The sequence below is a fragment of the Hyaena hyaena genome, unplaced genomic scaffold (genome assembly GCF_003009895.1).
Source record: "Hyaena hyaena isolate Hyena2069 unplaced genomic scaffold, ASM300989v1 scaffold_529, whole genome shotgun sequence".
NCBI lineage: Eukaryota > Metazoa > Chordata > Mammalia > Carnivora > Hyaenidae > Hyaena > Hyaena hyaena.
The window spans coordinates 5,990-78,078 of NW_024081162.1; the positions used below are offsets into that span (position 1 = coordinate 5,990).

At 37.6% G+C, this 72,089-nt stretch overlaps 1 protein-coding gene and 1 long non-coding RNA gene across 4 annotated transcripts; one reads left to right on the forward strand and one right to left on the reverse strand.

Annotated features, from left to right (window-relative positions):
* Positions 1-4,544: 4,544 nt before the first annotated feature.
* LOC120247539 lies at positions 4,545-26,711 on the reverse strand. Of its 3 annotated transcripts, XR_005532346.1 has the most exons (6): positions 23,506-23,716; positions 20,223-20,285; positions 17,406-17,516; positions 15,200-15,311; positions 12,819-12,951; positions 4,545-4,574 (listed from the first exon to the last, which is right to left on the reverse strand). It is a non-coding gene; the product is annotated as an uncharacterized LOC120247539 (long non-coding RNA). The 3 variants fall into 3 exon arrangements; XR_005532347.1 differs by lacking the exons at positions 20,223-20,285; positions 23,506-23,716 and adding an exon at positions 26,627-26,711; XR_005532345.1 differs by lacking the exon at positions 20,223-20,285.
* On the forward strand, positions 23,722-38,156 carry ARRDC3 (arrestin domain containing 3). Its single transcript, XM_039255492.1, has 8 exons — positions 23,722-24,238; positions 28,402-28,483; positions 30,513-30,660; positions 31,649-31,751; positions 32,100-32,356; positions 32,683-32,845; positions 33,157-33,311; positions 35,786-38,156. Exons 1-8 carry the CDS (start codon positions 23,959-23,961, stop codon positions 35,840-35,842), a joined length of 1,245 nt encoding a protein of 414 aa, XP_039111423.1. The 5' UTR covers positions 23,722-23,958; the 3' UTR covers positions 35,843-38,156.
* The last annotated feature ends 33,933 nt before the right edge of the window (positions 38,157-72,089 follow it).

A 72,089-nucleotide genomic window follows, 5' to 3' on the forward strand; every position in this document is an offset into this window, starting at 1 on the left:
ATTTCAATGCATCCTCTTTCCAAATTCCTTTAATAAATTATTTATTTGAATTTTTGCCACAGAAAGCTTCATTTATGCTGCATATTCATTTCCTTGGGCATTCTTCTTATTTTTGAATTCAGGATTTCCTTTGACTTTCCCGAAAAGCTCTATTACACTGATTATTCTGCCTGATCTTTCCCTCTCTGGCCTCTTGCATCCCCTGCCCCCAACCTCAACATAAAATGTTATTTTTCTTTTGGTTCAAAGGGACTCAATTCTAGTTGTTAGAGAATGCTGCAGAAGAAAGGCTAAGCTCTGTCCTAGGCAGAGAAGCAGGCAGACTGCCATTGCCCAACTAAGTACCTCAAGGAAGCTTCTGTGTGATCTGTGCCTGCCAAATCCTCCAGCATCAAGGTCAGGGAAGACTCAGTCAACCCATAAAACTCCTTCACTTTTTGGAAGCTAAGCAGACTGGATTTACTCCTGATGAGGCTGTAATGACCCTGTCCCTCAGCAATCCAAAGTGTCCCCTGAATTCACTGCTTTCTGGTCCTCAGCTGCCCACTCATTCATTAGGCCCCCCTCCCTACCTGCACTCATCTCTAAGAATTTGGTTCAGGAGAAGCCCATAGAATGGAATTGCGAGTGGAAGTTAAAGAAAAGATGTTCTGGTCACCCTGTTCCCAATATCTTCTTACGCAATTTATAAAACTAAAAGAAAAAAGGTTGGAAAAAAATCACAAAAGTGTGCAAGATATCATTTTTGTGGGTAGACATTATTATTTCTATAATTTCCAAATTTTGTAAAACAAATATTTGTCATTTAATAAGCAAGAGAGTTACATGTTATATTCATCTTAAAGCCAACTGTTGGTCGTTCTTATGCCATTTTAAAAGTCTAAGCTTTATTAATAATATATTTATTAATGATAATATAATTGAAATAATACATAATAATATAATTATTTTTAATAACAATATAAATTCTAGCTAGTTAACATGCAGTGTAATATTAGTTTTAAGTGTACAATGCAGTGCCTCAACAGTTTCATACATCACCAGGTGCTCATCACAAGTGCCCTCCTTAATCCCCATCACCTATTTCTCACCCACCCCTCTACTCACCTTTCCTCTGGAAACCATCAGTTTGCTCTCTATAATTAAGAATCTGTTTCTTGATTTGTCTCCTTTTATTTTTTTTCCTTTGCTAGTTTGTCTTGTTTCTCAAATTCTACATATGAATGAGGTTTTTTTGGTATTTGTCTTTCTGACTGACTTATTTCACTTAGCCTAATACTCTATAGTTCCATCCATGTCATTGTAAATGGCAAGATTTCATGCTTTTTATGGTTGAATAATATTTCATTGTATGTATACCACATCTTCTTTATCTATTCATCTATTGATGGGCACTTCCATAATTTGGCTACTATAAGCAATGGATCACTTTCATAATTAGCAATGAACATTTTTTACTTCAATAAATGAAATAATATATTGAAAAAAATGGCTAAAATCTACAATCAATCAATCCTAACAAACATTCCTAACATTTGTATGGAACCACAAAAGACCTCAAATATCCAAAGTAATATTGAAGAAAACCAAAATAGGAAGCATTACAAACCCAGACTTCAGCCTCTACTACAAACCTGTAATCAACAAGACAGTATGGTATTGGCACAAAAACAGACACATAGACCAATGGGATAGAATAGAGAATCCCGAATTGGACTCACAAATGTATGGCCAACTAATCTTTGACAAAGCAGGAAGGAATATCCAAAGGAAAAAAGACAGTCTCTGTAACAAATGGTGCTGGGAAAACTGGACAGCAACATGCAGAAGAATGAAACTAGACCACTTTCTTACATCATACACAAAAATAAACTCAAAATGGATGAAGGACTGAATGTGAGACAGGAAACCATCAAAACCCTAGAGGAGAAAGCAGGAAAACAACCTCTTTGACCTCAGCCACAGCAATTTCTTACTCGACACTTCTCCAAAGGCAAGAGAATTAAAAGCAAAAATGAACTATTGAGACCTCATCAAGATAAAAAACTTCTGCATGGCAAAGGAAACAATCAACAAAACTAAAAGGCAACCAATGGAATGGGGAAAGATATTTGCAAATGACGTATCGGATAAAAAGCTAGTATCCAAAATCGATAAAGAACTCACCAAACTCCACACTCGAAAAACAAATAATCCAATGAAGGAGGGCACTTTGGGGATGAGCACTGAGTGTTATGTAAAAACTAATTTGACAATAAACTACATGTAAAAAAAAAAAAAAAAAAAGAAAAACAAATAATCCAGTAAAGAAACAGGCAGAAGACATGAATAGACACTTCTCCAAAGAAGGCATCCAGATGGCCAACAGACACATGAAATGATGCTCAGCATCACTCCTCATCGGGGAAATACAAATCAAAACCACACAAAGATACCACTTCACGCTGGTCAGAGTAGCTAAAATGAACAACTCAGGAAACAATAGATGCTGGCAAGGATGTGGAGAAACAGGAACCCTCTTGCACCGCTGGTGAGAATGCAAACTGGTGCAGCCGCTCTGGAAAACAGTGTGGAGGTTCCTCAAAAAATTAAAAATAGGACTATCCTATGACCCAGCAATAGCACTGCTAGGAATTTACCCAAGGGATACAGGAGCACTGATGCATAGGGGCACATGTACCCCAAGGCTTATAGCAGCACTCTCAACAATAGCCAAATCATGGAAAGAACCTAAATGTCCAACAACTTACAAATGGATCAAGATGTGGTTTATATATACAATGGGATGCTACATGGCAATAAGAAAGAATGAAATCTGGCCATTTGCACCAACGTGGATGGAACTGGAGAACATTATGCTAAGTAAAATAAGTCAGTCAGAGAAAGACAGATACCATATGTTTTCACTCATATGTGGATCTTGAGAAACTTAATTGAAGACCATGGGGGATGGGAAGGGGAAAAAACAAGTTACAGAGAGGGAGGGAGGCAAACCATAAGAGACTCTTAAATACTGAGAACTGAGGGTTGATAGGGGGTGGGGGAGAGGGAAAGTGGGTGATGGGCATTGAGGAGGGCACTTGTTGGCAGGAGCACTGGGTGTTGTATGGAAATCAATTTGACAATAAATTATATTTTTAAAAAACTATCAAACTGAAAAGTGAAAATACAAAAACAAAAACGAAAACAAAGAAAAAATGGATAACCATAACGATACTGACCTCTCTATATCCTTAACATTGAACTTACCCCTTTCAATTAAAACCTCCAGATGCATGATTGAAAAATTGAAACAGTACAAAAGGTACACAGTGAAAATCAGGCTCATGTCCCAGAAGCTCCCGTCTCCCTCCCAAGTATTATAGTTTCTTGAGTGTCACTCCCCAAAAAATGTATATATCAATACAAGCATAAATGCACTTAAATATCCTATTAAAAAATGCAAGCATACATTACACAGTGTCTTGTACTTTACTCTTTTTTTCAAGCAACAATATATCTAGCCGCCCATTTCATATTTTTTAATTTTCTGTGCAGTGTTCCATTTCTACATAATCATTAAATGGGTTTCATATGTCACTGATCACCCATAAATAAAATTTTTTTTTAATAGATTCTGGACACCAGAGGATAATGTCTGAGCCTAAAAAGATGAATGGAAATTATCTTTCCATTTTATATTTAAATATAGTTTATATTTCATTGTAACTGAAATGGAAACCTGTCTACATAATGGGAGAATATTTATCAAGTTTTAGCAAAAGGACCATAGTCTAGAAGATCCTGGTTCATATAAGGTCCTAATTTATCTCATAATGGTATTGCTTCTGGAAGGCACTTGCCCAAAATATCAGGTCAGAGTCTGACCCTGGGCAACAGTGGAAAGAGAGGGGCTTTTGAATTAATCAGTGTCTTACTAGCTAAGACAAGTTATATTAATCCTTAAGTGCTTCAGTTTCCTCATCTGTAAGATGGAACTAATAATATCCCCTAACTTGCAAGAATGAAGTCAAAAAGATTAGAAATAGATTTTAAAAATTTAAGACAAAATTTTATTGGTTATTTACAAAGTTGTTTCTGATGTCTTTGTTAGAACTGAAACTGCAAAGACAGCATTACACAGGCCTGCATCATAGAAGTGGCCCCAACATTAAACCAGCTTCCTCCTTCCAAGTAGACATGTCTTCCCAGATGCTAACCCTTGGAACGTATACACAAAATATTTATTTCCATTCTATCACCTAGGTGTCCACCAAGGCTTTCCTGTCACTCCAGACCCTGCATTTGCAAATGCTGCCTCTGTACTTTATTCTCTTTGTAGCTTTTTCACTACTGAAATTATACTCTAAATATGTAAGTTAAATTACTCATTATTTGACCCTAACATTAAAAATACAAATTCCGAGGCACCTGGGTAGCTCAGTTGGTTAAGCATCCTACTTCAGCTCAGGTCTTGATCTTGTGGTTTGTGAGTTCAGGCTTGGACTCAGGGCTGATAGCTCAGAGCCTGCTGCTTCGGATTCTGTGTCTCCCTTTCTCTTCCCCTCCCCTGCTTACAGTCTGTCTCCATCTCTCTGAAAAATAAACATTAAAAAATAATAAATCCATGTAGGAAGGCAATTTGTCTCTTTTTCTTACCACTAGACCATCAGTGCCTAGAACAGTGGCCAGCACATACAGTGAATTCAATAAATAAATGTAAAGTGAATAAATTATTTGTTTAAAAATTGTACTCACTCTGTGCAGCTGAACATAAAACCCAGTTCTGATTCAAGAACTACTAAATAATTCACTTACAAAAAATATTATTGGGCAATGTTGATTTCACCAAAGATTTTGGATGAGAAATGGAGAAAGGATTAATATTGGCACTCTTCATTAAAACTGTGCAACCTCACTCATAACAAAAACAAACAAACAAAAACAAACAAATAAAACTACACCAAGAAGCCTGAGTTGTTAGAGGCTATGGAGAGTGAAGAGAACTTCTGCAGGAAATGGAGGGAGATAAGAAGGAGCTAACTGGTACAAGGCCCAAGAAGACTGAGGAAAGTATTAATGTGGGAGAGTGGCAGTGATGGGAGATGTGTTACATAAAGGAGGTATCATTAAATACTTAAGGATAATGTGAAATATGTTTGTCAGAGAAGGGAATTAATAATATGGAAAGGGAAATGACTAAAATGAATCATGTGGTATTAGACAAGAATTGAAGTTATAGTACCAACTCATAGTTTTATAAAGTTTATTTATTTATTTATTTTGAGAGAGAGAAAGAGTGCACGAGTTGGGGAGGGGCAGAGAGAGAGGTAGAGAGAGAATCCCAAGCAGGCTCCACACTGCCAGCACAGAGAATGACACACAGCCTGATTCCACAAACCATGAAATCATGACCTAAGCCAAAATCAAGAGTTAGATGACCAAGCAATTGAGCCTCCAGGAGTCCCTCAACTCATAGTTTTTTTTTTTTTTTTTTTTTTTTTTTTTAATGAAGCTCTTTTTTTTTTTTTTTTTTATTTATTTCTAGGAAAGAGAGAGAGACAGCGTGAGCAGGGGACGGTCAGAGAGAGAGGGAGTCACAGACTGAAACAGGCTCCAGGCTCTGAGCTGGCAGTCAGCACAGAGCCCGACGCGGGGCCCGAACCCACGAACCGCGGGATCATGACCTAAGCGAAAGTCGGACGCTTAACCGACTAAGCCACCCAGGCGCCCCTCATAGTTTTTAATACAGAGAAAGACAGGAAGTAAGGAAGGGAGGGTAGAAGGGCAGGAGGAAGGTTTTGTTTATTAAGAAGGCCTAGGAACAGAGACACCTCAAAAGCAAGAAACACACCTAGCACCCATATCTTGGCTTCTAAATACTATTCTCCATTAAAAATCTCCTTGAAAAAAATGGATGACTCCAGGTCTGAGACAAGGAAAGTACAAGATTAGCCTGGAACATCTCTTTGGATGAGAAAGCAAGGAAGTGCTCACAGATGATAAAGTCAAAAGAACAGAAGAGCCAGCTTGAAGGAGTTCCACTGACCAAATCTAGGACAATCTTGACAGCCACAATTTAATGAAATGACCAGATCAAACATCATCAGTAATGCACTAAATCAAAATTGTGAGTCACCTGATAGGTTGCAACAAGAGGAACACAGAATCATTTCTGCTATCTTCCTGCCATAATCTCAATTGAGTCAAAAACAATGTCAGGCAAACCCAAATTAAGAGACATTTTTACAAAATATCTGGCCTATAATATTTAAAAGAATCAAAATCATAGAAGTGAAAGAAAGAACCTTTTCAAATTGGAAGACGCTAAAGAGGCCCAGCCGCTAACAGGCACAACACATGATTCTGGACGATATACTTTTGCTATAAAGGACATCCTAGGGATCATGCGCAAAACATGAATGGAATCTGAGAATTAGACAGTACTAACGTATCAAAACTAATCTTCTGATATCGATGGTTTTATTTAGGTTATATAGCAGAATGTCTTTGCTTTTAAGATATATACTCTACAGTATTCAGGAGGATACGATTATGATGTTGTTAACTTACTCTTAAGTAGTTTGGGGTGTAGCGAGGACATTCTCTCTACTTGCAATTTTTCCCTAAGTTTGAGATAGTGTGCAAATTTTCTTAAAATGAACTAAAAAAAATGCTAATCTCTGTTGGGAGTATGGTACAACTGGTACAACTACTTAGGAGGGGAATGTAGTAATGTTTATCAAAATAACATGTATCTTGTCCAACAATATCACTACTGGTAATTTATTCTATACACTAATGCAAAATAAGGTCTACATATGTTTACATGTTGCAATATTGTCATTAATGCAAACAATCACAAACAACCCAATGTCCATGAATAGGTTAAATTAATTATTGTTTGTACCTTATTTTTTTTTCTCTGTACTACATATTTTGGATATCTTTCCTGTCAGTGTATAGGGAGGTTTGTAATTCTTTTACACTGTTCCATCATACTCCATTTTATCTATGTAGCATAATTAATTTAACCTATTTGTGGACATTGGGTCTCATAGAATAAACTCTCAGTAGTGGTATTTTTGGATAAGATATATGTAGCAATAGTTTTTTTCTTTTTCTCTTTTTTTTCTGTTCTTTTTTTCTTTCCTTTTTTTTTAAGTTTTTATTTTAACTCCGCTTGGTTAACATACAGTGTTATATTGCTTTCAGGTGTACAATATAGTAATTCCACATTTCAGTACATCATTATGTGTTTGTCATGACAAGTGCATTGATTGGACTCTCTCTCCCTTATTTTTTTCCCTTTGCTTGTTTGTTTTGTTTCTCAAACTCGACATATGAGTAAGAATATGGCATTTTATCTTTCTATCTTTCTCTGACTGGCTGATTTCCCTTAGCATTATATCTCTGGCTCTATCCATGTCTTCATCCATTCGTCAGTCGATGGATACTTGGGCTGAATCCATATCTTGACTATTGTAAATAATACTGCTATAAACACAGGAATGCATGTATCCAAGAGGAACCTCCATACTGCTTTCCACAGTGGCTGCACCAATTTGCATTCCCACCAACACCTGTTGTTTCTTATGTTGTTGATTTTAGCCAATCTGACAGGTGTGAAGTAGTAGATCAACGTAGTTCTGATTTGCATTTCCCTAACGATAAATGATGATGAACATTTTTCATGTGTCTGTTGGCCATCTGTATATCTTTTTTGGATATGCATTTATAACTTTTTTAATATTCTTTTTTCATTTTATTTTAGAGGGAGAGTGCAGCAAGCCAGGAAGAAGGAAAGAGAGAGAGAATCTTAAGCAGGCTCCACATTCAGTGTAGACCCCAAAGTAGGGCCCCATCGCACAACCCTGGGATCATGATCTGAGCTGAAATCAAGAGCTGGACGCTCAACTGACTGAGCAATTGTAATTTTGATAAACATACTACATTTCCCTTCTAAGGAGTTGTATCGATTTATACTCAAATTGATGAAATAAATTTCAAAACAGAAATGAAAAGTGCCTATATTCTCAAAGCTTTACCAACTCTGTGTATTATCAAACTACCCACAAGTAGCTTATTAAAGTATTTTTTCTAAATACATAACATTATTTGCCCAAGAGAAACTTTAATGAATGGGATTTCCTCCACCTCACGAGGTACTAATTTACTTACCAGTGGTGCCCCTCTATCCACACATACCATTTCTACTCTGTGACCTTCTTCTGCTCTTTGATTTTGGTGGGTCCTGATAAGCATGGGCCTCCACTCCTCTTATTTAACATTAATCTAAGCAGCATCTATCTCTAAATAGGCAAAAGGCTCTGCCCAAATTTGAAGAAACATTTAAAACTTGTCAAAACTGAAGATTTTTGGCTTAAACCCAAGATGAGAAGGATAAACAAACCCTGCCCAAATGGAATCTAGTTCTGATATATTTTCCTGCCTTTCTAATTAAAGCCAAATGTTTGAATATTTCTTAAATTACCTCTCAAATTCACTGCATTGTTTTTCCTTTTAAAAGGAGACAAACTTATATTTACATTGTTAATAGATTTATTTTAACACATGCTTATTTTTCAGTTTGTCATGCAGTGTTCTGAATCTCCAATGTGGCCAGCCCGATGTGCTCTATTCTTCGGTGGACTGACATAAATTTGCTGCCTGGACCACATATGTACCACAGAATTATGGGAGCCACAAATGTCAGAATGCTCACTCCCACAACTTTTTGTCATGATTTTGCTCCTTGACAATGATACAAGGGAGCCAGGGAAAGGGATCCAGGGTATTAGTGAACAGTTAACAACAAGAGTACAAAAAGTAAAATCTTCTGACTGGACTATGTTTCAAAATATTACTCCCAATAACCAACATTTCAGTAGTGCATTTCAGAATCCACTGTAAGTGTTATCCCATTTGATTTCTATAATTTCAGTGAATAATATTGATTCCCATTCTTTAAGTCAGGAAATGAAAAAATAATAACTGAATTTCCCCAGATCACACAACTAGGAAAAAATAAGCCTATAAAGTACCTGAGTTTGGCTAATCTTCAATGATCTCAGAGTAAATCTCTATGATTATTAAGTTTAATAAGTCTATCAGTAATGGATATTTCTAAATTCAAATGACTTTAAAATTTTATGAGGCTACCTAATGCCTCGAGAACAGCGTCCATGGAGGCTGGGAATTCCAGAAAATAGGAGCTAAAAAGGTTAATCTATTCTAACAGAAGGATGATTAATATGAGGTACGATTACCTATGTCTAATTAACCTAGTCCATTATTGAGTTCTTAACAAGGAGGATATGGATACAGAAATGTCACTCAGAAAGAATTCAGCTAAGAAAGTTTGAAGACAGTACTGCTCTGGGAATGATAATCATTATATTTGTTAGCCACTGGGAATGCTTGAAACCATCTTCATATTTAAGCCAGAACCTAAAATACTTCTTTATTCAAACCTCTCTGATAAGAGGACTGTGAAGCATAAGATTAATAAGTAATCTTTCAAAGGTCTTAAAGGAAAATATGTTTATTGTTTTTAAATAAATACCAACCAGTCTTGCTTATTGTATTCAAAGACCTACTAATAAAAAGTTAAACATTGCAGGGCGCCTGGGTGGCTTAGTCGGTTAAGCGTCCGACTTTCGCTTAGGCCATGATCTCGCAGTTCGTGGGTTCGAGCCCCGTGTCGGGCTCTGTGCTGACTGCCAGCTCAGAGCCTGGAGCCTGTTTCAGTCTGTGACTCCCTCTCTCTCTGACCCTCCCCTGCTCACACTGTCTCTCTCTCTCCTAGAAATAAATAAAACATTAAAAAAAAAAAAAAAGTTAAACATTGCTAGTGAGTGGCATATATTCTTGACTGACCAATGATTTAATAATAGGCCTAACTCCTCTCTCTCACTCTGACACCCATCTTATACCTGCTATATTCCAAGAGAAAGTCGGATAAAACACCAATAATATTTCCACTAATTACACTTCTGAGGACCTTGGAAAATCAATGTTCCTTTAAGCATACCTAACTTAAAATCTTAGGTACTGAAAAAATTTGGCTTGCCATATCCTGTGGGTTAGTTTGTGTTTTGTTTTGTTTCACTGTATAATGCAATGTCAAGTAAGAATGAAGGATATCATTTACTTTAGTTTTATGCTATGTTAATGGAATTTTTCTTATTATCTTGGAATTGGTTATTCTGATTGAAAAATTATGACAAAATAGTATAAGGATTCCATAATTTTAAAGGCCACGCCAACCACTGAGGCCAAAAGCCTGTTAGGACTTATTTAGACACAAAGGAGCTGCCTCTCCTATTGCCAACCAGCATATCGGCCCTAAGTGGGCAGAAAAATAGTTCCCCTCAACCCACCAGAAGTCAAGTGAAGAGGAAGTTTCAGTGAAATACGGAAAGTGAACACTGGCAAAGCAGAAAGCTTGACAGCCTACTACTTAGCTAAATATTTACAGAGTCAAGGAACTAGAGACCAACCTGAAGCCTGCCTTCAAAGTGCAGTGAGCCCTATGAGGGATTCTGGGGGAGAACTTGACCTGTGTCTGGAATGTGGAAGCATATCTGAACACCAAGAACTGTGCATCCTTCTTTTCTGGAGATTTTCAAGGAGGGCTTGCTGACTAAGCCCAGAAGAGTAGGACAAAAAGAGAGCACATTATAGGGAACTTAGGAAAAAGATGGAGAAAGTCTCTGGCTTATTCCAGTTTCCTTGTCTATCAGAGGACGCAGATGAGGCCTTCCTGGTTCCACGCAATACAAAAGAATATAGAGGAGTGAGGAGAAAGCCCAAGTCCAAGTCCTAGAACAACACCTGACAGTGTGCTTTTTAAGGGGAGTAGGATGTGGACCAAAGGCAGGACTAAAGGAAGACATGGGTGCACTCCCCAGAGACACAGTGCACCAAGCTGAAGCTAAACAGCACTAAAATTTGCACAAAGCTGTGAGGAGATCGTCACATCCTCAGTGACCACCAGCAGCAACAGAATCATGCACATTCTCCGGGGGAGGGCTATGTCCTCATCAATAAGCAATCCCCACCATCTCTTATATTCCTCCTACGGAACAAAGGAGTGAAATGCTACAGAGGGAATTGAGAGGATCATATTTGAGACTGGATTTTTACACTGGAGTGAAATTAGTTTGGATTTGCTTTGTTTTTTTTAATAACTGCAAATGATGAGAAAGATGTAAAATATGCTCAATAAATTGTCATGGGAGATTTCGACAAAGTACTACTGGGAATTGTAATTGGAGAAAAATAAAAACATTATTGTGTTAATATCCACCAAGTAGAGCCCACTCAATAAAACTGTTTATACTAACATGCTGACTATCTAATCAGGCTAGGAGGGGTTTTGCGGGGGAGGAAAGGGGTCACACATCATCTCAACATAGTGGACAATAAAAAGAACAACAATAACAAAAAACAAGTCAATTCTTACATGCAGGAATTAGGAAAAGAGATTTTAAAAGAATAAAAAAATCATTAAGATTTGATCTTATATAAGTTGAAGACCCACACTTACTTGTCTATGTCTTTGTTAAAAGGAAATATTTTTAGTAAAACAAACCTTGGATTTGTATAAGGCCTTTGAAAGTTTTCAATGTACTGGATTTGGGTTTTGTTTTGTTTTGTTTTGTTTTTCTTATAACATACAGTATAGTCTTGACTTCAGGAGCAGAAGCCAAGTGATTCATCACTTACATATGATACCCAGTGCTCATCCCAACAAGTACCCTCCTTAATGTCCATCACCCATTTAATCCATCCTCCCACCAACCTCCCTTCCAGCCACCCTCAGTTTGTTCTCTGTATTTATGAGTCTCTAATGGTTTCTCTCTCTGTTTTGAATTTTACCTTATGAGAAAAGACCAAATGTCTCATTATTCACTTTCATATCCATGGTGTACATGATGAACCACAGAAAATATTCAAACCATGATTTTCAAATCAATCTATCACCTTCTATCCACTTCTCCCTTCTGCTGTCTTATCTTCAATTCATTGAAAATTTGGGGGGGATAGTTCTAATTTTTTTCACAAGATACCTGTATTATTTTTGTAATTGAAAAATAAAGCAATGATTAGCATTCTATTCATCTTCCTTTATGTAATTATGCCTTATTCTATATAACAAATAACTATTCATTTCCACATTCAACATTTATTTCCTTCAAGTCAACCTCTTTCTAACCAGTATCTTCAACTTATTTGTGCCATGTTTTTCTATTTAAATGTTTGCCCTATAAAATCTGACTTCTCCACTCCTAGCACCGGGGGCTGCTAGAAAAAACACTACAACCTTTCAGGTTGGTGTCTCAACTCAATTTCAGTTTTGATTCTCAGATCTTCTGTAACACTCAGAAATTTGTGTTTTGTTTTGTTCTTGCTCATTTCACTTTTTCATTCTCTACAGTAATTTCAGTATCCTCTCTACTGTCCTCAAACCTCCAACTAAATCACTCCTTCTTAGCAACGACTGCACAGAGAAAGTAAGAGCCGTAAGATAGAAAGTCACTCCTCTTTCAGCCACGGAGACTCGCAAACTAACCCGTATTGAAGCTATTCTCCCCTCCCATTCTCTTGAACTGGGAATTAGGTCTTTCCCATATCTAAAACTAATCCAGTCTCTTCTATATCTTAAACTTGTCCTCAGATTGGCGTCTAATCAAAAACAAGTCTTTCCTGAATGAGTAACCTTTTAGCTATCACCCTATCTTTTTCATTCACGACTAAATTGAAATTGTTGCATACCTGCCCTGCTTGTGGAAGGGGTTGGGGGGAGTAGGAGTAGCATGTGAGTCAGAGCCCACCTGATACATGGTAAAGATGTCCCCACACAGAGATCAGTCTGGTGTAGAGAGGCCAAGCCTGAGGAAGATGAGGATTTGTTCATGTAGAGGGGCACAGTGTGGACGGCAGAGCCTGCACAGGGGAACAGTGCATCTACAGAGGAGAGGGGATAGCAGTAGAAAGCAGAGACTGATTACATACATGAGGATAATTGCATTATTGTTATGATCAAATGATATAAAGCACGTAAAGACTGAGCACACCATATTCATCATTTTATGTTTTAAGAATTATGTAAATAGTCAAAAGCATTTTTCCCTCTAGAGCTCCCTAAAATTGTTTTCTTTTCATAACCAATCTTTTTTTTTTTTTTTAATTTTTTTAATGTTTTATTTATCTCTAGGAGAGAGAGAGAGACAGCGTGAGCAGGGGAGGGTCAGAGAGAGAGGGAGTCACAGACTGAAACAGTCTCCAGGCTCTGAGCTGGCAGTCAGCACAGAGCCCGACGCAGGGCTTGAACCCACGAACCGCGAGATCATGACCTAAGCAAAAGTCAGACGCTTAACCAACTAAGCCACCCAGGCGCCCCTCTTTTCATTTTTTTATGTACCCTACTTTTCACACAGATAAAGACTGTTTCTTCTTAACACAAATCTAATAAGTCTCTTCATGAGAGAGTTCTCATTTTATTTATTTGCTTCTTTAAAAAAATATCATGTTCTGGGCTGCCTGGGTGGCTCGGTCGGTTAAGCGTCTGACTGTTGGTTTCAACTCAGGTCATGATTTCACAGTTTCTTGAGTTCAAGCCCTGTATCGGGTTCTGTGCTGGCAATGCAGAGCCAGCTGGGGATTCTCTCTCTCCCTCTTTCTCTCTGCCCCTCCCATACTCATGCTGTCTCTTTCTCTCAAAATAAATAAATAAACTTAAAAAAAATGGTATGTTCTAACAGAAAGTTATCTTTGGAGAAATGAGATAATACCAGAAACTATTAGCACTGCTCAGGCATGGAATATTTCTTTCTTCCGTGTCCTAGTAAGTAAGCACATATAGGTCCCCACAGGAAATTCAACACATACACTGTATGGTAAATATAGTATTATAAGAAAATACGATTTTAGGGGCACCTGGGTGGCTCAGTTGGTTAAGCATCTGACTTCGGCTCAGGTCATGATCTCACAGTTCGTGGGTTCGAGCCCCCCATCAGGTTCTGTGCTGACAGCTGGCTCAGAGCCTGAAGCCTGTTTCAGATTCTGTGTCTCCCTCTCTCTCTGAACCTCCCCTGCTCATGCTGTCTCTCTCTCAGAAATAAATAAAAAACATTAAAAAAAAAGAAAAGAAAATATGCTTTTAAAATATAAAACAAGAAGGCCAAATACATAAATTTGTGGAAAACAGTGTTTCTATCATTTAAATAATTGTTTCTTAATAACTAGACAATGTTTGGGAGAAAAACCTCTATTGTAAAAAAGAGTAATGATTCAACTAATTAATGGGCTCTACATTGACAGAATGAACATTATATACCATACATTTAAAGCTCTTTTGAGTCCCATAATTGTGAAGATACATATGTGGGTATTTTCTAGCTCTCTTACTATTGTGTTTCTCTTACAAATTTTAAACTAAAAGTTCTGGCTGCCAGAGGTGAAAATTTATAATGAATTACATGATTATACATTTCTACTCACTGACCACACTCTCTAAATTTAACTATCATGTTTTACCATTGTTAATTGTTTAATTTTATCATTGATCTCTTTGTTTAGTAAAATACACAAGATAGTGGGGTGCTTGGGTGGTTCAGTCAGTTAAGCTTCTGACTCTTGGTTTCAGCTCAGGTCATGATCTCAGTCTGTGGGTTTGAGCTCTGTGCTGGACCTCCGCATCCACTCCATGCAGACCTAGAGCCTGCTTGGGATTCTTTGTCTCCCTCTCTCTCTGCCCCTCTTCCACTCATTCTCTCTCTCTCTCAAAAATAAATAACACTAAATTTTTAAAAATATGCAAGATAATACATTAAACACATCCCTAGAGTTTTTCTTTTAATTATTAAAGGAAAATTAATTCACCATTCAGAAGTTAAATTTATACACATAAATTTAATCCATAGCAATTTAAGAAACAAAACAATGGAGCAAAGGAGGAAAAAACAAGAGGCAAACCAAGAAACAGACTCTTCACTATAGATAACACACTGATGGCTACCATGTGGGAGGTGGGGGCGAGGGATGGGTTAAACAGGTGATAGGGGGTGAGGAGGGCACTTGTGATGAGCACATAACTTGTATTATGTGGAAGTACTGAATCACTGTAACATACACCTGAAACTCTTATTACACTCTGTTAACTAACCAAATTTGAATAAAAACTTAAAAAAAAAATGTAATCCACAGCACTTACCATTGCTCATACTTTCTGCTATCTTGTAAGAATCCAGAACGCTATATCTCATTTCCATTCATAAATCCACAAACTTCTGTTTCTCCACAGCAAATATTGTAGTTTTTTCAATCTATTTCATTGTTTTTAAAAATAAAAAAATATTTTAAAATATACGCAAAATAATTTTTACATAATATATATATTTAATGACCAGGTTTTCAAATACCTGTCAAATTTACCAAAGTTATAAATGAAAATTGTTTGTCTTCAGAAATGTTCTTAGTGATTTTAATTTCTAAGACAGGTATCACCTATACATAATCTCAATATATACATAGCCAATAAAATACTACAAAATCAAGATCTTTGATGTCTATGACTTACTTGTAAATCTGTTCAGAATACTTTTATTAAATGTCAGCTGTGAAGCTATATGCTAAAAATATAGATAAGCAAGTTTCATTTAACTCCGAGATTCTTAGAGTCAGGTATTTTGCTCTCTGCTATGGCACACAATAGCATTTTTCCTAAGCAATCAAAAGCAGACTGGAAGATTCTTTGTTCATTAATTGTAAATAATGTATCCAATATAAGTAGAAAAATGCTGAAAGGTGATATATATTTTTTAATATAACTATTACTTTAAAACCATAAAACTTTAGTAAAGGCAGTAATCATTATTTATTTCAACTGGGATTGGACAATATATCATGATGGTGACCTTGAGGCAATCAGCACACGCTTATAAAATGATGGTTTGAACTTATATCTTATTTTTTCTAATTTTTTAAATTCTTTAAATATTTATTTCTTTTGAGACAGAGAGCCAGACAGAGTGCAAGTGGAAGAGGGGCAGGGAGAGAGGGAGACACAGAATCTGAAGCAGGTTTCAGGCTCTGAGCTGTCAGCGCAGAGCCCAATGCAGGGCTTAAATGCATGAGCCATGAGATCATGACCTGAGTCAAAGTCAGACGCTCAGTTGACCGAGCCACCCAGATGCCCCTGAACTTGTGTCTTATTTTCAATTCATCAGTCTCATGCAGTTTCACGTGGGTATCTAGAAAAATTTCCTGTAAGATTCAACAATCTTATAATGGAAAGTTGTTTAAAGATAACATTCTTTTATCAATTTACCACATATCAATAAATATTTATTAAGTGTATATTATGTGCCTGGCACTGCACTAAGTACTGCCCATATAGAAATGATTAACACTTGAGCCTTAGATAAGAGAACCCGTGAGGGGCGCCTGGGTGGCTCAGTTGGTTAAGTGTACAACTTTAGCTCAGGTCATGATCTCATAGTTCATGACTTCGGGCCCCATATCAGGCTCTGTGCTGACACCTCAGAGGCTGGAGCCTGCCTCAGATTCTTTGTCTCCCTCTCCCTGCCCCTCCTCCACTCACACTGTCTCTTTCTCAAAATAAAGAAATAGTTTTAAAAATTTTAAAAAGAGTAACCCTGAGAGGCATGGAGTATTATGGGAGAGACAGTAAAATGAACCACACAAAACACTATTAAGGAATAAAGTTTTTAAAAGGTGCTGTGAACAAAGAAGAGAAACTTATATCTAGGGGAGGGTTACAGAAGCCTTCTTGGAGGCTTGATAAACAAGTCTACTGCCTGGCTTTCAGCATGACGTACGGAGAGAATTGGTTCAAATCCTAGTACCATCTGTTACTAGTTGTAGGAGTTTGGACAAGTTACTTCATCATTTCAAGCTGGTTTCTTTGTTTATAGAATGGATATAATAGCATTTACGTTACAGTGCTGTTAAGAGGACCACATAAGATAATGAGTAGAAAGCAAAGTGGCTGCTATAAAATTTGCTAGTATTCTTGTTGTTTTAATGGTGACCTCTTTCTCGTTCACACACACCCCTCACTTAGCAAACAAACTGGTGGTTTATGGACTTCTTCGCCAATTAATTTATGTCCTATATATTTCTAAAAGAAAAACTTGCTTCGTCCCACCAAGCCTGCCCCCCATTCCATTTCTGGTTATCAGCTAGGCTTTGTGACCCCATGAAAAGTCTCCCTGACTTTCTTTTCATTACCACACATGCCTGTGCCAGGCCCGCTCTTTGAATGTAAGCCTGACCACTGAGAAATGTCTTGAATATCTACCATAACTCTCCTGTCATCCTTCTCTGTCCCCATATCCACCCGGAGACAGAACTCTTGCCCTTTACCCTCACACTACTTTCTGAGAAGTCTTTCTTACCAATGTTTTCATGATTTTTCGACAGTTCCCTTAATTGGCTTTGTCCTCTAACTATTGCTCTAACTACTGGCCACTGCTGTCTCCAACACTTCATTTCATTTGGAGTGATCACTGTAGAGACAGAAAAAAACAATGTGATTAAAGGGAATGACAATTTGTTTTTTCTCACCTTATCGTCTTTAGGATCATGACTCTACTTGACAATCATTCTCTCCCCTGCAACAACCTCCCATTGGCCACTTATCTATCAAGGGACTCTTTCATGAAAGGTTCTTCTCTCCTTCCTCTTCATTTGCAGAAAAACCTAAGTGGGGAGGTCAGGCTCAGTTCAGTTTCTTCTCATACATTTATCTTTCTGAGGGCTTCTACCAAGTTTCACAAAAACAGATCCAAATGATATCAAAAGACAGAAATAAAGAAAAAAATAGAGTTAAAGGGCTTCTCCCTATTCAAGGAGCCCACTGGCAGAAATACAGTTTTCCTTATTTTTAAGACTGCAAAAAATATGATTTGGATGTTAAAATTATTAGGTAAAATGCAGTCTACTCTAGCTTCCTAATTTTGTCTTTAACCCATGCCTTACAAAATTATTTTTGCTTTACTAAAGCATTACTGTCACTTTCTAAAGACCAAGATGACTATAATATTTCAACTTGTCAATTAATTCATTTTTTTTTATTTGAAAGGGAGAGTGTGCATGCGAACAGGGGAAAGATGCAGAGAGAGAGAGAGAGAGGGAGGGGGAGAGGGAGAGGGATGGGGGGGAGAGAGAGAGAGAGAGAGAGAGATGGAGAGAGAGTTCCAAGCAGGCTCCATGCTAAGTGTGGAACTCCACTCAGGGCTCAATCCAACTACCCTGGGATAATGACCTGATCCACCCAGGTGCCCCAATTTGTAGATTATTCATAATTAAAATGTGGGGCTTGAACCCATAAACGGTGAGATCATGACCTGAGCCGAAGTCAGATACTCAATTGACTGAGCCACGCAGGCTCCCCAAGTATTCATGATTTAATTTTGTTCCCCACTTCATATGCTTTGTACATCTTCACAACAGCTTGTGTACCTCATGTCCACAAAACTCTGCATATATGTTTCAAAGTCTAAAATATTAAAGCATTGAGGTCCTATCAGATTCTCCACAGCAAAATAATTTGAAATTCATATGCTCTACAAAAAACAATTATCAATTGACTATATCAATTATATATCAATATGGGGCAGATATTGTCAGTTGCCTCATGTTTCCACTGAAATACATTGATTTAAGTAGCTTGTACATGAACCAAAGGAAAAATGTTCATTTTACAAAGACAAAAAGCAAAAAAAACAATTCCTGATTAAGCCACATGCGAATGAATATACTAAGTCACAGATTAAATGTCTGATTTCAAAGTTTAGCTATCACGTAACTTGTTTCCTAACTCTGAAACAAAAGATCATTTGCAACGCTTAGAATTCTGGGGCAGGAAGTCCCCAGCAAACTTTTAAACTTAAATGCCTTTCCTCCTTACAGCATGCCTCAACAAACACTGCCTTCATCATAGCTACTTCTTCAATTGAGTAACAAGAAAAATTCCTCAATAGGAAAAATAGTAACATGAAAACTAAGCTGATTCAAATGAATGAGAACTAATTCTCTTTTGAAGGTTTTAAGTATGATAACATAAGTGTAATAATGAACAACAATAAATAAAACTAACCTTACATAACAGACCCTTGGAGAATCTTCCATTAAACAGTACTGAAAATACAGTGATGGTAAATAATAAGTTTTAAGTTTTAAAATCATCAATAATAAGGATCTTCTTCACCAACAGAAAAAAATGTCAATGATTGGGAAGGCAATATTCTCTAAGTGAGATAGCAAATATGAAATTCCAGTTAGCAAAATATGAATTTAAGGTAAAAAAAAAAAAAACTGGAAACTTGTTGCATTCACTTATACTTTGCACTAAAACTCAATAATCTTCAGAAAATGTTAGCTATTATAATTAGATATTTTTTTTACAGTCATTACATAAAGTTGTACCAGGTCAAAAGTCATAAAATAGTTCAGAAAATAAACTTAGCATTTCTGATCCTTCCCATAGGCCCACTGCCATTCAAGCCTATATGAATAAACTTTACCAAGTCATCAAATTTAGAAGGATCTAAATGTTACAAATTCAGTCAAGAGATATTCCCTTGGAGCCACTGATCAAATCTCTTTTCAGCCACTAATCAAATCTCTTTTGAAAGAATTCTAATTGATATGAATCATTGTCTTTGCTTCACCAGCAATGCTTTCCTTTATTAGTTGTACATCTAGATGGAAATGTAACAAAACGTTAACAGTGGTTATCTCTGGCTGAATAGAATTATGGATGATTTGACTTAAAATTAAGAAATCAAGGCATGCTTGGGTGGCTCAGTTGGTTCAGCACTGGATTCTTCATTTTGGTTCAGGCCACAAGCTCTTGGTTAATGAGATGTAGCCCTGCGTTGGGCTTTCCACTGACAGTGCAGAGCCTGCTTGGGATTCTCTCTCTCTCCCTGTGCCCCTACCCAGTCCATGCTCTCTCTCTCTCTCTCTTTCCCTTTCTCTCTCTAAATAAAAAAATGAACTTTAAAAAGAAAAAAAACATATTTAAAAAAAAGACATCAAAAATAAAACATCAACCGGTGTTCATGTAACACATATCATGAGGAGGGAGAACAGAAATAGAAATTTGGGACTGAATTTTGTGATGAAATTCACAATGCATTTAAATGTCTATTAAGTATGAAGAGCACAAATGCACCATCTAATTAAGTATCAAATATTAAAAAACTCACTTATTTTGCTAATAATATAGCAAATTTTGTCTTCAGTCTTCACACCAACATCATTGTTGTATTCTGAGGATGTTAAAGAGTTAAGTCAGAGTTACAAAACCCTGAAATACGAAATTAAGACGAAAAGAAAACAAAAACCAAACACCCCTAGTTCTACACTATTCAAGCCAATCAAGTGTTAGTTGAAATAAGGATTAAGCATGGATTTCAATTTTTTTTTTTTTTTAAGAAGAGGTTCTAGCTACTTGGTATGGTTTTTCTTACAACCATACATGAAAACTTTCTGTTGAGATGGCTTGCTTTTTTTTTTTTAATAATAATATTGAGCACATTGATATATTATGTGAAAATCTCCAGACTTGGCAGTAATTTTTACATACCACATCAATACCAAATATCCTGGCAGTGATTATCATTTGTCATTTTAGACAGAGTTCTTGAGCTTGAGTTTAATCCTTTGTATAGTAAGGTGCAACAGCCATTGAATTTAAAGTCCAAGGAACAAATACCATACAGAGAGACTTCTATTTAAGCTCTGAAGAAGCTATAAAAAGGGAAGGGGGAGCTAGTTATTCTGTCTACTTGGAATTTTACCCACCTGAGTCTAGTAGAGGGGTTAGAAGAAGGGAAAGGAGTTAACAGCAGTGGGATGTTGTTCTGGGAACAGAAAGCAGCACACAACTGCACACTGGCAACAGTGAGACAGGCTAACAAAAGGGGACAGAAGATGCACTTGACAGAAGTATAGAGAGTTAGCAGATGAGTAGGAGGAGAAGGCATATGAGACGTAGGCTGGAGTGCAGTAGGAAAGAGCTTTAGTGGTAAAGACGGATAGCTTAAACTTAATGCACAATACAATAAGGGCCCAGGTCCAGAAGACCAAGAAAACACCTACAGTACCACATTTCAAGTCATCTCAAGGGCCCAGTTTTAGACAAAGAGTTTTCAAAAGGGGAGGTTACAAAAGCCATGAGAGAAAATATCTAGTCCAAAATTTAGTCCAAGTGCTCCAAAGGGAACCTGACTGGCTCAGTAAGAAGAGCATGAGACTCTGGATCTCAGGTTGTGAGTTAGAACCCCATATTGGATGTAGAAATTACTTAAATAAATAAATTTTTAAAACAATGAAAACACAAACAGGAATTTAGAAGTGCCTGAGTTGTTTGTTTGTTGTTTGTTTGTTTCTGGTGTTTCCACAGTTTGAACAAAAGGAGGAGGTAAACAAAATGAAGCAAGTAAACTCAAGTTTAGACACTTAAATAGTTATGTGACCAAATCCAAATCGAAGAAAGGCGATAATTAGGATAAATGAGTAGAAACTTAAAGTGATGGGGGTAAGAATTTCCTGGCAACTTGTCAATTAGTTTAAGAGGTATTTAGGAAGCGTTTACAAAGACACAGAAAGAAAATAAAGAGAAATAGCAAAATAAGTAATAAAGACAATAATTTATAATACCCTAAACAAAAACTGGTAAAACAAACTACAAGTAAATCTCTTAGGATTCTTTCTGGTTAAATGCAATTCTAGTTCATTTAAACAACTGATTCTTATTTTTTTAGATAGACGTTACATTAAAACAAGAAAAATTTTACTAAAAATTCTAAACAATTTAGCCATTGTTCACAAGCCCTAAAGTATTTAAAACAAATTTAGTAATGAAGGCCCCATTGTGTACCACACTTTTAAATCCACTTCTTACCCAATGTCATTTGAACGCTTCACAAGTATCATTTGACCCTAAAGCTGAGCTGACATTTTAGCAAATTCACCATTTTACCACTAGGTGGCGAAAAAAACCCAAGTAGTATCTGTTCCCAAAGCTAGCAGGAAATTCCAAGTACCTGAACAACTAGAATTTCCACCAGGTGTCAACCAAGAGGAAAGAAAAAAAAAAAAGGCTATTTTTTTCCCACTCAAATACACAAATTCATAGTTTTAAGCATAGCCATCTCAACTTTATTAGAGATAAATGGCCTGCCCGTTAACTCTCCAAATAATTTGCATATTTATATATAATGCTGAGCCCAAGATAACTGCCTTGTCAACTGAAATCCAATTAAGTTGTTTCTTCCTCTAAAAGCAAGTAAACAGTAAAACCAATGAGTACAGTCAAAAATCTTCCAAAGTATATTTAATTATGGATATATAGTTGCAGATTCATATTTTTCCATCTACATTTCTAAGAAGCAGCTCTCTTGATTGCAAAAATCTAGAGAAGTGTATACTGTCATGCCTTGAATTCCAGTGTGATTTTATGAAAACAATGTCATTTGTTACCAAAATATTCATAATAAAGATAAAGGTACTTGTCTTTAAGAGAATTATGATGTGGAACAGTCTAAGGCCGTTGGACTTGTAAAAATTAGTATTAGAACTTAACAAAATTAAGGTCTATTTATATACCAAATCATGCTTTTTAAAAACCATCTTTACAGGCTTCACTCATTTCTAACAAAGATTTCTGATTCTGTTGTGAACATGATGTCAGCTAAAACACTATGTCATGTTACCTCTTATCAAGCGGTACGTTTTAAGGCCAAACTCTATTTTTAATCCTCTGGACACAGGAGTTGTGATCATGTCATACCCTGCAAATCTAGCTGTAGGTGGTGTCTTCATTTAAAAAGCCTCTTTTCTTCCTTCTAGGAAGTGGTCAGGCCTTCTACCACCCCCTCCCCCCCCCCCCCCCCCCCCCCCCGCGTCATCAGGCAAACAACTTGGTTGCTTTTCCTTGCAATTTAAATAAGAGATGGAAGAAAAAGCAGTTGAGGAGTAAGCAAAACCTATTGATTTAAACACCACACACACAACTATTGATTATAGTTGCTTCTCGATTTCTTGCTCCTTCTGGTATTCTAAGGTTCCTCTGCCTCGACTGAGTTCTTTCCACTTTGCCTACAACGCACTAGTCTTTTTTTTAAAAAATCCAAGCCAAGAATGCTCTGGTCTACGAACATTATTTGTCTGGATTTTATTACGTTTTCTTTTGAAATTGGTTAGATTATGCTCAGCAACCAGCCGCTTGCCCAACCGGTTTCTTCCCTTCCCCCATCTCTCTTCACACATCACTTTTTCCTCCTTCCATCCAAGCAGTGGGCAAAAAACCCTGCAGCGCCGGTAACGCTCGCTTGGGGCTGGTCACTCAGCAAAACCTACTTGGTTTTGCACACATCCCCCCACCCAGCGCTTGTCCCCCAGTGCCCCACTCTTTCATTATCTATTAGAGTGTGCTCGGTAAGGGGCTCCAGACAGCACGTCGAGGGTTTACGGTAGCCTGCCTACCAATAGGAGCCCACAATGAAGAGATGTCAGGTTCAGCCTCCCGACAGCCCCAGTATCTTCTTCCCTTAGCTGTACACCTACTGTACCCGCGAGCGAGCGAGGGAGCGAGCCGGGCGCGGGAGGGGACGCGCAGGGAGGGCGGACAGCAGCCGCGGCGTGCGCGTGCGCACTGGGGTTGTTTTTCACAAAGCTGCTCTTAAAGTGAGCTGGCAGCCTCCAGCCGCCCGTCTTTGTAAGGAGACCACTGAGACTAGCAGGATCGTGGAGCAGCAGCCTCTCTGCTGCCCTGACTTTTTAAGAAATCTCAATGAACTATTTGTAAAGAATCACTGATCTTGCCTGCAAGCTTTTTGCACGGCAAAGACATCGATCAGTGTTAGGTGAAGATCACATTTTATATGTGATCTTGACTTTTTTGTCTTACATTATATTTTTATAGATTTTGTTATAAACATGGTGCTGGGAAAGGTGAAGAGTTTGACAATAAGCTTTGACTGTCTTAATGACAGCAATGTCCCTGTGTATTCTAGTGGGGATACAGTCTCAGGAAGGGTGAATTTAGAAGTTACTGGGGAAATCAGAGTAAAATCCCTTAAAATTCATGCAAGAGGACATGCGAAAGTACGCTGGACCGAATCAAGAAACGCCGGCTCCAATACTGCCTATACACAGAATTACACTGAAGAAGTAGAATATTTCAACCATAAAGACATCTTAATTGGACACGAAAGAGGTAAGTTTTTATATTATACAGAAATCATTAGACCTCGATTTTCTTCAGGAAAGTACATTTTCAATTTTCCTGAATTAGTGCAATTCTACTCCTGGCATAACACATAGCATTTTGATAGAGGTTAGCAAAGTTGGAAGATTTGGAATCTCCTTGACATTCATAGTGTGTTAAGCTGTAATGCATGCAGGCATCTGCAAAGTGACTGCAAACTGCACTTCTTCAACTACCTCTATCTATACCCGGCTTGCTCTGTGCCATACGCACTTGGAATACATTTCTGTCTTACTTGCAAATTCTACTTAAATCCCATTCAGTAATTTTACAAGTTTTCAAATGAATTGTTAAAATCTGCAGTTCAATATTAGATTCCCCCCCTTGTACTCTGCAACCTTAGATCTTAAAAACTAAGCTTCAGTGAAGAAATGGAGTAACATTTTTTAAGTGAGTAAATAGGTGGTTTTCATTTTTAGTACTGACACGCAAAATATTTTAAAGAATTGATCGTTGTTCTTTGATAAAGGATTTCTGTGGCTTATTTTGACATATGGCATCAGCACCCCACGTGTTTTTTTTTCCCTATTCTTTCCAGATCCTTTATAAATTTACATCAAGCATTGTCTATTTTAAAGGATAGTATCCATCATTATGATAGGTTTCAAATCAGTTTTAGAAGCCATTTCGGGTCAGTAATTTTCTTTTCCGAGTATGATGCCTAACTTTGGAACGTGCATTCAATGAAACCGGCGCCAGTCAAATGGAATTGAAAAGTATTCGGCACACTGGATTTGATTTTTGGTTAGAAAAGGGAGGTGGAGGGTTGTCAAGGGGAGAAGGGGTCCTAAGATTTCCAATCTATTGTTTAAATGGTTACATTGTGGAAATATAGGAGCCTCTAAGCTTGTTTTTCTAAGTTTCCACCCTTTGTTAGAAGCGGTTCAATCCTGTTTCGGACCAGTTCTGGGGGGTGGTGAGGAGGGGCGCTTGTTCTGCTCTCAGCAGATTGGTTACACGCGTCAGGTGGTGGCGATGACTTAATTCCTAGCCCAAGAAGAATATAATGTTAAAACTGGTTATGTAATTTTATGCTTCTCCTTTCTCATGCAGCATTTAGTTCAAATGTTGACGATTTTTCAAAAAGTACAGCACATCTTTACCTTTTTCAATATTAAAAAAATACACATCCTTGAGGAAGTGCTAATTGAACTAAGGCAAGTGTCGAAATGACGGATGCTTGGGAGTTACAGCATTTAACTCATTTTTTAAAAGAGATTAGGATGAAATCAGTTCTTTCGCTGGGTTTTCACAGTTACACATGTCATTTGCATTCTGACCAAATTTCTAGTTAATCCTTCCGAGCTGTAAGACTGAGAATAAATGCAAATGCCTAATGACAGCTTTGGTATTTGTTGAGGAGGAGACACAGGAGTTTGTGTTCGAACCTTTCTGGACATTGTAGCTTTTTATAAAGCGGTTAGGAAACAAAAGGTTTTTAAGGAGTTGAGATTTGCATTGGGGATAAAAGTATGATAACGACTTACAGGAACTAAAACAGTTTGATTAGTTGCTCCATGACTTCACGGTAAAGAAAACTGTGCCCTTACGTACCCTGTACCCCAATGAGATGCCCCTCAACCCCTGCAAAACGCGGACGAGCTCTTAGCTGGAATAGTTTCAATGACTTAAAAGTGGGACCTCTCAAACTAGCCTGGAACTGAGACCCCGCCCCGGACGACCGGCGATAGGCGGAGCCGCGTTTGTTAGCCTGTTGCTAAGGCGATGCCAGGCTGTGATTGGATTGGGCACGAGCGGGTGGGGAGAGGGGGCTCGCGCCGGTTGGGGTGAGGCTTGGAACCGGCGTGCGCCGGTAAAGGTCCCTACCGAGCGGCCGCCCCCGCCCCTACTCGCGTCCGTCCCCGAGATTCTGGAGGCGCCGTGGCTCGGGTCGCAGAATGTTGTCGCCCTTCATTTGGGCTTGCTTGGGGGTCCCGAAAGAAACGGTCCTGGGTTTCGTCAGAGGAGGGGGAGAGCAGCTCTTGCTGGCCTCACAGGTGCCACACGGCCTTCGGCGTAACTTTAGCTGGCAGTCCTATTCTGAAGGAACTTGGGTTAGCGGGACCCCATTTTCCTGTGTCTCGGGTAGAAACTGGCACCTTCTGTACAGGCTGATTCCCTGGGCTGAAACAAAGCGTGTTATCGACCTATGCAGTCGCCAGACCGGCTACCTTGATTTGACCTGAGGGGACAGGCTGGCCAGGAGGGGAGGGAAAAGTGCTACCGACAACGAAAGCCAGGGTGGGTGCCTTAGCGAGTATTCCCTGACCCCTCCCCATTGTTTCCCGGGGACTATGCGGCCCTCCCCACCCCCATCCCCGCCCCCGTTTCCCTCACCGCAACTGTAAAGGTGTCAGGGTGGCCCGAGCCAGATCGAACCGGTCACCGGCTGGGGCGTGTAAAGCGGAAGCGCCGCGGTGCGGTCGCCCCGCCCCCAGTGCAGCAGGGTAGGCTGCGCGAGCGCGAGCGCGAGCGCCGCGCGACGTATGCCGTATGTATAGCGGGGCGCGCGGGCGGCGGCGGCGCGCGGGCGGGCCGGCTGGGATCTGCTCGCGCCGGTTTAGGCCGGTCCTCTCCTGCTCCGGTCTAGTTCTTGATTGACAGCCCGGCACTTGTTTACCACGGCTCGGCCGCCGCAGCTCGCCTCAATGAGACTGCTGAGCTGGCACAAAAAGGGAGAGAGAAGGGAAGAAAAGGAGAGGGACGCAAACTTTGGGCGCCTTCGAGGGGAGCGGGTGTAAATGGCCCCCAACTCACCAGGCAGTTTTCAGTGCTGAAATTCGTTCAGAGGATTTGCGCCGGAGACGAGGAAAATAGTACCGAGATACGGGAATCATCCTGGGTTCTGAATAAAAGTGTCCACATATACACGCTTTTTTCCCCCCTTTTCTTCTTTGATGTAACGGAAGCATCACATTTTTTGTGTACCTTCGATACTTTTTGGTGAGGGAAAGTTAAATGATACTAATCTCGTCCTCTCCCATGATGGTGTCTACACGAAAAACTACATTAATAAGGCGTTTATGAAATTATAATATTTAGACAGAAGGCTAAGAAAAGTCAGTTTAAGAATATCGCCTTCCATATTTTCGTTAAGTATGTGTATTTTGGAGAAATTTTTAAAATAAGCTCTTTGGCCAAAGGAAATTGGTTATAAAATGAAAGGTCATTCTTCTGAGAATTGGAAACAACCTAATTGGAGATCATTTTTCAAGGATGTGGAACAATGTTTCCCCCCCCAAGCAGGCACCTTTTAACTCTCTCTCTCTCTCTCTCTCTCTCTCTCTCTCTCTCTATGCAAAATTTTATCTGTTCCTAGGACAAACTGAGTGTGGTCATCACTTTAGGTTCAATAGAGAATTTTTATTTTTAGCTCTGAAACTGACGTTAAAATCACTGTTCCTTTTTTTTCTATTTAACTTCACCTGACAAAGTTTTCTAGTGGTTTTAGAATTGTAACATTCATGGCAGGTTACACAGTTTTTATTATGTAAGTCTTATAATAAGTTTAAATAAACCATTGGAGACAAAGGTAACATCGTACTGTGAAATATGAGCTCTTCCTTTTTGTTGAGCATATACTGCATTAGGTACAGATGCTGCAGAGTTGGGTCATTTACTATTAAAAAACTTGCCTTTGGGGGCGCCTGGGTGGCTTAGTCGGTTAAGCGTCCGACTTTCGCTTAGGTCATGATCTCACAGTTCGTTGGTTCGAGCCCCGCGTCGGGCTCTGCGCTGACTGCCAGCTCAGAGCCTGGAGCCTGTTTCAGTCTGTGACTCCCTCTCTCTCTGACCCTCCCCTGCTCGCGCTGTCTCTCTCTCTGTCTCCTAGAAATAAATAAAACATTAAAAAAAAAAATATTTAAAAAATAAAAATAAAAAACTTGCCTTTGGGGTATCAGTGTTGATTATCCCCATCTTACAGATGAGGCAACTGAAGACAGGATTTGTATTAACCCCAGAGAAAGTGACAGAAGATTTGGAACTAAGACGTTTCAGACTCCAAAGCTTGTGGCCTTAATTATTAGAGCCTTATCTTTAAAGTTATGCGACTGTGAGGAGTGTGTAAAGGTTTAACATCAAGTCTTGTATTCTTTTTATGTTTGTTTCAGATGATGACAATTCCGAAGAAGGCTTCAACACTATTCATTCAGGAAGGCATGAATATGCATTCAGCTTCGAGCTTCCACAGACGTAAGTATTATAAGTAACAGGCATTCTTCTTAAACCTCCATTCTTTTAAAATTAAAATTATTCTAAATTTAAATATATTTAGTTAAAAAAAAAAACCCTTTTCATTATTGAATGTTGCTAGAGGAAAACAATGCACTGAAAGAAGTAGCTACTTTTTTATCTAGCCTGGCAAAATTATAGAAAGCAAAGCTCAATTCTTAGTCTCAAGATCTTTAAAGGGGTTTTTAAAACTTGAATAGTATTTCACTTAACGTGAGTGAATTAGAAGATTCTATTCAAGTAGTAAGCATTTTATAAGTACTTTATCATCAGTTGGCATTAACAGAAACATAAAACATCAGGTCTTCTTTGCTAATGCTAACCAACAGCACTAAGCTTAAAAAATAAAAATAATTAGGAATGTCTTAACTTTAGAAGTGATGTTCTTTTAATGTGAATTCAGTGGCTTCTGTGCAAAGAGCTAATTGAAAAGGTCACACAAGAGATACTATATGACCTGGACTTAAATGAAGCATCCATCCTACACCTAAACATAAGGCTTGGAATATAGTATGGAAGAAGAAAAGAAAGTGGTTTATTCTTTTTTTTTTGTTTGTTTTTTTTTTATTTTTTTATTTCAAGGAGAGAGAGAGAGACAGCGTGAGCAGGGGAGGGCCAGAGAGAGAGGGAGATACAGACTCTGAAACAGGCTCCAGGCTCTGAGCTGGCAGTCAGCACAGAGCCCGACGCAGGGCTCGAACACACAAACCGTGAGATCATGACCTAAGCGAAAGTCGGACGCTTAACCGACTAAGCCACCCAGGCGCCCCTGAAAGTGGTTTATTCTTAATGTAAAAATAAGTTGTTAAAAAAGATTGTACTCCCCCCAATTTTTCAATATCTTTGATAATTCTAGTATTGGAGTTCTATGTGAGTAGAGTTCATAGGTGCTATTTTTCAGAAATCTACCAACTAAGATCATCTGATTTTTTTTAACGTGTATTTATGTATTTTGAGAGAGAGAGAGGGAGAGTGAATCCAAAGCTGTCCGCGCAGAGCCGGATATGGGGCTCAGTCCCACAAACCGTGAGGTCATGACCTGCGCAGAAACTGAGAGTCAGATGTTTGAGCCACCCAGGCGCCTCAAGCAAGGTTATTTAAAATAAACTCTGGAAGACTAACATAAACACTGCATTTTATTTTTCTGTGCTATGGACATTAATACAAGGGTCTAAAATGCAAAAATACCTGTGAAAACACTACTTCTCATCCTATTCTAAGTTAGCATCTTACCTGTACATAACTGAACCCTGGGCATTTGTCTCAGGAAATCATGAAAGAAAAGGAAAAAAAAAAAAAAAAACAAAGGAATTAAAACCTTCTACAATTAATAAAATTTGGGAGAACTGAAAACCACTTCTGATTATCTTGATACAGATAAATAGAAATGTTTGTTTTTCTTATTAAGCCAATAAAGTTAGAAAACTTGGCAAAAAAGAGTTAGAACATGAGTAAACTAGGACATGGAAAAGCAGCTTTTTAGAGTTTCAGTAGACACCAAAATATGAAAAAATTTTGAAATTATAACAAATGGTCTAGGCCTTTTCTAGAACTTCTTAATTAGTTACTACAAAAAGAGATAATTGCTAGCCAGTGTGTGGAATTTCTCAATAGAAATACTTAAACCATTCTTAACTTCATTTTTAAATTAAAACTTTTAACCTTCCAAAAATTGTTCATTGCCAAACTTTCATAATTTTGCCACCAGCATTAAAGGTAGCTTCTTCTTAGTTTAAAGGGATTGTATTCTTCTGGCTTTTTAAAGCAAAATTACTGTAATATTAACTATCAGCTGTTGTTATTTGGAAAACAGAAGGTTCCCCCCCCATGACTCATCCCTTTGGAAATTAAAAAAAAAAAAAAAATCTACGTTTGATACCTCACTGATATATAAACAGTGCCCTATAATAACACTTCTATATGCTGACCTGGTATATAATTATTAAAAAGAGGTATAGAATTAATATATTGAACTTTATATTCTGCGCAGACCACTTGCTACCTCATTCGAAGGCCGACATGGCAGTGTGCGCTATTGGGTGAAAGCCGAATTGCACAGGCCTTGGCTTCTACCAGTAAAATTAAAGAAGGAATTTACAGTCTTTGAGCATATAGATATCAACACTCCTTCATTACTGGTAAGAGTTGACTGAATTCTTCATTCTTGTTTTCAGCATATAAATACTAAAGAATAATCACCTAAACTATGTAACATGTATAATTTTTAAATCGTGATTTACTTTAAAATTTATAAATATTAATCTATGTTTTTAGTATCTTAAAAATCCAGTCAAGAGCACACAAATTAGTGAAAAATAATGCTCATATTTTCTAATATTGTGATAACTTCAAGTAAATTTCAAAAGAACATATGGTATGAAATAACTCTTACTCTAAAGATAACAATAACAAAAAATAGATCTGTTCCTTGGATAATTTTAGTGAAAGAGGAACAGTAGTATCAATTATTATAAGACCATGTCACTTATGAAAAGATCATAATCTAAAATTTGCATTGCATTCTTCCAACATAGGGATAGTTGTCAAATGATGGGGAGATTGTCACTTTCGTGAAAAAACAATTCCCTTTTAAAAGCAACCCTTTTTAATTGCATTTTTCCACAAGATTCAAATTTTACTTTAAAAACTATGTGGTTTAAACAAATGATAACATCTTTAAACAAATAACATTAAAAATCAGAGTGTTCCTTTTTTCACATAACTGTTACATTCTTAAAAAAAGAAGTTAACATTTGGGATTATAACCAAATTGCTTCCTAAGCTGCCTTTTTTTTTTTAAAGGCAATTTAAGTGGAATGTGGAAAGGGTTTTTTTGTTTGTTTGGTTGGTTGGTTTTTAATTACTGTATATGTAAAACTGTGTTTATGGAATATGATGTTAAGCCTTGTAGCCTTTTTTTACTTGAATGGAAATTTATATAAAGACAAAAATAGTTGTATAATTCAGGAGCCATCAGGTTTTTTTGAAGTACATTTGGATATACTTAGAAAAACAACACTGCTTTTAATTTTAATTCTCCAAGAATTTGGGACCTTTATATTAAAATATTCCATTACTATCGCAATTCCATGCATTGATCTTTTTCTCTAAATTTCTTTCTTACAGTCACCCCAAGCAGGCACGAAAGAAAAGACTCTCTGTTGCTGGTTCTGTACCTCAGGCCCAATATCCTTAAGTGCCAAAATTGAAAGGAAGGGCTATACCCCAGGTACGTATGAGATGGATTCCCAAAGAAAATGATCCTTCTTCATGTAGCTTTTATGTATAAATATATGGAATTTCTCTAAATGCAAACATAATGTAGTATTTGGTAAAATAAACCAGTTTTCTTTCATAAATTGGAATGTAGTGTCCATTTTTAAATAGCACTGTAAATGAGCAGTTCCTTTTTATAATTCTAAGGTATTTGCCACTTTTGGGACAGTTTTTTATCCATGTAGTCCATTGAACTTACAGACTGGGGGGTTAAGAATCTACATTTTTTTGGGTTTGTTTTGTTCTGTTTTTTGTTTGTTTGTTTGTTTTTTAACAGTAGATACATATTTTTTTCCTCTAGGTGAATCAATTCAGATATTTGCTGAGATTGAAAACTGCTCTTCCCGAATGGTAGTGCCAAAGGCAGCCATTTACCAAACACAGGCCTTCTATGCCAAAGGGAAAATGAAGGAAGTAAAACAACTTGTGGCTAACTTGCGTGGGGAATCCTTATCCTCTGGAAAGACAGATACCTGGAATGGAAAGTTGCTGAAAATTCCACCAGTTTCTCCCTCTATCCTTGACTGTAGCATAATTCGTGTGGAATATTCATTAATGGTATGTATAGATTTAAGGATTTGTTGTTTCGTAATGAAGTCATGAGAATATCATTTTGTCTTATATCCAGGATTTGATTTTTATATTCCATATATGATATATACAAATATATATAAGCCCTAAATTTGAATTATTAATAATTTGACCTTATTTGGAAATGTAGTATACCGTAGTACACACAGAGAAATTTTTCTTGTATATTCTATGTATATGTAAGTAAGAAACAAAGTAAATGAAAGCCTCAAATAACATTAAAATCGAGTTTTAGTTTTTAATAAGAAATAATACTTGGAATTCTAAACCTAACCTCTTCTTTCAATGTTTAGGTATATGTGGATATTCCTGGAGCTATGGACTTATTTCTTAATTTGCCACTTGTCATTGGTACCATTCCTCTACATCCATTTGGTAGCAGAACCTCAAGTGTAAGCAGTCAGTGTAGCATGAATATGAACTGGCTTGGTTTATCCCTACCTGAAAGACCTGAAGGTAATTTGATATAATGCATGTTTAAGCTTAGTCTCTTATTATTATTTACAAGAACAAAATGTTGCTTCTAATATTTTATAATTAGATATAATTATATAATTAGATATAATTAGACAAAAACTTTTGTCTATACCTGCAGAGAGTTGATGTGTCCCTAATGTTAGATTTAAAACATATATCCCCCTAGATTTGATCACAAAACAAAAAAATATTATTTTTATCTTGACATTCTTTTTTAATATATACTATTCTGTGTATTTTGACATGCATAAGAACATGCTGTTCGAATTGCGTGTATCTTTTTCCTTCAGCACCACCCAGCTATGCAGAAGTGGTTACAGAGGAACAAAGGCGGAACAATCTTGCACCAGTGAGTGCTTGTGATGACTTTGAGAGAGCACTTCAAGGACCACTGTTTGCATATATCCAGGAGTTTCGGTTCTTGCCTCCACCTCTTTATTCAGAGGTAAGCATTAGCTCCTCAAGTAAGAAGTAAGCTAGCTCTCTTGGAAAATACCATTGCAGACTTCTTTAAAAATAAAGTTCAGTTTTGATTATCATCATATTAGTAGAAAAACAGATAATTTAAAACATAATTAAACATTAAATTATGGTTGTCCAGATTTAGTAAGTTTCATTCTTAAATTTAGTAAGTAGGACTCATATTATTGAGGAAATAAGGATACTGATCCAGTCTCATGCTCAAAGAATATCAGTTAAAGGAGTAATTCATTTTTTGAAGTTTATTTGTATTTATTTGAGAGAGAGAGAGAGAGAGAGAGCACAAGCACAGTCCGGGAAGGGGCAGAGAGAGAGGGACAAAGAGAATACCAAGCAGGTTCCACACTGTCAGTGCAGAGCCTGATGTGGGGCGTGAACTCACAAACGATAACATCATGAACTGAGCCAAAATTAAGAGATGGATGCTCAATAGGCTGAACCATCCAGGCGCCAACAGAAGTGGCATTTCGCAAGCATAAATTAATTTAGTAGCTGGAATTTCTTATTCATCATCCTTTTCCAATTTAATTTTTGCATACTTTACCAGTCATAGGGGAAAAGAACATATTTGCCAAAAAAAACAACAACAACAACAACAAAAAAAACCATGATAACGTTAGACAAACAACATTTCTACAGTTTGATTATTTTTATTCATCTCTGATTGGTGACCACTAAGCACTTAGGTGAATAAAACATGGCCCTTACTTGGGAGAAGCTCACAGACTGATGAGAACAAATTTAGAGGTGAAATATTCCATAATTGATAGAAATGCATGCAGTTCATTTGAGGAACAGCTCATTAGGACTTGGGAATCAGGAAAGCCTTCCCTGAGAAGGTGATTGATAAGTCAAATCTTCCAATAAGTACTCCTCAAAAAGTTATATAATCCAGGCAGAAAAACAGCATGTGGAAGGCAAGGAGGTAGGATAGAAATCAAGCAATTTTGGGATACTTCAGAATACATCTTAATATGTGTTTGAAGGGCTTTAAAGTTGGCCTTGATACCAATATAATACCAAATAGTTTTATAAATCACTAGAATCAACCTGATCCTTTTTGTTATCATAGTTCAGCAATTTTACTATGTACTATTACTCTCACGTAAGGCATAAATGGGATTGTTTTACTCTGTAAGAAATTGCTTCTTTTCCTCAACATCATTGCTAGATGAGTGCATTTTCCTTTGGATGTGGTTAGTAGGAGAGCCACTTTACTCACTGAAATATACAATATTTAGAATTTGTTCTTATAAATTCTTGATTAGACATGTTTTTTATTCTATTTCATAAAATTTTCCCTTAGAATGTTAAACATGTTCTCCCACTTACAGATTTTATTACTACATTTTTACACTGATGTTTCTGTCTTGAGTCAGTCATTTCTATTTGATCAGAGCTTTCTGGCTATATAACAGGCATGTTAAAAGAATGACAATCTAAGCAAATTGTGTGTCCTTCTTTTAAAGTGAACTAAGATAAGGGAATTAAACACTTTTAAAATTCTATGTCCTTCTTTTAAAGTGAACTAAGATAAGGAAATTATACACTTTTAAAACCCTAAGTTGTTTCAGAGTGTGATTTAATTAACAGTCATATGGGGGGAGGAGTTCTAGATTGTATTACAGTGATTTTTTTTTTTCTCTTTTAAGTCATTAAAAGGTAGATGCTTTTTTTCCCCAAAACCATGTTTTACCTAAAGTTTATGAGGCACTTGAGATTGTGCCACATTTAAATGCAAGTAAAAATGGGTCTTGCCCAAAAGATGTCTCCCAAAAAGGAGTGCATTAAAGCCAGCTATTTGCCTTCCTGTGTCCAGTCTCTTTGTACCTGGGAAGTAACTGAAGTATATTCACTTTGCTTAAATGTATGTGCATAATGAAAGTCAGTGTAGAAATAAAGAAGGTGGGAAGACTGTAGAGCATTTTGGGTTCAGCACTGTTATTTCTTAATATACACTATTTTTCTAGGTCCTCTGGGATTTTACGTTCACAGGTTATTACCTCACATAAGCACGAAGAATATTGTTCACACAACTGCATTTTTCCCAAAGCCCAGAAAAGAGACAAGTTGACTTTTTTGTAAAAGGATAAAAGGGATACTTTACAAAAGGAGATCATCTCTATGAAGATGTTCTCTATTGTGCATTTGGTTTTTCAGTCCTACTGAGTGCTGAGTAAAACACCATTCCCTGATAAAATTTCACCATTAGCTTTTGGAAAAGAGAACTACTTGGGCATACCTTTATAAATGTTATTATTAACCTAGTAATTAAATATAAGACACTTTATAAATAATACTAGTATTCTTTTCTCCCTTACCTGCCGTGTATGTTCTTTCTGATTAAATTCTTCAGTGGTACTCAAAATGTTAGTCATCAGCTACATCTTTACTAGACTTTATCAAATAACTATATTTTTTTTTCACTTTTCTTTTTAGATTGATCCAAATCCTGATCAGTCAGCAGATGATAGACCATCCTGCCCCTCTCGTTGAAGGAATACTTCATTAGATCAACTTGATGTGGGTCCCGAACTGTATCTCTTCCCAGCTGAGGACAGAGAAGTATCTTGGAGACACGTTTTCAGAGGAAGTGGAATTGCTTTTGCCCAGAAAAATGGCAGATACATGAAACAACCAGTGGTCATGCTTTAGAAGCCTACAGCAACATTCTGGGACTGCTCCAACATGCTTGAAGATCTAAGCTTTTCTCCTTTAAAACAGGCACATATTAAGAGCAGTCTTCTTAGCCTATGGTCATACGTGTCAAGACACCACGTTGTAAAGAGGGATGATTTCCTTCTTTTGATTTGAAAATTTGCACATGCTCAATGCTTACATTGTGCAGTTCCGATGTCACTACAGCTTTTTTTTTTCCATTTATGCCAGACTCTTGATACTCTTTAAAAACTTGTTTGCGGTCAGCACAACAAGGAACAAAAGAAAGCTTTGAAAAAACTTTAACATGAGAAAAACGCACTGACTTTTTTTTTTTTAATTTAATATAGCCTGGACTTTACCTGCGTATGCACATGCTCAGAAATGTCCTACTAGGCTGACCATGTATCACCTCTTCAGCTTGGATCCTATTGTGGATTTATTTACAAACATCAAATGCCTTCAAGCCAATCCTTCTTGCTGTATGTTTTGCAGCCTACTGTAGTAGATACGCAACAGAAATGTGGGAAAAGAGATAAGAGGAGGAAGCTAATAAGAGACTTTGTCAAGATTGTATACCTTCTTGGTTTCTTTTAAGAATTTGTTGCCTTTCTACTATTACAGCAAAGCAGCATTTTGTTACTGACTGCCTAAAATCACTTAATCTCAGGTGAACGCATCACTTGCCAAACTGTTGGAATGCTATTTGTGTTTTGTTGCACTGTTATATTTTTGTTTGTTTGGTTGGCTTTTTGGAGAGGGAAATTTGGAAAAGGGACATACACAAAAGTGATAACCCACCCACATTCCCTTTTTATCATTACATATAAGAAGAAACTAGCAGAGCTAAGAATGGAGTAAAGAAAGGCAGTATGGCAGGCACCAGCAAAGAGTTAAGGGCTTGTTGCTCTTAAAAATTATTGTTATTTTTATTATTTTAAGAGTATGAAAATTTTCCAGTCACTGGCGAGGAGGAGAAAGTGCATTTATTTTTGTATGGAGTTACTTAATTACCTCCAAAACACATATGTTGGAAATCATTTTTGCTGGTGCGGAGTATTTTAATGAGCAGGAATATATATATTCAGGTTACTATTAGAGAGCTCAATTTATACATTTCCTGTCCTGCTCAAGCTTCTCAGAGCTTGAAAACCCAAGTTTATTCTAAAAGTGCATAACTTCAAAATTACAAAATACTAGAATATGTGCTGAAATGATAACTGTTTTATATTTCTGTGGTTTTTTTTTATCAAAGTATTTTTTCCATTACCTAAAGAACATTTTGCTAAACATGAGAAATGACTCACTTTGAGTATATATAGATAAGAAGAGGAACCACCTCAGTAAATTATAGTTTATATTAAAGATAATTTACAGTTGGCTCATAACAGATATACCAGCATTCATGATGACACTTAAAAACTGCATTTTCCAAGGTACCAAGTATACTGATTGTCTTAGGGAATTCAGTTCTGATGGTTTTAATGAAAATCAGCATCTCTGATATTACAACATACGTGTAAAATGGGTGTTACATCTATCCTGCCATTTAACCCCACAGTTAATAAAGTGGCTGAAAATAGTAGTAACTCTGGCTTGGTGCTTGACCTGGTTAAATACTGTCTTAAAGCTTCATACAAAACAAATAGGCTTTTCCATAAGTGGCCTTTAAGAAAACATGGAAGACAATTCATGTTTGAAAAATGCTGACAGGGTGAAGAAAGCCCAGCGTAAAAATGAATCGCGTTTTAGGTGATTCAGTAAAGGGTTTGGGCTCCCGTAGCAAACTAATACTAGATAATAAGGAAATGGGGGTGAAATATTTTTTTATTGTTGTTAAATCATTTTGTGAATGTCCCCCTCAAAAGAAGCTAATGGAATATTTGGCATAAAGGGCATTTGGTGGTTTTATTTTTGTTTGGGGGGGGGGGATTGTCTGAAAATCCCTTTTCTTTTTTCTTTTATGTCTGACTAGGGAACAATTGTTGATATGCATAGCATTGGAATACTTATCACCATATACTCTTACAAATAACACATGAAACAAGAATGACCAATATTCTGATAATTGGCACTGGGTCACAGAATACAATGTGATTAAATTTTGACTCTATAAAACTTTATCAAATAAAGTTTTATTTTCCCCATTAAAGTATTTCTTTACTTTCTTATTTAGAGGCATTACTTTACTCTTTTCTAAATATTGGTCAATTCCTGACATAAGATGTGAGGTTCACAGTTGTATTCCAGTATTCAAGATAGATTCCTGATTTTTCAATTAGGAAAAGTAAAATCCAAAATGTTAGCAAAACAAAGTGCAATATTAAATGTTTGCTTTATAGATTATATTCTATGGCTGTTTGTAATTTCCCTTTTTTCCCCGTTTTATTTGGTGCTGAATATGTCCTTGTAGGCTCTGTTTTAAGAAAACAATATGTGGGAAATGATTTAATTTTTCCTATTGCTCTTCCTTGTGGAAAATAAAGTGTTTTGTTTTTTTCTTTTTTGTAAAATTGTTTGGAGATTTATTTGAATCCTAATCATGTTAGTAATTTGTCATACTTGCAAACACTATTAAGACTACAATTAAACCCTGTTTTAAGCCATGCTGGATAAGAACTGTTTCTAGATATCAAGGAATATCACTGAAGAGTTAAAGGAATTTTTAATACTATTTATCACTGTTTGCCTTAATAATTCACCAAGATATACGTAAGTTCATTAAGTAATTTCCAGTCCTCTATATGAACCAAATTTAACCAGGTAAGATAGTTTCACTTTCAGGTACCAATGCCTTTATGCTGTGAAGTATCCCAAGTTTCTAGTACTATCAAGAGCACTTAAATTTAAAAGGTGTATTAACTAACCTCACAAAAATATTTTTTCTAAATTTTAAAAGAGCAGTAAGCTTTTTCTAAAAGACTGAATTTTACAGTGATTCATAACTTTATAATTTGGTGATCATATTTAGGGTAAAATATTTCAGTGTTTATATATTCATAGATTAGCTATCAAGTTGTATATGCACATTACATATAAGATTGTCCCATACTTGAAAATGTATATATACATTAGTGTGTTACAAAGAAACATTTAGACATTCTACATTTATAATCAGTTTTAGGGAAATTAGAGCAAGGGGCTCTAGATGACTCAGTCGGCTAAGTATCGTACTCTTGATTTCAGCTCAGGTCATGATCTCATGGTTTCTGGGATCAAGCCCTAAGGCTCTACACTGACATTGTGGAACCTGCTTGGGATTCTCTCTCTCCCTCTCTTTCTGCCCCTCCGTGTGCTCTCTCAAATAAACATTTTTTAAAAATCTACACAATGTCTAGACAATAAAGAATAAAGATGACTAAGGAATGAGGAATAACATGAAAAGGAGAGACCTAGGTTTTGGGTTCTGTAACTTTAGATGTAGCCTTGTACAGGATCTGTGAATTTTGAGGTGTTCATCCACAAAGTAGAAAAGTAGCTATCCAAATTCCCTTTCATCACTGAAGGCACAAGGTTATAATATATATTTTTAGGTAAAGGAATAATGCTCAAATCCATTATAACATTGGAAATTAATCCCGTTGCTTCTAAATTTATGTTAGAATACTTTTAGACTGAGTTAAGCACATGTCTCAAGTTATATACAATTAATTGACAGTTACTTAGCTTTGCTTTTGCATTGCCATCTATACTCAACCAAACTCTATCACTAATTAGGATTTATTGAATGGCCAAGCTCAGTATATTTATCAGGATTTTTTTATTGTAACAGAGAAACTCAGACTAGCTTAAGTAAAACAAACAAAAAAACCCCCCAAAAAACCCAAAACTGTATTAACCAGTAATTCTAAGGATGAACTATATTAAGCACATTTGGATCCAGAAATCCAAATAATGCTCTGGAGACACACTCTTGTCTCTCATCTCTGTTAACTTACCGTTTTTCATATTAGCCTTATACTTTCATTTTAGATAGGCCAGGAAAGATGAGCCAAGCTTCTATATCTCCTGGAAGAAAAGCCATCCAGACTCTCCAAATCCCTTGTTAGAGAAGATTCTGATTGGCCAATATCTGGGTTATGTCTCACGCCATATAGAATGGGTTTCCCAATAGAAAGAAATCTGTTTCCATAAGAAGGGAGAAAAGAGGTTACTTATTCGTGCTACTTCAAGTGTTGTCCAAACCAGCAGCAATGGCATCACCTGGGAGTTCATTAGAAAAGCAGAATATCAAGGTCTACCCCAGAATACCCACAATTCCTGTTTACATGGTTCCCAGGTAATTTGTAAGTACAGTAAAATTTAGGAAGCATAGCACACCAAAGAGATAAAGACAAAACAGGCAACTTTGTTTTCAGAAGTCCTAAGCTGTAACTGAGCTGAGGATTTTGGAGTACTTGATAAGTGAAAAATAATTATGGCATTTTAAATCTCAAAGCCTGTTTATGGCTTGATATTTTTGATATAAAATTTTACTATAATAATTGATAGCAATTATTATACCTTCAGAATTCCTATATCAACAACCAGCATTTCTCAAAATATCCATGTCTGAATGATAAAACATTTTGCCTTTTTGTTTCTTGATTTCAAAATCAACAGGAGATGCATTTTTCAATACATGAGAGAAAAACTTACTGATAAAATTAATTTGACTTTTGAGGAATATAGTCTAAACAACCAGAAACTGTTGTGCTAAATACATGAATATGAAAAGATCACTTCAAATCAAAGACAATTAGTAGTTTAGAAAGCCAAACATACCAGCCCAGCTGGAAATAGAACCAGTTTCACTGTCTTTATTGAATAGCACAAAATTAACATATAAGGACAAGAATATATTATTTTCAAACCAGCTTCACAGACACTAACTTTGGCAAATGGTGTTAAGATATTATAAAGCCAAAGAGGGGGGATAATGTTGCTTTAGAATAGGTTCCAGCATTTATATGTTAAGATATATAGCCTAATGTGATTCAAGAAAACAAGTTCATAACATACTAGGAATTTCTGATACATTGTAGCTAACTCTAAGTGGAAATGGATTTTCCTAGTTCTAAATTCAAGACTTACATAAGTTCTCAACATCAATTTCCAATCCAAACAAAATGATTATTACTTCTGGTAATGGTAGGTCTCTGGGAATACTAATAAAGTTAAAATGGTGTATTAAAACATCTTTGTATAATTTAGAAATCTACTTACTAGTTACACAAAACAGTCTTACCAGTGAACAGAAGAATGTGAAAGATTAAAATATATTGTTTTAAAATGATAAATCTAGAGGCACCTGAGTGGCTCAGTTGGTTAAGTGTCCCACTTCAGCTCAGGTCATGATCTCGCAGTTTGTGAGTTTGAGCCCCACGTCGGGCTCTGTGCTGACAGCTCAGAGCCTAGAACCTGCTTCAGATTCTGTGTCTCCCTCTCTCTCTGACCCTTCCCTGCTTATACTCTGTTTCTCTGCCTCTCTCAAAAAAAAAAATAAATATTTTTTAAAAATGATAAATCTAACAGTTTCTTCTAACAACTGATGAAAGTCAAGTCATTACATTGTTATTACTTTAGATGACATGAATTTTTGCCAAAGGAAAAGCCATCTGATCCTTACTGAATATAGGAATTTATACATGTTAGATCATTTTTCTTTAATGAATTAATAGTGTAACTAATAATAGAAATGCAAAAACTTGTTAAAATAAGCATCTAGTTTCTGTTTTGGTTTTGTTTTTGTCTTTGTTTTTTTAGGGAAATCAGCATTTCCACCTTCTAGTGCAAGGCACATTTTTGTAATGTACACATCTTAATAGCTCTGAATCCCAAAAGGTAGTACTCAAGATGTTTAGATCAATAGGAAAATAACAGGAAACTAAGATATAACACATGCATCATATAAACAAACAGAATGCTAGCAGCCTATAAAGGCGTATCCAGAGCCCACAACAACAAAATTGCCCATGCATTCTTCTCCAAATTGTTAATTCCAAAATTAAAAAAACAAAGGAAAAAAAAAGTTCACTTCACTTACTGTTATTCCTCCTATGAGGAGAGAGTCAACTTTAGAAAACCCTTGTGAGGAAAGAGCCATAAGAGTGCATGCTGTGTAGAGAAGTAGTGGACAAATGCCTCAGACTGGTCAGCTTTTATGAGTGCCTTGAGCAGACTGGCCAGGGAAGCCCAATAAATTCCTTCATTACATTATCCTCTGTATTAGTGTCCTACTGGCTGCCTTAACAAAGTAGGAGAGTTAAGCACTCTTTTTTAACTCTCTTCAAACCAAGAGAGTTAAAACAACTAACATTTGGGGTTTCTGGTTTAAGCGTCTGACTTTGGCTCAGGTCATGATCTCACGGTTTGTGAGTTCAAGCCCCACGTCGGGCTTTCTGCTGTCAGCACAGAGCCTGCTTTGGATCCTCTAACATGCCCTCCTGCCCCCCACTGCCCTCCCCTGCTTGTGTTCTCTCTGTCTCTCTCAAAAATAAAATAAATATAAAAAATTTAAACAAACCTAAAATTTATTCTCTCACAGTTCTGGCAGCTAGAAGTCCAAAATCATGGCAGGGCCATGTGCCTTCTCAAGTCTGGAGAGGTAGAGCTTTCCTTCCTCTTCATGCTTCTGGTAGTGTCGCGCAGTCCTTGGCAGTCCCTGGCTTATACATATATCCCTGGAATCTTTACCTTTTTACATAATGGTCATCTTCTCCCACTGTATCTCTGTCTCTTCTGGCTCTCTCCTCTAAGTCTCTCCTCTCCTTATACAAGACATAGTCATACTGGATTAAGGGCCCACCCTACTCCAGTATGACCTTATATTAACTAATTATATCTGCAATGATCCTGTTCCAAATAAAGTCATGTTCTGAGGTATTGGGGATTAGAGCTTCAATTTATCTTTTTGGTAGATGTAATTGAACCCAAAACAACTTCCTTTCCTCCTAAAAAGGAAACATGATAACAATGTGGTACCTATAAGGTACCTATTTAGAGGAAATACAGTTAGCTATCATTCCTCACTTTACAGAGCAGATTTAGCCTTGCACTGTAAAACCACTATAGATCAAAGGAAATATTCCCTCCCCCTCCCCTTTTTTCCTTGGTGCGATACTGTAGTGGGTGAGCACTCATCTGGGAGACAAGGAACCTAAGTTCTGGTCCACAGACACTAAGTGGCTGAATAAACTTTAACAAGTCATCTGACTTTCTCTGGGGTTCCATTTCCTATTTCCTAGTCAAACAAACGCTAAAAGAGAAAGAGAAAGAGAGAGAAAGAGAGAAAGAAAGAGAGAAAGAGAGAAAGAGAGAAAGAGAGAAAGAGAGAAAGGAAGAAAGAGAGAGAGAGAGAGAAAGAAAGAAAGAAAGAAAGAAAGAAAGAAAGAAAGAAAGAAAGAAAGAAAGAAAGAAAGGAGGGAGGGAGGGAGGGAGGGAGGGAGGGAAGGAACTCCTCTTCTAGCAATACTTTTCTATTCAGAGAACCTGATATAATTTAGTTAAAATACCATAACCTTGTGCCCAGTCTCTGGACTTCAAGATTTTATATTGCTGTAAAATTTTTAATTTCCCTATAATTACACCAACATGGTAGCTTAAAACTTAACACAACTGAGTTTCACTCTAGAAAACAATGTATAGTACTATGTAAGCCACTGATTTATTTCAAAACAGTAAAAACTCACCATGTTCTTTTATAGCTAGCCATGATATCATCCAATAACCATGGTGTTTTAAAAAGTGCATTGTTTAGGTGCCTGGATGGCTCAATCAGTTGAGTGGCCCACTTCAGCTTAGGTCATGATCTCACAGTTCATGAGTTCGAGTGCCGCATTGGGCTTACTGCTGTCAGGGCAGAGCCCTCTTCAAATCCTATGTCTCCCTCTCTCCCTGCCCCTCCCCCACTCATGCTCTCTCAAAACTAAATAAACATTTACAAATAAATACATAGATATATAATTAATTAATTAAAAAGCATATTGTGTCCGGATTCAAGAATCCTAGACCCCCATCTTCCTCTAGCAAGTTGATCCCCTTGAACATATCAGTGACTTCTCTAGACCTCTGTTTCTTCAATCTTCACCAATAAGAATGAAACTTTGCCATGACTCTGTAGTTTCTTCTAGCTGAATAGTCTACCAGTCTACGTCTTATTCAAAGGGATGTCATTCAGCTGAGACCCTGCTTTTAGAATGCCACATATTCAAGCTACAGGCATACCTTGGAGATTTTGCACAATCAGTTCCAGACCATATCGATAAGATGAATACTGCAATAAAGCAGGTCAAATAAATAAATTTTTTAGTTTCCCAGTGCATACAAAAGCTATATTTACACTACACTATAATCTATTAAGTGTGCAAAGCATTTTGTCTTAAAAAAACGATGTGCATACCTTAATGAAACATACTTTATTGTCAAAAAAAAAATTAACCATCATCTGAGTTTTAAGAAAGTAGTAATCTTTTTGCTGGGGGATGGGTTGATGGCTGCTGATTGATTGGGCCGGGGGTTGCTGAGCACTGGGGTAGTTGTGATAATTTCCTTTTTTCTTTTCCTTTTAATGTAAACTCTATGTCCAACATGGGACTTGAACTCACAAGAGTCACATGCTCTACCAACTGAGCCAACCAAGTTCTCTTGGTTGTGGTAATTTCTTAAAATAAGACAACAATGAAGTTTGCCACATTAATTGACTCTTCATTTCATGAGTGATTTTTCCATAGCATGTGAGGCTGTTTGATAGCATTTTACCTGTGGTAGAACAATCAAAACTGAAATCAATCCCCTCAAACCCTGCCACTTCTTCATCAACTAAGTTTCTGTCCTATTCTAAATCTCTTGTTGTAATTTCAACAGTCTTGACAGAGTATTCAACAGAAGCAAATTCCATCTCAAGAAACCATTTTCTTTGCTCATTTGCAAGAAGCAAATCTTTATCTGTTAAAGTCTGATCATGATGCTAAAGCAATTCAGTCACATCTCTAGGCTCCACTTCTAATTCTAGTTCTCCTCCTATTTACACCACATCTGCAATTACTTCCTTCAGTGAAGTCTTGAACCTCTCGAAGTCTTCCAAACTCCTATTCCTGTTGATATTTTTACCTCTTCTCATGAATCACAAATTTTCTTAATGGTACCTACATGGTAATTTCTTTCCAGAAGGTTTTCAACTGACTGCCCAGATCCATCAGAACAATCACTGTTCCTGGCAGCTACATACAGTCTAATAAAATGTATTTCTTAAATAATTAACACTTGAAAGTTGGGGCTTCTGGTTGGCTTAGTCGGTAAAGCATGTGACTGTTAATCTTGGAGTTGTAAGCTGGAGCCCCACAATGGGTAGAGAGATTACTTAAAATCTTAAAAAAAAATACATCTTTGCATACATAAACACACACACACACACACACACACGCACACACACACACACCCAATACTTGAAAGTCAAAAGTACTCCTTAATGGGGCACCTGGGTGGCTCAGTAGGTTGGCCAACTAGGCTCTTGGTTTCGGCTTAAATCATTACCTCACAGTTCATGGGTTTGAGCCCCATGTCAGTCTCTGCACTGAGCAGGGAGCCTGCCTGGGATTCTCTCTCCCACTCTCTCTACCCCTCCCCAACTCATGCTTACTCACTTGCTCTCTCAAAATAAATAAATAAAACTTAAAAAAAATATTACTCCTTAATCCATGGTGTGCAGAATGGATGTTGCATTAGCAAGCGTGAAAACAACATTCATCTCCTTGTCCATATCCATCAAAGCTCTTGGGTGACTAGGCACATGTCAATGAGCAGTAATATTTTGAAAGGAATCATTTTTTCTGAGCAGTAGATCTCAACAGTGGGCTTAAAATACTCAGCAAACCATGTTGTAAATAGATGTGCTTTCACCCAGGGTTTGTTGCTCCATTTTTATAGCACAGGCAGATTAGATTTAGCCTAAGTCTTCAGGGCCCTGGGATTTCAAAATGGTAAATGAACATTGGTGTCAGCCTGTGTTTACCCCTAACAAGATAGTCAGCCTGTCCTGTGAAGCTTTAAAGCCAGGCTTGACTTCTCTTCTCTAGCTATGAAAGTCCTAGAGGACATCTTCTTTAAGTATAAGGCTGTTTCATCTACACTGAAAATCTGTTGTTTAGTGTAGCCACTTTCATGAAATGCCTCTCCACCAGCACTTATTGCTTAACCTTGCAAGTTTATTGTTAAAAAGACAGCTTCTTTCCTCAAACCTCATGAACCAAGCTTTGTTAGTGTCAAACTTCTCTTCTGCAGCTTTCTAACCTCTCTCAGCCTTCAGAGAACTGGAGACAGTTAGGGCCTTGCTTTAAATTAGAGTTTGACTAAATAGAATGTTGTGGCTGATTTGGTCTTATATCCAGACACTAAAATTTTCTCCATGTTAGCAATAAGCTATTTCACTTTCTGTTCATTCATGTGTTCACTAGAGTGGCACTTTTTTTTTTTTTAAGTTTAGGGGAGAGTTGCATTTTTTAAAATGTTTATTTATTTATTTTTGAGAGAGCAGATGAGCGAGCGAGCGAGAGAGAGAGAGAGCATGAGCAGGGGAGGGGCAGAGAGAGAGAAGGAGAGAGAGAATCCCAACCAGGCTCCACATGGTCAGCACAGAGTCTGACACAGGGCTCAATCTCATAAACCATGAGATCATCTGAGGTGAAATCAAAAGTCAGACACTTAACCAACTGAGCCACCCAGGCACCCCTAGAGTGTCACTTTTTAATTTCCTTCCAGAACATGTCTTTTCATTCACAACTTGGCTCTTTAGTATAAGACACCAGTCTTTTGGCCTATCTTGACTTTTGATATGCCTTCCTCACTAAGCATATTTATTTCTAGCTTTTGATTTAAAGTGAGAGACCTATAACTCTTTCTTTCACTTGAACACTAAGAGGTCCTTGTAGGGTTATTGGTTGGCCTAATTTCAATATTGTTGTCTCTCAGGGAATAGGAAGGGCCATGGAGAGGGAGAGGGATGGGGAATAGCCTGTCAGTGGAACAGTCAGAACACATAGATCATTTGTTGATGAAGTTCATAGTCTTATAGGGGTGTGGTTCATGTTACCCCAAAAGAATTACAACAGCAACATCAAAAATTACTGATCACAGTTTACCATAACAATTATAATAATAATAATAATGAAAAGTTTGAAATATTGTGAGAATTACCAAAATGTGACACTAAGTGAGCAAATGCTGTTGGAAAAATGGCCCTGATAACTTGCTCAACACAAGGTTGCCACCAACCTTCAATCTGTAAAAAAAAAAAAACATAGTATCTGCAAAGTGCAACAAAGCACAGTGTAAATAACATGAGGTGTGCCTATATGTAATTTGGGATTCGTTTGGTTATTTAGGCAAAAGTTCTCTTCTTAAGGTAACTAGAATCTTCCCAACTCTAACATGGAGATATGTATTTTTACCTATAGCACTGACAATATATAATAATATAACAATTTTAATATATACTCATAATGCTAAGATATAGATAACAGATCACAAACACATCACAATATGACTAGTGAATAAGGAATATCCTTTGCTTTCTAAAACTTATCTAGCAAACATTACTTCATGGAGTACTTGAGTCTTATATAAGTACTGTATATAAGGGGCAGAAGAGAGTAAAACTTCTAAAGAACTTCTGAAGAAGATCTGTCCCTTATTCAGGAGCAGCTGCAAAGTCACCTGCCCACTTGCTTATGGGAAAGATTCTGGTGACTACATAAATGAAGGGAGGAAGATGGTAGGCAAGCCGAACTGTTCCTTTGAAGGAAAGTTGACTCTTTCTCTCTTCACCTTAATGTTGTTTACTTCAAAGATAATCTCCAATTTAGTGTTAACACTAGATTCTCTCAAGACAAAAAAAAAGTGAAACTGGATTACTTCCATTTGGGTAAAAAAAAGAAACCTGGAGAAAAACAACAGTATAAAGTTTGGACTACAATCCCCTTCTTATTACACAGTGAAATTTTCTTCCAAAATACCCTGGTCTCAGCTCTAATGGAATACAGAATAATAGTTTTTTTTTTTTTACCTTAGGGTATTATCTACACCATTCTATGTCTCTTTGACAGTTAGCTTTCTTGATTCAATAAAGGAGAAGAAAATGGTTCCAATTTAAGGAAAATGTATTAACTTGTTTAGTTCTCCAAGGTACTATTCTTCAGTACACTGAAGCACTAGCTAACAAAATAACATCATAGAAATTGAAAAGATCTAACCAAGTAGAACCTGAAGTATATATTCTTAAATTAGGGGGAAGAGTGTATGTCTGTCTACCTTAATCCTCTTCCTCATAAGCCCATGTAGAGTGATTTGTGGAGTAATGGCACATGTGTATTTTGCTTGGGCTTATCATATAAAATATCATCCAATGAAGCTCCTACAATATGCCAGGTACTGTGCAAGGTCTCTTTATGTACATGTACCTTATTTATCCTTACAGTCACTTTCAAAGACAGCTGTTACATGTATTTTTTTAGTTGGGGAAACTGTTTTCAAAAGGAACTGATCAACTATCTCAAATCACACACCTGTCAAATTAAAGGCTAATAATTTACATTCAGGATTGTCTGGATTTAAAATTTTGGTATTTTATGGCTACCTGGCTGGCTCAGGTGAAAAAGCACTGTATTTTTGATCTCAGGGTCGTGAGTTTGAGCACTATGTTGGGTACAGAGATTACTGAAATAAATATTTTTTTATTTATTTTTGAGAAAGACACACACAGAGTGAGTGGGGGAGGGGAAGAGAGAGAAGGAGACACAGAATCCAAAGCAGGCTCCAGGATCCAAGCTGTCAGCATACAGCCTGATGCAGGCTCAAACTCACAAACTGTGAGATCATGATCTGAGCTCAAGTTGGCCACTTAACCAAATGAACCACCCAGGCGCCCCTGAAATAAATTTTTAAAAACTTAGATAAATAAAATCCTGGCATTTTATTATAACACGAAATTTATTATTAATAAATTCCTTATCTGCCTCAAGTCTTTGTCTTCAGAAAGCCCCCAGATAGCTTACAATTCATTCATCCACACCAGGACTCCACAAGAACTAGACACTAGAATGGCAAATATTGCTAGTAGTAGAGAAGAGGTTGGAGGATCTAAAATATTAGGTACGGCTGTGAATAGCTCTGAGCTCCAAAGGGAAGAGTAAGAAATCCAAAGGCAGACCACCACACATTGTCTTCACAAAGGTAGACCAACCATTAGCTGCTAGTACAGGGAGAAAGGTCAGTGAGAGCAGAACTGCCAAGGGAAGGCTGAGGTAGGCCCAGGAGAAAGGACCTGGTTCCAAAGGGAAAACTAGGTCACAGTGTAGTCCTCTCCCAGGATCCCTGCCCACTGGGAATGCCTCAGTGAATGTACCTGGACTAGTATGACAGTCAGATGACTCCTCTGAAAACTGAGCTAATTAACCCCTTCATGTGATGGAAGGGATACTTCAGCTAATCATTTCTTCAGTGTATAAGTAATAAATAAGGATCAAACAATCAAATGGAATTGGGAAAGCCGCTTGACTTTAAAACATCTGATGCATAGTAGGCATTTTGGATTTTAAACTTCTAACATTCATCCATCCTGTCATCAATCAACAAATGTTCATTTCACATAACACCAAGTTCTGTGTATGCCCTGAGAAAATCAGAACTAAATCCATTAAATTTTCGATAGTTTCCCACTGTCATGCCACTTGCTATTGCTAGATCCTTCAGGGTGGTGATAATCATTAGCCCTTCTCTTTCCATCCATCTCTCTATATATTTTCTCAAAGAGATCATTCATCTCCTTAGCTTCAACCCTATGATAATGATTCAGATATCTATCATCTCTAGTCCTATTTTTTTTTCATCTCTTTGCTCTAATTCTCAATGACATTACAGATATTTTACTTAGTAAATTCTCCAGTTTCTAAAAGCTATTTTTTCTAAAATGAACTCCTCATCCTTCTGCATGTACCCACCCCCACCTCTGTAACTTCCTCTTTCTGGAATTTCTGATCTCTGTTCCAAGTTCTACTCTCCTCACTCTTTTTTTTTTTTTTAATTTTTAATGTTTTATTTATTTCTGAGAGAGACAGCGTGAGCAGGGGAGGGTCAGAGAGAGAGGGAGATACAGAATCTCACACAGACCCCAGGCTCTGAGCTGGCTGTCAGCACAGAGCCTGATGCGGGGCTCGAACCCACGAACAATGAGATCATGACCTGAGACGAAGTTGGACGCTTAACCGGCTGAGCCACCCAAGCCACCCCCAGTCTCCTCACTCTCTCACTCCATGTCTCCATTATGAAGTCCTCCTTATCCAATCAGTTATGCAGCATTCTCAGTTTTTTTCTGTAAGACTCTATGGTACCTCACCCTTTCCCTTCAACCCCATTGCTACCCTCCTAGTCTGGGTGTTTATCCTGTCACACTTTTTTTTTTTTTTTTTTTTCTAGGAGAGAGGGAGAGAGAGACAGCGTGAGCAGGGGAGGGTCAGAGAGAGAGGGAGTCACAGACTGAAACAGGTTCCAGGCTCTGAGCTGGCAGCCAGCACAGAGCCCGACGCGGGGCCTGAACCCACGAACCGCGAGGTCATGACCCAAGCGAAAGTCGGACGCTCAACCGACTAAGCCACCCAGGCGCCCCATATCCTGTCACACATTTCTTACTTCTTTCTACCAATTCCAAAATCCTGGCTTAAGCCTCAAATCCTCCATAAAGTTTTTGGGCCATTCCAATCTTCAGTGATCCCTGCCACTCGGGAGTTCCCTCAGCATTTACTCTACCTCATAGCATTTGTTCTAGTTTATGATTGTCCGCCCAGTCAGTGTTTCATCCCACCCCACCCAACCCCCAACTATCACAATGCCTGGTCCACCTTGAACACAGAACAGCTGCTCAAAAAAACTTGGGCAATGATTAACATTTGGGAACTGCTGTCTACTGAATCTGTCTCCCTCTAATTAACACGCTAAAGCCCTAATGCCCAATAGAACTGTCTGAAGATAGGACCTTAAGAAGGGAATTTAGGGTAAAGGAGGTCAGAAGGGAGGTTTCCTAATCTGGTAGCACTGTGGCTTTAGAAGAAGAGGATGAGGGAGTTCTCTTTCTCTTTCTCCCTGTCTTTCTCTGCCATATGGGGACACAGCAGAAAGGCGGCCACCTGTATGTCAGAAAGAGAGCTCTCACCAGAACCCAGCCACACAAGCATCCCGATCTTTGACTTGCCAGCCCCCAGAACCATGAGAACATACATATGTATTGTTTAAGGCTCCCAGTCTATACTATTAAGATTTCATCCTCATTAAAGAAAAGAAGGGCTACCACATGAAATGCTTTTTTTTCCCTTCTATGTGAAGTACCAACTCAGACGATGATGATCATAATTAATGAAGTTTCTTCCTGGCTGTGTAACTTCTAAAGAAGGTGTCTCTGTCCAACTTTCCCTCCTTCACTGTAATAATTTTCCCTGCTCCACCCTTTTAGCCATGAGGTATAGATGAGCTAATAAAGAGTAAGCTCTGGTTAGCTCAGTCTTGTCTTGTCACACTGACCACATTGAATCATTTAAGGATGGGCAAATGACCCAGTGCTGACCAGAGATGTATATAAGAAGACTTTTGTGAGGATTCCTGGGATTTTCCTTGTTCTTACCAAAAAGTGATCAGGACAGATATTCTCTTCGCCACAGGAACTACTCATTATATGTGGAACTATGCCAGCTGTTTATTTACTCTGTAGGAAGCCAGGCTAAAAATGAAGCAGGCAATGAAAGAGGGGCAGAGCTTAGTTACTCAATGAGAAGAGGAATTGTAGTCTTGATCTGGTTATGCCTAAAGCTTGATCTCCCACTGCAGTTTCTGGCTCTGTGAGCCAATAAATTTCCTTCATTGCCGGTTTGAACCCAGTCTTCGATTACTTACAACTAGAAACATCTTTGTTATAGAAGGGAAAGCTAAGCTAAGCCCATTACAGTGAGGAAATTATTATTCACAGGACAGAATCAGAACTTTTCATTCTTTGTGTCTCAATCGAACCCAGTTCATACGTGAAATGCTTTCTAAGGACATTTGTAACTACTTTACAATATGTATGACTCTGTGAGTGCTGGTCCATTCCACAGCCTGAGGCCCTGAGTAAACTAAGCTGACATTACATTAATTTGTCCTCTCAGAACAACAAACTAGAGTCTCTGATTAAATAGATAAAACAACAGAAAACATTTGAAGAGGTAATGCAAAGGCGTACCTTCAGGAAGACCAAAACCCCACTAAGAAGAATTTAGGACTAATCACATAACAACCCAAAAAAGCCTGGATCCCACAAAAAAAAAAAAAAAAACAGAAACGGAGTCAGCAGTATAAAAACTGTGGAAGACAATCAAGCAGCAGGAGGTCCAGAGACCTGTTATAGTTGAGATAACACACTTTAGCTAAATTCTGTTTCTGGTTCAGACCCTAATTTAAAAACAAAATCATTCTTAGTAGGAAAATTCAAAGAAGATCTAATGACCATGGATTAAGATCTATGAAGAAAAGTTTAAAACCAGGATAATATGGGGCAGGGATCACAGTATTTAATGTTTTCAGTGACTGGGCAGGTACTGTGTATGAATAGACTGTGGGCAGTGGGGAGTGGAGAGGACCGAGGATTAGTGCTCTGTTACAAGTGCACGGACGGTACTCCGCTCCAGCTGACTGCTGCCCTGTAGAAATACTAGCCTTGTGTTGTCAGATTTTCTAATTTTTTTTGAGAGAAACTGGAAATTTGGGGGCATCTGGGTGGCTCTGTCGGTTAAGTGTCCAACTCTTTATCTCAGCTCAGGTCTCGGTTTCAGGGATTAGCGTTCAAGCCCTGAATTGAGCTCTGAGCTGGGTGTGAAGCCTACTTAGAAGAGACACAGAGAGAGAGAAATTGGAAATGTGGGTATGTAGGGGGTGTTGTGTAAAATCAGCTAATCAGGGGGAAAAACACTGTTCAGTCCAAAACAAGGAAAAAAAAAAGAGTCAGTGAGTCATTTCTCTGAGCTATTCTGTAGAGAAGTCAACTTAAAGGAACGTGGGGAGCAGATCATTGGAGCATAATTTGCAGACTACATTCACTTCTCTTCTCCTCCTACACCTTGAGAATACTCTGTGCAGGGCATGTGCAATTAGGCAGAAAATGGCCAGTACTAGAAACAAACATTTCCCTTCAATGAGAAACAAACGAGAAATACCTGGGTATTTTGTTACAATGCAGATTCCCTGGCAATGGAACCAGATACCCTGGTCCTAGGGTGGAGTCTGAGTTTACATTTCTAAGGAGCTCCCAGATGCTGTTGTGATGCTGTGTGTTCACTCTTGGAGTAGCAAGATATTATAGTAGATTTTTCCAGTGTTTTCAGACCACAACCTAAAATAAAGAACACATTTTACTTGGCAACCTAGAACAAATTTACAAAATAAATATACAATTGAAATAGAGAAAAAAAGTTATTTTAAGGGGTGCAGTTGAAGGTGAGCCTGGGTGGCTCAGTCAGTCAAGCATCCAATTCTTTATTTCAGCTCATGTCATGACTTCACAGTTTGTGAGTTCAAGCCCCACACTTGGCTCCACAGTGAAAGCACAAAACCTGCTTGGGATTCTCTCTCTCTCCCTCTCTCTTTCTGATCCCCCCACCCACCTCTTTCTCTCTGAAAATAAATCAACTTTTAAAAAATGGGTGTACTTGATATTTTTTATTTGATTTTATTGTTTTATCTTACCCTATTGTATTATATTTTATTCTTTTAGTGCTGGTTGTGACTTATTAAATAGATTTTATAACCCATGAATAGACTTTGATATAAAGTTTAAAAACACTTCTATTAAATTTTCATTCAAATTCCTTCTAAACATTTTTTAATTTTTTTAAGAGCTTATTAATTTATATGTGGGTAGAAAAAGCACAAGCAGAAGAGGAGCAGAGAGGGAGGAAGAGAGAGAATTCCAAGCAGGCTCCCAGCTGTCAGCCCAGAGCCCAATGTGGGGCTTGATCTCATGAACTGTGAAATGATGACCTGAGTCAAAATCAAGAGTCAGTCACTCAACCAACTGAGCCACCCAGGCCTGCACCTGCTATACATTTTTTAAAACGTATCTTTCCTTCTCTTCAAAGAACAGAGCAAGAAGGGAAACAAATCTATAAATGTTGCTTGAGGAATATAGGTAAGCAGAGATGACAGTAATAGCCACCGGGGTTGAGCACTTTTCCTGGTTAAGCCCATGTGCTCTAGGACCACAGTGCAGGATTCTAATCCTAGTATAGCCACCTACAAGCTGTGAAACCTTAGGCAAGTTACTTAACCACTCTGTGCCCAGTTTCCACAACTGTGAAAAGGAAATAACAAAAACAAAAATGCCTCATGAGGCTTTTGTGATAATTACTGTATACGTAAAGCTGTACGTGAATAAGACAATGTATTGCACACAGCAATTACCACAGTAGAAGTGTTTGCCACTGTCATCAGTAGTACTTCATAGAAGTTATATTATTTAGCTTTCTAATAATCATAAGAAACAGTATAACACAGATGGTAAATGGTCCCATTTAGAGCCATTTCCACCTACTTCTTTGTTGACAGAATTCCTATTTATTCAGGGCATTCATCCTTCATAGGTAACTCAGGAGTGAATGCTAGTTGGTAAGGTGATGACAATAAACCTTCTCCCTTTGCCAGTGATGGCTTAATAAGGAACATGTGCATTACTTCTAGCCAATGAACTGCATGCCATCCAGGAAGTATTTCTCCCTTAAAGTAAAAGGAAAGAGAAAACATCCTATCTTCTTCCACTGTATGTTGTTATGTCTAGACGTGATGCCAGAAATGGCAGCATGCATTCAGCAATCACAAGGGAAGCCAGGAGAGAACAAAGGGAAAGGAACACTCTTAAATACAGGGAGGAAGGTCATCATCCCCATTAGAGATGGGGAAGGTGAGGTAGAAAACAGGTATAGGAAGCTTTCAAAAATGACACAGGGGGTACCTGAATTGCTCAGTCGGCTAAGCTCATGATCTCAGGGTCTGTGAGTTCAAGCCCCACATCAGGTTCTGTGCTGACAGCTCAGAGTCTGGAGCCTGCTTTAGATTCTGTGTCTCCCTAGCTTTCTGTCCCTCCCCCACTCACACTCTGTCTCTGTCTCTCTTTCAAAAATAAACAAACATCTAAAAAAAAATCACACTCAGGAAGTTGTCCATTCTTTACCCACTATGCTACAATAGCCCCATCCTAAAGAACATCCATTTTTTTAAGTTTATTTTTAGTTATTTTGTGGGAGAGACAGAGAATGAGCAAAGGAAGGGCAGAGAAAGAGAGGGAGACAGAATCCAATGAGGGCTTTATGATGACAGGCTCAGCAGGCTCACAACAGAGCCCAATGCAGGGCTCAAACTCACAAACTGTGATATCATGACCTGAGGCAAAATCAAAAGTCTGACGCCCAGAACACCATTTTTAAAAAATGTTTATTTATTTATTTTGAGAGAGAGAGAGCAGAGGAGGGGCAGAGAGAAAAGGAGAGAATCGATCTCAAGCAGGCTCCATGCTGTCAGCACACAGCCCGACATGGGGCTTGATCCCATGAATGTGAGACCATGACCCAAGCTGATATCAACAGCTGGATACTCAACTGAGGCACCCAACATTCATGCTCAACATGCAGGTGCCCCAAAGAACACCATTTTTTGTTAAATGCCCTAAAGTTATGGAAAACATTTCCAGGATCAGCTGTCCATCTCAAGACTATCAGGGTCAGTTAACATGGTCATTTGATGGGGGTAGGTAGGTTGTGATCCTGTCAATATGTACAGCATTGATATATTTACTTTATGCCATACTCTGCTACTTTGTACATGTTGATTACTTTGAAACTATTCTCTTCTTATTACATGTCTATAGATGAGTTTCTCTCTAACTAGGCTGTCGATCCCGTAATTATTCTGATAAACAACCTTAAGCCAATGTGTTATTGACTAATAATAGATTAACACATCCCTGTTTCCAGACTATGTTTTTAACATGCGTCTTCCCTACGAGAATTTAAATACTTTGGAATTTCAGACACTCTGGCAGGGATATAAAGACATGTTAGGGGGGCAAAGTGACCATTTTGACCCCTAAAAATAACACCCCTTAAGGAGTTGCCTTGGCCTCTGAGCCTGACATTTTTCTTCTGAAACCTAGCAGGCATAATATTCTCCATGGCAACCTCTTTTATTATTCCAGTGAACGCAGGAATGCCTAAATAAAAAGGTGTTACATAGGCATGATGTTTAAAATATACTAAGTCATTTCACAAAGTCACAATAACCTCATTTGGTTTTTTAATCAATATTTTGATTCTCAGAAACACACTTTTATGTCACATTTAACATGTCTTAAATTGGTTAGTATCTTGCCACCTTTGTTGGCCAGGCAGGAATCATGATGCACTTGCCAGTGACTGTACACAAACTTTTAGTTATTTCCAGGGGCAACACTGAAGACTCTAAACCCATGTCATTTTAGGACCAGTTGAGTTGCACTTGTCCCAAAACCTTCTGATGATACATTTTGACAAGATGAAAAAAAGCCATAAGCATCAAAACTTATAAATAGTGTTAGAAGTTTGGGAGCAAAATGTAGAATAATCATAGTAAAGTTGTCTTTCTGAAAATGTTGCATTAATATCCATGGGCATTGATAAATGTGATTCAAGAGTGAATCTGAAAAGATAGACTCAAAAGAAATTTTCAGAATACCCGAACTAATTATTTGGTTTCTCTTTTCCTTTTTCTATATACAAGAGTAAAATATGACAAAAATGTATATTTAACTCTAAAAGTACTCTTTCAAATATCACAAGTAGATCTTGGGGTCATGAGTTTAAGCCCCACATTGGACATAGAGTTTACTTAATAATTTTTAAAAAGCCAACTTAAAAAACATAAATATCAAAAGAAAGCAACAATTCTAAGTTTTAAAAAGAACTATGTCACAGTTTTTAATTGGCATCATTCTTCCTTTTTTTTTTTGAGTTAAGCTCATGTTTATTATTTCCAAATAGATATCCACATATTCTAACACCATTTACTTTTTAAAAAGCTATCCTTCATTGAATTACCTTAGTCTTTTTGTAAACAAACAAATCAATTGGTGTTTTGAATATGGGTCTATTTCTTTTTTTTTTTTTTAATTATTTTTTAATGTTTCATTTATTTCTAGGAGAGAGAGAGAGAGAGAGACAGCGTGAGCAGGGGAGGGTCAGAGAGAGAGGGAGTCACAGGCTGAAACAGGCTCCAGGCTCTGAGCTGGCAATCAGCACAGAGCCCGACGCGGGGCTCGAACCCACGAACCGCGAGATCATGACCTAAGCGAAAGTTGGATGCTTAACCGACTAAGCCACCCAGGCGCCGAATATGGGTCTATTTCTGAACTCTGAATCTAGCTTAGACCTAGATGTCTAGATCTATTTCTTTTTTTCTAAGTTTTTATTTTAATCACCCAATGCTCATCACGTGAAGTGCACTCCTTAATCCCCATCACCTATTTCACCCATCCCCCTAACCATTATTTTTTTCTTTGTTAATGATACCTAAAATAATGATGCATTTTCAAGCCAAAGATATCTTGAAGTCTATCAATATGTTATTCACAGAAGAGCAAACATGATGAGAAAGGCTAAATGGCTTACACACACACACACACACACACACACACACAGTTTCCACAGGATTAGAAAATGTGTCTTTTCTATACACTGAAATATTTTTGCCTCTGATTTGATGAATATCTGGGCACGAACTCGTTTCCTAAGGCTCTCTCTAATCCAAAGATTCAATTTGGAGAGTGTATTTGCCACCCATCGACTGTTATGTATATTGTTTCTATAAGACATAGTGCATATGAAATGGAAAATGACTGGCAGGGGTAGTGTTTTCTCTTAATGTAAATCACTGTGAAGGAAGAACTTGATTGTCCAGATTGTAGGCAGGGACTGTGGTCTGTGAGACACAGACTGTATGTGTTAGAGGAAAAGCCACATCGTGCACACATGCTCTGTCTGCTATGACACGTATGCTCAATGGGGTCCTATCAGCTCCTGGAGAAAGTTGTGTGTTTTTGTTAGGCTGACGTGCAAAACCCACAGTGCAAAATGTTCTGATGATCTGATGATTATGTTTCAGAGTTTAGCTTCAGTGATCAATTGTGTAAAGAACAGATCAAAATCTTCCAAGATCTTAAAATGTGAAAGTGCCTTAAGGGAATTCTAGTATGATCCCACAGTGTTTGTTAGCTCAGATTCTTACTAGCTCCTGCTGGACTTGCAAGTAAACATTTCTCTGAAAGAAAAAATATCCTGAGGGAAAAGTTGGAAAAAATATTAAGAGCTCCTACACTGTGTGATGGTGCTGAAGTACTTGGAGTTTAAGAGAGGAGTCTAGCAAAGATTACACTTTGTAGTCCACAGTGAGAATGCAATGCTTTAAATTAAAAACAATAAATCTTCCTCAACTCCAGTTTTCTGCCAATAATGATTTGGAAACTGAAACAAAGATCATTCATTTGAACAGATCTATGAAGGGGAAAAGGCAAACAAAATCCAAGAGAATTTTTCCTGCCATGCAGCCTTTGACAGCAGTCTGCCAAAAGGACAGTTTATGGTTACAGACTAGTGAAGGGGGAGGTCTTTAGGAAGCAGAGGCAGAGACAAGGGAAAGCCTCACATACTGGAAAGAGAAAAACAGATTTGCTCTCAATCAGACCAATGAAATTAACACCTTATTCTCATTTGATTTTACCTTCTTTAAAGCAAGTTTAATGAACTTAAATAGTTAAATGAACTATTTAACAAAATAATTTAGGGTTAGATGTTTTGTCCACAGTGATCTCAACAGCTAGTTGAATTTAGAGATTTTTAGATAGTAATTTATTCAACACAATTTCTTTCCAGTCCTCAATTATAAAGTGTTATGCAGAATCTCTAATAGCCTTAAACAAATTTTCTGTGTGAATCTAGAATATTCAGGCCCTATCGTTTCTCGACCTTTGGCAAAGATGAAGTGTAGCGTCTGTCCTTTTCAGTTTCAAATATTCAGGCCCTGTGCCAAAACATCAACATAAGTTCTTTTATTTGTACCCTTCCTTCAAATAAAGTAATTTGGTACCTATCCCAAAATAAATAAAATAAAATAAAATAAAATAAAATAAAATAAAATAAAATAAAAATAAGGGGCACCTGGGTGACTCAGTCAATTAAGCATCTGACTCTTGGTTTCAGCTTAGGTCATGATCTTGCAATTCATGGGATCAAGCCCCAGTGGGGTTCCATGCTGAAAGCTTGGGATTCTCTCTCTCCAGCTCTCTCTGCCCCTCCTCTCCTCTCTCCCAAAATAAATAAATAAGCTTAAAGAAATAAAATAAAAAACAAACTTAAAAATAAAATAAAATAAAATAGGGGCGCCTGGGTGGCTCAGTCGGTTGGGCGTCCGACTTTGGCTCAGGTCATGATCTCACAGTTTGTGGGCTCGAGCCTTGTGTCGGGCTCTGTGCTGACAGCTAGCTCAGAGCCTGGAGCCTGTTTCAGATTCTATGTCTCCCTCTCTCTCTGACCCACCCTGCTCATGCAGAAATAAATAAAACATTTAAAAAAAAAAAAAGAAAAGAAAGTAATTCAGGCTCTCGGTTCAAGAAGAAGAAAAAATAATCATCAGCCAAAACACTTCTAAGTTATTGTCAGTATTTGTTTGCAATTGGCCTACTTCCTCTTAAGGAAATGTTATGTAAACAATCAGGAACATATCTCAGTTGTTCTGGGAGATTATGTCAGAGTTAAAAGAAGAAAACCTTGAGAAGTATCTTTTTATAAAGTTTAGGGAAACAAAATTTTTTAGGTGGTCCTGGCTGGGTAGAGCATGTGACTTTGGATCTCGGGATAGTGGGGTCAAGCCCCAGGATGGATGTAGAGATTAATGACAATAAAATCTTTTTTTAAAGGGGTTGTTGTTGTTGTTGTTGTATTTTTCTTTCCTGTAGTGATAGAAGGCTTTTAGAAAGCTTAGTTAAAAATAATGCAATATAAATTTGATAATAGACAAAACCCCTTTTCCAAATCAATTCCCTTTTCCCTTACTATCCATACAAATTGAAAATTTATTGTAGAATACTTCCAAAAGCATTCAGTTTTGTTGTGATTTTCACCTCAATTATTTTCAGAGAAGCCAGTCTGGAAAGTTTGACCATTTCTGAGATAACTTCAAATGAATATCTGTGTTTCATACAGACCATTTTTTCAAATGGGTCGATTTTGCGTCTCCCCTACCCTTGCCAAACTTCAGGGGACACTTGGCAATGTCTGGCTACAGTTTTGGCAGTTAGTTACAGCTGGGGGAGAGGAGGACGTGCTACTGGTGTCTGGGGGGTAGAGGTCAGGGAGGCTGCTAACCACCCTACAACGTACAGCACACCCTCTAGAACACAGAATTATTCTGTCCAAAATGTTCACGGTGCTGAGGCTGAGCAACCCTGATACAGACATAGCTCTGTTTCTCTTTATTTGAAGAATGTGATGGGCCACAGATCTCTTGGGGGCACAATGTAGTGTACAGAGAAAACACTTGATCAGACACCTTTTCTGTCATGTGCACTCCTGGCACCCTCCACTATTCCACTATGAATTCTTGCGTGGACTTCAACAGCCTCCCCACTTCTGGTCCGTTGATTCCATTCCCTCCTGAAGCAGCTAGAGTTGATTACATGACAGGCAGTTTCCCTTGCTGTAGACCACATTAAGTTCAATACCATATGAGGCCCCACAGCAGCCATCTCCTGCCTCCCTCTCTTGCCTTAGTCACACTGGCTTTTAGCTGCTCCTTTTGCCCTCAGACTTCCAGTTTTGCCCCCAGCCCTCTTGATTCCTTATCTTTCAGATCTAATATATATACATATTATATAAATAGTATATATAGTTATATGTAAAATATTTATGTATAGGTATTAAATTTAAAATAAATTTAAATTTTTGAAAGATCACTCTGGCTATCATGTTGGGAATAGCTTACTAGAGGGCAAGGCTAGAAAGAGAGAAAATGTCTGGAAGATCAGTGTAGTAATACAGTGCACTGTATAAATAAATACATGTATAATAAACATATATAGAATAATAATGTATATATAATAATATAAATACACTTGTAAAAATTTAAAATTATATATATGTATAAAAATATATTATTAGAAAAAATATGTTCAGGAAACATAGAAATTCTTTGACAGGAATTAACTACTGGATTTTAGGAGTGACGGTAATGATATTGAAGTTGTTTCCTGTACTGTGAAGCTCTGTAACCCTTTACTGTTAATACAAATTCCAATTCCAAAAAAAGCCTTTGTGCACTTGACCTTGTATCAGTGGTACTTTGTGAAATGGGAGTAATTCTGCCTGTGCCCAATGTTGGGAACAGGATGGAAAAAAGACATTGGGGAGGGGCAGAGTCTGAGATCTCAACAGAGAACAGAAAATTGGAGTAGAATGAAGAGAAATGTAAGGCCCTCATGGATTACCAAAGACAATGAGACAGATGCTGAGTTTCCCCCATATTTATAAAAAGTGCTTGAGTTGGTTTTCAGTCCATTTTAGAGGTCTAGTTTCTCCTGAGCAAGTGATACCTTGGCACTGTGTAATTTGGGTTACATAACAATGTAGAATGAAGATAAGGTTAAACTATCTATCGTTTCTTCCTTTCTTTTTTTTTTTTAGCATTTCCTCTCTTTATTCTAACACAGTTAAAGGCTGAAGCATAGATCTGAGAATAATTATGTTTAATATTAATATTTGAATGTGTGTACATTTCCTCTGGCATGTCTAAGTGTTATTTCTTTTGTTCTTTTAACATTCCTCTGACAAACAGGCAAATGAAAATCATACTTAACCTTTATTCTGAAGTTCCCAGAAAGGTTTACGACTTCCCAACGAAGTTACCAAGTGACTCATTATGGAAAGAAATGGGAAAAAGAGTTGGAACTTCTTCACAGCTAATGTTTAAATAGTTCGGTTAGCTAACATACACAGACAAGTTCTGTTTTTAAGTGCTTTCATATATTTCACTAAATCTTATCAACTCTACAAGATAGGTACTACTGTTATCCCCATTTCACAGAAAAAGCATTTGCAACACAGAGAAGTTAAGTTTCTCAAAGTCACACAGCTACTAAGTGGTGAGTCAAGATAAGAACTTAAGGCAGTCAACCTCTGGAGGCTACACACTTAAGCAATGTGTATTCATGCCTCAATTTGATGAGGTTCATATGGCTTGGCTTTTGAACATAGTAGAGTATTAGGTGAAACACAAGATGAAATCTCAGTTAATGTTACCTCTGTCCTTTGTTTGCTAAATCCAGAGACACATCCTTAAATTGTCTTTCTCTTACATCCCACATCTAATTTGTTGATAAATTGCCATGGCTCTGCCTTCAGAATATATCGAGACTACAACTGCTTCCCATCATCTTCACTACTACCACTTAAATCATTGTGACCTTCTCACAGTATTACTGCACTGATCTCCCAAACATTTTCTGTTTCTGGCCTTGCCCTCTAGTAAGCTACTCTCAATTGGACAGCCGGAGTGATCTTTCAAAAACAAAAGTGAGATCAGCGCATCTGGGTGGCTCAGTCAGTTAAGCATCCAGCTCTGGATTTTGGCTCAGGTCATGATCTCTGTTCGTGAGATCAAGCCCCATATTGAGCTCTGCTCTGACAATGCAGAGCCTACTTAAGATTCTCTCTCTCTTTGCCCTTCCCCTGCTTATGTGTGTATGCTCTCTCTCTCAAATGAATAAACTTAAAAAAAAAAAAAAAGTGAGATCAAGTCAGTTCTCTGCTCCAACCCAGTTAGCGGTTCCCAATTTCGTTCACAGTAAAAGCCAAAATTGTTACAGTGGTGAATGAGGGTCCATACTCTGGGCCTCTGCCCTCTTCGTGGTGAGTTCATCTTCCTCCAGCAGAGCTGTCTGGCCACATCTCACTTGATCACTTGCTCTTGCTCTTCTTGAATGTTCCACATGGGCTTTCTGCCTTAGGACTTTTACACTGGCCAGTCCCTCTGCCTGGAATTCTACATGGTCATTAGCCTCACTTTCAAAAGTCTTTATTCAGGGGTACCTCAGTGGCTCAGTTGGTTAAGCATCTGACTTTGGCTCAGGTATGATCTCATGGCTTGTGACTTCAAGCCCCACACCCAGTTCTCTGCTATCAGCAGAAACTCACTTTGCATCTTTTGCTAAACCCTCTCTCTATGCCCCTCCCCCACTGGTTGTCTTTCTCTCTCCCTCTCTCTCTCCCTCTCTCTCAAAATAAATAAACTTTAAAAATTAAAAAAATAATAAAAATAAAAGTCTACATTCAAATGACAGGCCTACTATGAAAACCCTATTTAAAATCTTAAATGGCTACTGCCCTGACCCTGGGGAATCCCTTCTCTCTGTGTACATTTTCCCATGTATGTTTTCCTGTGAGACTTAATACTTTCTTTTTTGTTTTGTTTTTTAAAGATTTTATTTTTAAGTAATCTCTACACCCAATGTGGGGTTCGAACACACAACCCCAAGATCAAGAGTCACACCCTCCATCAACTGAGCCAGCTAGGCACCCAAGACACCTAGTACTTTCTATCAGAATATATAATTTACTACTTACTTATTGTATTTATTGTTTATCTGTCTTCTCTACCAGAATTTAAGCTTATCAGCACTACATGTACCTTAAGTGCCGTTGAGATTTGTTGGTGGAACAAATTTGATGATGAATGAATGAAAAAGTGGTCAGTTAGAGACCCTAGGTGATGAGTGCAGCCAGTTTTTAAAATCAGGAAATTGTCCATGGAAATATATAAAATGTATTACAACTGGGCGCAGTTTATTAGCATGTAGATGTTAAGTGTTTAAAATTTTAGGAAGCTAAATTTTCCTTCCCATGACTCACCAGCATTAAAATATAAACTGGAAAGCAATGAATATTACCACTTTAATGGTGGAGCTCCACACACCAGTAAGGCCAGTATAATATCCACATAGCCTCTTTCTGTTTGCCTTCGAAGCCCCCAAGTAGAGTAAGGAACAGCTACAAAACAGTTATAAACAGTTATATTAGTTATAGTACATAACTATAAACAGTTATATACAGGCAGGTTTTGTTTTCAGGACTCTTCACCCTCCCTACATGCTCAGCACATCCTTGAATCCCAGAGATTCACTCCACTGAAGCCTTATATCCTTGGGATAATGCACAGAAATGCATTCAGGTGAGTGGGAGAAAGGACTGCACCAGAAGGCATCACACTTGCTGCATGCTGGCTGTCCACACCATCAGCACCTAAAGAGCCATGCAGGAAAATCTGCACCATGATTCCTGAGATCCAGTTATCCTTACTGAGTTAGAATCCCAGGAGATAGGGCTGGGAGTTTATATTTTAGCTTGTTTCTGGTGTGTTCCTTAAATCCATCTGATGTTTAAGAACCATCTGATGTTTAGAACTAAGTCTAGGCTTTCCTGATCTTTCTCCCCAGTTCAAATTGGCCCTTCCCAATTCTCACTTCTTTGTGCCTGATTCTCTGCCAAGGCTAATCTTCTGAGAGATGTTTAGGCAATAATTATGGATAATGTTCTAATGTGTTAATTCCCAAGATCTTCTTTCTGTAATTGCATTCAAAATCTTTCTGCAAACTTGAAAACTTGCTAACTCGGTAATCAAGGCCAGGGACTGTCTGCATCTTGCAGCCTCAAAGGGAAAAGGATTTGTGACAACCTTTCTCCCACTCAAGGCAATTCTTGTTCTTTAATGGCCTGCCCTGGGTATGTGTTTGAGGGGAAGGATGCTTTTCTTCATGAGAAATTTTTCTTTCCAATGTCTTCTCATTTAAGTCATATATTTAGAAATAAAAACCATGTTCTTGTATGTCCCAGGTATACTTTATTTTAACCCCTACCAGGTTAATTGAGACAAAAGCAGGAGGACCTGAGTTAGAGTGGCATAAGTTAAATTTGAACTTGATCCTGGGGCGCCTGGGTGGCTCAGGTAGTTAAGCATCTGACTTTGGCTCAGGTCATGATCTCATGGTTCCTGAGTTCGAGCCCTACATTGGGCTCTGTGCTGACAGCTCAGAGCCTAGAGCCTGCTTCAGAATCTGTGACTCCCTCTTTCTCCCTCTCTCCCCCTCACACTCTGTCTCTCTCTGTCTCTCAAAACATAAATGAATGTTAATTTTTTTTTTAATTTGAACTTGATCCTTAATGTTTGCTGGGTTATATCAAATACTGACATACATAGGTACTTTTGGTATTTATAAGAATAAAATGATTCTTAAAATTCCAATAGCCTTGTTTGGGAAGCATTCCACTACACAGCAGGTATTTCTAAAGAAAGGCTCCAATATAAATACAGTTGATTCTCATTATTCAGGATATTTATATTCTATAAAGTTGCCATGAACACTGAATTAGTGAACTCTGAACCATTGCTTCTAGGGAAAATACAGTTAGTTTCCTGCAAGCCTTTCATCTCAATATATATTTTTTAAGTTTATTTATTTTGAAAGACAGAGAAAGTACAAGTGGGGGAGGGGCAAAGAGAGAGAAGAGAGTGAGAATCTCCAACAGACTCAGCATGAGTGCAGAGCACCATGTGGGGCCTGAACCCACAAACCGTGAGATCATGACCTGAGCTGAAGTCAGACACTTTGCCAACTGAGACACCCAGGCACCCATGGTTGCGATATTTTTGTCAACTGATCAATGCATAACTTTATTTACATATTTTTCCATTTAAAGACAACTTATTTAATATGTCATAGTCATCCACACAATAATTCATTCCTCTTGAAGGTTATCTAACACATAAGATACACCACACCCTTTTAGCACTTAAGACCAGCACGTCAGTACTATGCTTAGGGGCTGTTTTAAACAGCAAAATCTCAAAAAGAAGAAGAAAAGCACAAATGAGAAAAACATGGCACTAAATAGACCACAAAAAGAGCATTTTATACTATGAGAGCTAAAGTATGCAGGTACAGTGTCACCTTGTTTGACTGCTGTTAGAGACATGCACTTCGGATAACTTGATTTTTCATTGCTCTGTGCATGCCCGTGTCTGCAAATGACTGTGGAAGGGTTGAATTTAATTTTATAAGTAAATTGTAGAATTAGGCAAATTCATAAATATGGAATCCATGAATAATAACAACTGACTACAATTCAAGAATAAAACACTAATAAGAATCAATAGATACCGACCACTCAACGTTGTGCCAAAGACGTTTATTAACTTACTTAATTCTTAAAATAACCCAAATTTATTAACTGAATAAATTGGGATTTAGTGAGATTATTAATTTTCTCAGGATCACCATACTGTAAATATCAAAGCAAGACTCAAGAATTCAAGATTTACTTTAAGATGAGGCACCTGGCTGGCTCAGCCAGTAGTGCATACAACTCTTGATCTCGGGATTGTAAGTTTGAGTCCCACATTGGGTGTAGAGATTACTTTAAACATAAATAAAGATTCTAAAAAATAATAAAATAAATAATTAAAAAAAATATTTACTTTAAGACAACTTAAATATTCTAAGACATGAACCTATAAAAAGAAAGAAAGAAAAAAGAAAAGAAAGAAAGAAAAAAATATTCTAAGACATATAAAGGTTTGTTTGGCCTTTTTTAACTCCCCACATTTAAAATCTTAATTCAAACATTATTAGTCTGAAGTTAATAGAAAGCATTTTTCTGATATTACATCAGTAGGAAAATCAAAGCACAAAGACATTAAATTACTAACTGGGCTCACAAATCCAATTTGTAAGAACAGGAGTTTCAACATCCAGTGGCACAGCCTGCATAATGACAATCATACTCCATGGATACAAACAAATAGTACTTCAACTAAAATAAGTGGCATGTGAATTAAATTTGAACTTACCAAACTATTCCTAACTTCTTAATAAATTACAGTGGTAACATTTTTTTGAGGATATTTGAAGGATCACTGTAATCATAGCAGGACATAATCTTCATGATTTAGAACTTTTACTTCTATAAAAATATTAGATAACATATAACATTGTTAGTGAAAGAGCAAATTAATAGTTTCACTAATTCCTCTCTCTGTGTCATTTCCATAGCACTCTGCACCAATCTCTATTTTACCACACACAACATGCTACCATAATCATATGCTCACATGTCTTATCGGCCCACAATAGGAGTGCTCAATGACTAGGACCCTATGTTACCCCCTTTTGCATTGTTCAGTATAGCGCTTGTCTCATAGTAAGTGCTCAGTTAAAGCTGAATGAATTTGTGAGTGAACGTCTGGATGAACAGATCAATGATTAACTAAATGAAGTTTGTCTATCATTATATATGAGGTCTTAAAGAATGAGACTGTGTTGAATGTTTCTTATTTGCACTTGGTTCATACATTTAACACATATTTCTTGAGCACTACTATGTGCCAGCCACTGCACTAGGCAAAGGAGATAACATAGGGCAAAAACTAACAACGGTCCCAGTCATATGAAAATTAATGTTTTAATATCTTTAGTGGCAGAGAGGACATTAACTAAACTCATAAATGACTTCACATAGTAAATACTGTAATGGAGGAAAATAACCCAAGAAGGTCATGTGGACAAAGTGACTGGGTTAGAGTGAGGGTGACATTTGATCTGAGACCTGAATGGTGATGGAGAATCAGTCATGCAGAAATCAGAGGGTCCACTGCCTCAGCCCAGAAGTAACAGATCTCTTATGCTCACATTTCACTGGCTAGTACTGGACACATGGACTCAACAGACTACAAGCATACTAAGAAGCAGAGTCCAAGAAAAAAGGGGAAGACAGATCATGGTTAACCAGTAATGTCTACCCAGTGGTCAAAGAAAAGGGAGTAGCTAAAAAATAACTTTGCTGTTTGAAGATACAACCAATATTTAGCATTTAGTATGGCTTTAAAAATCAGAGAGGGGCACCTGGGAGGCTCAGTTGGTTAAACGTTCAGACTCTTGATTTTGGCTCAAGTCACGATTTCACAATTTGTGGGATCAAGCCCTGCATCAGGCTCTGTGCTGACAATGCAGATCTTGCTTGGGATTCTCTGTCTCCCTCTCCCTCTATGCCCTTCCTCCACTAGTGTGTGCTCTCTCTTTCTCTCTCAAAATAAATAAATGAACATTAAGAAAAAAGTCAGAGGGGCTCCTGGGTGGCTCAGTCAGTTGAGCATCCAATGCTTGGTTCCAGTTCAGGTCATGATCTCTCAGTTTGTGGGCTCCAGCCTCACATGAGGCTCTGCACTGATACCATGGAACCTGCTTGGGACTCTCTCTCTCCCTCTCTCTCTGCCCCACCCCTGCTTATGCTCTTTTCTCTCTGTGTCAAGATAAATAAATAATAGACATTTTGCTTAAAAATCAGAGAAACAATTGTTCCATGCAGAGGGACTGGCAAGTGGTTGGCACATAAAAGGAACAGAAAGGCCAGTTCACGGTGAATGAAAAGCAGTGTGGCAGGATCTGAGGAGCTACAGGACACGCAGCACAATGTGGGCCAAGCCCTGTGGCATAAATTTTACTCTACATACAGGGAGATGCTTTTATGAGGTTTTAAGAAGGGGAGACAAGTAATCTGATTTAAATTTTTAAAGTCCCCCCCTGGCTGTTGTGTGCAGAATAGATTTCAGGGGAGGGGGAGCATGAAGGTGGGAAGACATTCAGGGGCTTCTGCTCTACTCCAGATGAGAGAGGATGGTCACTAGGCCTGGGGGAGGCTATTAAAGAGGATGAAAGATAGTTAACGTAGAAGAGATAGAACTGTGTGGTAAACTGGATGTGAGTGGGTAAAAAAGCAGAGAAATCGGGGCGCCTGGGTGGCTTAGTCGGTTAAGCGTCCAGCTTTCGCTTAGGTCATGATCTCGCGGTTCGTGGGTTCGAGCCCCCCGTCCGGCTCTGTGCTGACTGCCAGCTCAGAGCCTGGAGCCTATTTCAGAGTCTGTGTCTCCCTCTCTCTCTGACCCTGCCCTGCTCAGGCTGTCTCTCTCTCTCTTTCCCAGAAATAAATAAAGCATTTAAAAAAAAAAAAAAAAAACAGAGAAATCCTCACTCACAGATAGTGTTGGAGGCTTGCTTGTCTTCCCATCTTAATTTTTATCCATAAACTTAAAGATGCAAGAAAATACACAATATGCTCCTCAGTGCAAAAGTTTTATGCATTGTATGAAATAAGGAAGATGAAACATGAGGTAGTAGTCAACAACTGTAAGCTTGAAAGCAAAAAAGTTTACTAGTCCTGGCCAAGGACTAGTAAATTGTTATCTTTAAATTGTTATCTTTAAAAAAATACAGAATATTCTTGAGTTTGGATTTTAAAATATACCTCATGATTCAGGATACACAACTGCAGGGTAGAATTTGTATTGAAAGTTTTCTAGAAATTAATTTATGATCACCTGATGTAGTCCAAGTATTAGAGTAGCAATTAAATTGTATAAATCTGCATTCAATGTCAACGCCACAAATGCAATTTCCTAACTCACTACAATCACTGGTGGCTTTGTAATTACATTTTATGAGCAACATTCCTAACCTTATTTTTAGAAATGCTGACTGCAGATTTCTATCCTTTTATATTTCATATACAAACATACAAGTTATTTTACACATTTTTTCAATGTTCATCACTTTTAATGAATGGAGATGTAGGCAACAATGAAATGTAAGCATTGGTTCTTGAGATATATTGAGGTTTGCATTTTTGTTACGTTCTAGGCAAGAATGAGGTGCAACAGAAGGGGCTATTTGCCATATGAACCAGAAATATACAAGACTAGACTGAAGCAGAGTTACTGAAATATCTATTTTGTTGTGCAATGTGATTGGACGTGCTTGAGAAGCAAAAAAAAGCTGAGTCCCATCTTCCATAAGGTTGAACATCAGGGTGAAGCAGCTGTATAGTGTGATCCTAAGACAAGGCTCACAATAAGTGGCTGTTTGTGATGTTTTATCTATTTTTCCATATTTTAAATAAGGATTCTTCCAGTTCTAAATCTATCTATATACATTTTTCTGATGCATATTATGTACAACTTTCTTATCAGATGTGGGAATCACTCCAGGCACATGGAGAATATCTGAGACTGATCCAGAGACCCACTTTTTGCTTGTGAGAGCCTGGCTGGTTTTTTGAGTGAGCAAGAATCATTCCATTAAAGGGATATATTATTGCCCTGGTTGCCTAGTTGGTACTGGTGAGACTAGACTGCTTTCTGTAACACTGCCTGTGGGAGAAACTTTTTTTTTAATTTGATATAGTGAGGCTCTAAAGCAATTTACCAAGATAAAAGACACAGTGGAGAGAGAAATGGAATGCCAACAATGAAAAAGAAAAGAAAATTAGGGAAAGGAGACATACCAACTTTGGAGGGTCTTGTTTTGGTTCTTTTGAGAAATGATTTTGCAACTTTTAGGGAGGCATTTTATATCTTCCTCTCTTTTAGATTTGGAATATGTCTTTCTGTGAGGTAAGAAGGAGTTACTGTAAATGCATACATCTATTTCTCCTCTTTTTCCTAAGAAAATTGCCATTAAATGTGCTGCTGCTGCTCCCTTATTTTGCACCAAGTAAATGTTTAAATATTTTAAATAAACATGTTTCAGCTGACTGCTGGGTGAGATTCATTACAGCCAGGAGGAACTCAGTGGGACTGTTCAAGGAGATCTGGTTAATATCCCCATGATTTATGCTTGCGGTGGAAATAGCACTAATATTTACATGAAGGGCATGGTTTGGGGGCAATGGCAAGGCCTGATTGAAGTGGGAATTTGTAGTCAATGCCCACTAATGAAAATAGCTACAGTTCAGTGCCCTTTCCAAAAGCATAATTAGGCCCTTCAAATGACATGCTATTTTCACATTTTTACTCTTAAGCTGCAAACTTTTTCTTGCTGTTCAGGGTCTGCAATGAGATTATTAGTTTGCAAAAATAATTAAGCAAGATAATACTACACTACTAGATAACTGCTAAAAAAAAGTTACTTTGGTTTTTCTTTTGTAAACTTTACCAATGGGGGAAAAACTGTATTTCCTTGATACATATATATTTAATTATATATATATAATTATACACATATATAATTATATATATATATATATATGCTTTTTTTTAATGGTCTATGAGTTATCCTTATACTGTCTGACTGACATTGTAGAACTGCATTTCTTGGTATTCTAGACAACTTGAGTGACTTCCCTGTGGGTAAAGAAGAAACAATAACCACAAGTTACACTGAAAATACAGGGGTACGAAGGTCCTTGTGGGTATCCTCATTTCAGTGATCCAGTGGGAAATCTCTGACACTGGCTTTGCTGAGTTTCTACATTTTCTTCGCTCTTGCTTTCCAAGTTCAAAAGTTCTCTAATTTGTTTGAGAAGCAGAATATCCTGGAAGTCAAGGTGCTCTCCATGTCATATGATAAAAAACATACATATTTGTTCCGATCCAAAAACCTCTGATTTAGTACCAAAAGACTTATCTGTGTATCTGTATCTGGATACAGATAACTATATAGATATAGAAGTATTTATGCATTTACTTTATTTATGTTTCAAGAATATCCAGTGTTGGGTATTGTAAGTCACACTCCCCGGATATTATATTTATAAGTAAGACAAGGTTGCTTCCTGGTTTTCCAATTAAGGCTGTTTCCATCTTTTCCTGTTAGTATTTGTTTGCTACTTGATTGCTCAGTTTTGTTCTAGCAGATAAGATGCAATCACTGATGTTTTAAGAAAACTCCAAGAGAGAAAAATCCAAAATTTCAAAGATTCTAACCACTTATTTGAGATTTTTCTGAGAGGTGGGAAAATTCCATGATTCGATTTTAGCTGTGAAGACATTGGTCCAGTTCATAGTCCAGCACTAACAAATCGGAGCATACCTTGTGAACCATTCTTCTAATTTTAAATTGAGAACCCATTATAATATCTAACTGCTATCCCGGAAGATAGAGAGCGGATATTATTATAGGCCAAAGTTAACTGGA

Excerpts from the sequence above, each read along its gene's own strand:
- ARRDC3 (XM_039255492.1), top strand. The coding sequence starts at position 23,959 with ATGGTGCTGGGAAAGGTGAAGAGTTTGACAATAAGCTTTGACTGTCTT. Across the intron at positions 31,752-32,099 it reads AAGGAAGGGCTATACCCCAG|GTGAATCAATTCAGATATTT; the intron begins GTACGTATGAGA and ends TTTTTCCTCTAG. Across the intron at positions 33,312-35,785 it reads CTCCACCTCTTTATTCAGAG|ATTGATCCAAATCCTGATCA; the intron begins GTAAGCATTAGC and ends TTTTCTTTTTAG.